Consider the following 71,933-nt stretch of genomic DNA (forward strand, 5'->3'; position numbering starts at 1 on the left):
ATGGCCGTCAGGGTGAAGGAAGGAGTAATGGCCTGGGGTGTGTGTGTGTCTGGCCGTCAGGGTGAAGGAAGTAGTAATGGCCTGGGGTGTGTGTGTAGTGTGTCTGGCCGTCAGGGTGAAGGAAGGAGTAATGGCCTGGGGTGTGTGAGTGTAGTGTGTCTGGCCGTCAGGGTAAAGGTAGGAGTAATGGCCTGGGGTGGGTGGGTGTATCTGGCCGTCAGGGTGAAGGAAGGAGTAATGGCCTGGGCTGTGTGAGTGTAGTGTGTCTGGCCGTCAGGGTGAAGGAAGGAGTAATGGCCTGGGGTGTGTGAGTGTAGTGTGTCTGGCCGTCAGGGTGAAGAAAGGAGTAATGGCCTGGGGTGTGTGTTTGTCTGGCCGTCAGGGTGAAGGAAGGAGTAATGGCCTGGGGTGTGTGAGTGTAGTGTGTCTGGCCGTCAGGGTGAAGGAAGGAGTAATGGCCTGGGGTGTGTGAGTGTAGTTTGTCTGGCCGTCAGGGTGAAGGAAGGAGTAATGGCCTGGGGTGTGTGTGTGTCTGGCCGTCAGGGTGAATGAAGGAGTAATGACCTGGGGTGTGTGAGTGTAGTGTGTCTGGCCGTCAGGGTGAAGGAAGGAGTAATGGCCTGGGGTGTGTGTGTGTGTCTGGCCGTCAGGGTGAAGGAAGGAGTAATGGCCTGGGGTGTGTGTGTGTGTCTGGCCGTCAGGGTGAAGGAAGGAGTAATGGCCTGGGGTGTGTGAGTGTAGTGTGTCTGGCCGTCAGGGTGAAGGAAGGAGTAATGGCCTGGGTTGTGTGAGTGTATCTGGCTGTCAGGGTGGAGGAAGGAGTAATGGCCTGGGGTGTGTGAGTGTAGTGTGTCTGGCCGTCAGGGTGAAGGAAGGAGTAATGGCCTGGGGTGTGTGTGTGTCTGGCCGTCAGGGTGAAGGAAGGAGTAATGGCCTGGGGTGTGTGTGTGTGTCTGGCCATCAGGGTGAAGGAAGGAGTAATGGCCTGGGGTGTGTGTGTGTGTCTGGCCGTCAGGGTGAAGGAAGGAGTAATGGCCTGGGGTGTGTGAGTGTAGTGTGTTTGGCCGTCAGGGTGAAGGAAGGAGTAATGGCCTGGGGTGTGTGAGTGTAGTGTGTCTGGCCGTCAGGGTGAAGGTAGGAGTAATGGCCTGGGATGTGTGAGTGTAGTGTGTCTGGCCGTCAGGGTGAAGGAAGGAGTAATGGCCTGTGGTGTGTGAGTGTAGTGTGTCTGGCCGTCAGGGTGAAGGAATGAGTAATGGCCTGGGGTGTGTGTGTGTAGTGTGTCTGGCCATCAGGGTAAGGAAAGGAGTACTATGTACCACTGCTTTGGCTTATATGTACCAAACAAGGCTGCTATGTACCAGACACCAAGTAGTAAGCTGGCTCTATATGAGATGGAGGTAAGTTTGGCAGCGCCATTATCTGCCGAATGAATTGTCTTACAGCGAGTTGATTAATATAGGCATTTTGTAGAGCTAGTCTATTCACTCTGCGGTACACTGCTTGGGCCCAGTGAAACCAGCAGCCATGAAGGGAAGCCTCGGGAATGCACACTCGCACTGCTGACCATAGTGCTCTTTCAAAATCCAAAACAACTTCACAAACAGATGTTGACGTTAACTTAGTAATTTTTCTTATGACAGCTACATAGTCCTTTTTCCTTCTTCTTGACATTAGGACAAAGCACAATGGAACCTGTTTCATAATTCCATCCTTCTTTATAAAACTGTGCACACTAAAAAGTTGAACAAAAGGGGTACGAACAATTTTAAAAGTTCCGTCCATGTACCAAACTTTAGATTTGGACAGGTGTTGCAACTGAATTGGTTTTGCAAATATGAGATGCTGTTGTCCATTTTCAAATAGATCAACTTGAAGAAAGTCCTGTGGAACATGATCTGTGTTTAATTCAAAACTAATATCTTTAGGGTGTTTTGGACGTTGTCCTTCCCTGGAGCGATTCGTGCATCTGACTAGAGTGTTTATATTTGGTAAGGGAACATCTGAATTTTCCCAGCTTGAGAGTGCTTTCTTTACTATTTCCCCAGATGATGCAAATGGAAATTCCAAAGCAGACTTTTTAACGAAAGCTCGTGCCGATGCTTTGAGTTCAGCACCAGGATCCCCAGGATGTGTGTGTTGGTGGTGTCCACTTTTGAAGTTCATTGTTCCTATTTGCTGTGAAATTGTTGCATAGCACTTTTTACCACGGTAGCTGCATATCCATGTGACTGAGACAGATGACTCGCTTCCTGGTGTACGTAAAACCCAAAGAATCAGCGAGGAGAGAGCTGCCTTTTCTTGTTCCACCGGAAACAATTTTGTAGGTCACAGGAGTGTCTGCAAGGATCGTTGTTGGTAACGCTTCATCATCTAATGATGTTTCTGCAGCTGGTTTGACGTCATCAATAGGAAGTGTGATGTTGAAGCCATTGGGTGTGTTGTTGATTGTTGCAGGCTGCTCTTCGACTGAGAAGGCATTAAAAGGATCATTGGCATCACCTGAAACCAGGGTAAAAAATATGAGCAAATGTACAGTGAGAGGGGGGGGTGGAAAGTGAGTGGGACAGGGGAAAGTGAGTGGGGAAAATGAAAATAAGAGGGATAAGGGAAAACATGAGTGGGACAGGAAAGTGAGTAAGTAACAAGGTACATACATAGTAATGCAAAGGGGTACAACTAAACCTACATGACTACAAATGACTTCAAAATACATAAAGGAATACAGAGGAGAGAGAGAGAGAGAGAGAGAGAGAGAGAGAGAGAGAGAGAGAGAGAGAGAGAGAGAGAGAGAGAGAGAGAGAGAGAGAGAGAGAGAGAGAGAGAGAGAGAGAGAGAGAGAGAGAGAGAGTTACAAAGGAGTTACAAAGGAAGGCAAACAACGGGACACCTATGAGTCCTCACTACGGCTGTTTGTGTAGAAGAGAGAGAGAGAGAGAGAGAGAGAGAGAGAGAGAGAGAGAGAGAGAGAGAGAGAGAGAGAGAGAGAGAGAGAGAGAGAGAGAGAGAGAGAGAGAGAGAGAGAGAGTCTATGGGCATAAATTAGTACCCCTCCTCTCCCACCCATCCTTATCTAAATGCTCATGCAATAGAAAGCTAAGGCCCCTAACAAACAGAAAGATAATTGTACCTGAAACTTCCATCCAGTCAGGACAGTCTGGGCAACACCACATGAAAACTTGACCAGCTTTCAATCGTCTGTTTATATCCCGGTACTCAGATTGTGATATTGCTGTACCACATAAGCAGTGGCGCCACTTGTTGCATCCGTCACAGATAGGGGCTTCCTGTCTAGGGCGAACACACAATCCACATCCAGAGCAAAGGAAAAGTGCTGATGCCATGGTAGTATAAAAAGGATAACTGGAGTTAGGAAGTAAATACTGAGCAAGTTCACTGGAGTTTCGAAGCAAATAGTGAGCAGATCCACTGGAGTTCCTAAGTTACCCTTTTCGAAGCAAATAATGAGCAGAGCTCTATTTGCTCTATTCTCTATTTGCGTGGCAAACAAATAAACATTATTATTAATTATATTAATAATAATGGTACATAGCTATAATCATGGTACATAGCAGCTGGTGGTACATAGCGGCTGGTGGTACATAGCAGCCAACGGTACATAGAGGCCTGTTACGGTGAAGGAAGGAGTAATGGCCTGGGGTGGGTGTGTGTGTCTGGCCGTCAGGGTGGCGGAAGGAGTAATGGCCTGTGGGGATAACCAGCGGTGAGGTGACGGCGGCGTGGCATGAACCAGCTGGCACCTGTGATGACCTTAAAGCCCTGGAGGAGTGCCAGGCCAGGGTAGAGTCCCTTGATAGAGAGAGAACCAACATTGGCGGCCCTGTGTATAAAGCTGCTGGGCGCTTTTAGTGGCCCATCGAACACTGCGAGGTATTAAAAACATAATTTTACCTATTTTGGAAGCGGATTTGGCTGCTTTTTAATGTGGCAATTCCTTGCAGCCTTGCCTTTGGCTGTAGCAACAGGCCACAGAGGGGATACAAAATTTATGAATTTCCTGCAAGCCCGCTGAGAAGATAGAGTTGTGCAAACTTTTTTTTTTCGTCTTGGGAGGAAACCCTCTCATTGGTCAGGTTTGTGCCAGATATGCAGTGTGTGTGTCTTGCTGTCATAACTGCCCTCCTGTTGTCCTGATATGGAAATCATTGTGAGAGAGACACAGCTACAAGGACTGGAACAACCCTTCGCCTCAGGCCCAGACATCCAAGCTGATGAGGAGAGCTGTACGTCGCCCTTATGACCAAAATTATTGGATTTGATCTCCCTCTCAGGGCTCTAATAACAGACTCACAATGGATACTTCAGTCTCATTGGCTGGACGTGTTACAAAATTTTAGATGAACAGAAGGTAGCTTTTGGGTGTGCCTTACCTGCATTGGTAAAACTCTAGAATCACACCCAACCCACTCTAATGACTAACACTATTTTTTTTAATTGTATTTGCTAAGCATCACTCTGATAACTCTTCATTATTATTACTCATTTCTGAAATTTTAAAATGCTGGGAAATATTACTATTTCAGCGGTGATAGGTTACTATTTGGTCATGTGATAGTCTTCAGCGAGAAACTCCTCTAGGTTGGGCTATAAATCTATCTTTATTTAATATCCTAATGTATAAGGTTGCACAGCCTTCATTTCTATGGGTACCAATGTCACTATAATGTACTGAAGACATTTTCCTATAATATTTTCTAAGCCTATTTTGATCCTCAAGCAAAATGAAACATGTTTATATGTCCTTAGAATTTTACTGTATTATCTTTTAATCAACAATAAGTATTTCAATTGAATTAAATTCAATGTTATTGTGTTGGAAGTGGCCTCAAGTACACACAGAGGACGTGTGGTCACCCATCTTGTCCACCTTCATGCAGCTCAGCCACCTTGTCTTAGTGTGTTGGCCAAGAATATCAAAGAATGAACCCAGAACCTCCTCTCCTGCCTCCCTCACTCTCTTGCCTTGTGTTTTATTATTATTCTGTCTTGTCATTCTCTCTTTGGTTTCTTTCTTGCCTATTTATTTTTGCATCCTTCCTCTGTTCCTTTTATTTTTACCACAGAACCTCCACAGCTCACCTCTCCCTGCACTTACAGCACACCTTGGCCTGCACCTCGTCCCTCCCTGCAAGTGCATGGTGCCCAACGGGACGCTGCACCTCACCTGGGTCAAAGCCCGGAGCAGACTGACGAGGGCATCCACCAGTGCCTCCCTGGGTGTGGGCACCTTCATCTCCACCCGCGCCAGGCTCAGCATTGTTGGTGAGTGCCACGGCTGTCATCCCTCGCAGTGCCTCTTGACAGGCAGTAGTCAGGCAGTCTTGTGTAGGATTTGGTAAGACTGTCTTTGGCTCAGTGACTGTTTCTGAGGATGCACATGTTGGTTCATACTCTGTAGAGCAAGGAGAGAAAACCACCTCCTTCCACCTTGTCCTGATTCCTGGGAAGGTCTGCAGCTGTGACATGAGCACACTAACAAAATATTACCTACCTACTGGGGTGATTTGGTGTGTGTGTGTGTGTGTGTGTGTGTGTGTGTGTGTGTGTGTGTGTGTGTATGTGTGTGTGTGTGTGTGTGTGTGTGTGTGTAATTCACCTCTTGGTCTGCTGCGCGTTTCTCTCGAGACAGCCAGCCATTCCCCTGTGGAAGAGCACAGAGCTCATAGTACTGATCTTTGGGCAGGACTGAAACGACTCACACACAACACACCGCCACAGCGAGGTCACAACTCCTTGCCTGATGTCGCGTACCTACTCACTTCTAGATGAACAGGGGCTACACGTGAAAGAAGATAAACCCAACTTATCTTCACCCGGCCTGGGAATCGAGCCCCGGTCCTTCTGGTTGTGAACCAGATGCTCTATCCACTGAGCTACCGGGCCGTGTGTGTATGTGTGTGTGTGTGTGTGTGTGTGTGTGTGTGTGTGTGTGTGTGTGTGTAATTCACCATGGTCTCATCACACAATAGACTCAAGATTGTCCGTCACTATCTTCCCCGAGAGGGCATGAAGCTCATGAGTGAATTTAACCCGTGGGCTTCGGCTATGGGAAAGCCGAGAAGTGGCTGAGAAACGGCACCATTACACTGCATTTTGAGACTAAGAAAAGAGCATGGAACGTACATCAAAGTACTCCTCTCATAACCATGAACCCGTTAAAAATATTTATTTATACTCAAACTCCATTCTTGTTGGGTGGTGTTTGTTACAAAATAAACAGTCTCGTGACACATGGCATCTAGCCGAGAGTTGCTTGTTGTCTACTTTAGATAATTTGACAAGTGATTACTGTATGGATAGCTAATTCAGTCTGCCATGACATTACAGCACCACCTATGACAAATAAGCCCACCTCAAGAACCATCACCCACCACAATGACCCAGGGCATGCATGGTGGGTTGCTCTATGCCGCCACTGCCTACAATTAGCTCGAATTAGGTGTTTTGAGCCGAGCCCCATACGGGGTCCACCGTTTCGGCGGACCGACTCGCAAGAGCCCAAAAATGGGTCCACCGACGCTGCCGAGTTAAGAGGTAGAAGACTATCAGTAGGAGGAGGATAGCTGATGAGACGAAGAGCCTTAGACTCCACTCTGTCCAGAAGAGCTGTGTGAGTGGAGCCCCCCCACACGTGAGATGCATACTCCATACGAGGGCGGACAAGGCCTCTGTATATGGATAGCAACTGCGCGGGGGAGAAGAACTGGCAGAGACGATACAGAACGCCCAACCTCGAGGAAGCTGATTTAGCGAGAGAGGAGATGTGAAGTTTCCAGTTGAGATTTTGAGTTAAGGATAGACTGAGGATGTTTGGTGTTGAAGAAGGTGACAGCTGAGTGTTGTCGAAGAAAGGGGATAGGTGTTTGGAAGATTGTGTCGAGTTGATAGGTGGATAAATTGAGTTTTTGAGGCATTGAAGGATACAAGGTTCCTTCTGCCTCAATCGGAAATGATAGCAAGGTCTGAGGTTAATTATTCTGCAGCCTCCAGTCTGGAGTCGTGTACTTCCTGTTGTGATGGTCTTCTATTGAAAGAAGTTGAATAATGCAGAGTGGATTCGTCGGCGTATGAGTGGACAGGACAATTTGTTATGGAAAGAAGATCATTGATGAACAACAGGAAGAGAGTGGGTGATAGGACAGAGCCCTGTGGAACGCCACTGTTGACAGGTTTAGGGGAAGAACAGTGACCGTCTGCCACCGCAGAGATAGAACGGCCGAAAAGGAAACTGGAGATAAAGGAACAGAGAGAGGGATAGAATCCGAAAGAGGGCAGTTTAGAGAGCAAAGAATGGTGCCAGACTCTATCGAAGGCTTTCGACATGTCTAGCGCAACAGAGAAAGTTTCACCGAAACTGTTAAGAGAGGATGACCAAGAGTCAGTTAAGAGAGCAAGAAGATCGCCAGTAGAACGCCCCTTGCGGAACCCATACTGGCGATCAGATAGAAGGTTAGAAGTGGAAAGGTGCTTTTGAATCTTCCGGTTAAGGATTGATTCAAAAGCTTTAGATAGACAGGAAAGTAAAGCTATAGGGCGGTAGTTTGAGGGATTGGAACGGTCACCCTTCTTAGACACAGGCTGTACAAAGGCATACTTCCAGCAGGAAGGAAAGGTAGATGTTGACAGGCAGAGACGAACGAGTTTGACCAGGCAGGATGTCAGCACGGAAGCACAGTTTTTAAGGACAATAGGAGGCACTCCATCAGGTCCATAAGCCTAATGAGAGTTGAAGCCAGAGAGGGCATAGAAAACATCACTCGGAAGAATCTTAATAACAGGCATAAAGGAGTCAGAGGGGGGATGAGTAGGAGGAATATGCCCAGAATCATCCAGGGTGGAGTTCTTACAGAAAGCTTGAGCAAAGATGTGAAGAAAAAAAAATGCAAAATAATTTTGAATGGTGAAGAAATGGAGGAGGTCAATGAGTTTAAGTACCTTGGATCAGTTGTGTGTAAGCATGGAGGGAGAGATAAGAGAAAGAGCATTGCAAGGAAGAAGGGTGGTAGGGTCTTTGGGACGAATCATGAATGGCAGAACTGTGAGCATGGAGGTAAAGAGGGATTTGAGAAATACAATAATAGTACCAACCCTCACATATAAAACGTGGGTCTGGAATGAAAGTCTGGAGTGCAGGCAGTGGAAATGAGTTATCTGAGAAGTGCTTGTGGTGTGAGTAGAATGGATGGAATGAGTAATGAAAGTGTGTTTAGGAATGTGTCACAGGGGTGAAGGGAAGAAGTGTGGAGTGGTGGAAGAAGTGAAGTGACAGAACTTAAAGTGGTTTGGCCACATGGAGCGAATGGAGGAGAGTAAGATGACCAGAAGGGTGTATGTGAGTGAGATAGAGGGAGGGAATGCTAGAGGACGACCTCCAGTGAAATGGAGGGATAGGGTGCAAGAGCACGTTAGGGAGAGGGGGGAAAGATCTTTGAGAAACTTTGAGCAGGCAAGGAGGGAGTGTCTGGACAGAGAAAGTTGGAAGCTCTTCTGATGTGGCCATCCCCATGTGGGAGCTCCTAGGAGCAGGCGTCCATGAAATGATGATGATGATGATGATGATGACTGATCTTCCTGTTATTTATGTCATGTAAATTGTTGTGGTCACCTGGAACATAAAACTGTTGCTGCTCTTCATTATGTAAATGCCTAGATAGACTACAAATGTATACTTTTTGAATTGCATTTCATCATCCTGAGTCATCCGTTTCCCTTCTGAGGCAGTCACCAAAGGCCATACAAACACTGTAATGAAGGTTTGGGCAGAACCATTGGACTGCCCCAGCCTGCCTCCTGTCTTGCAGGAGTTTCATTTGTCTTCATAACTTGTGCCGGGCCACCTACAGCACAGTGGGCTGGGACAGACAGGTTTTGTTCAGTCCACATCTCAGCAGTAATGTTCTTGTATATATATATATATATATATATATATATATATATATATATATATATATATATATATATATATATATATATATATATATATATATATATATATATATAATATATATATATATATATATATATATATATATATATATATATATATATATATATATATATATATATATATATATATATTGCCTGAAAAGCTTATGCTTATATAAAGGCTGGCCTCTAACAATACATACATCAACATATGGAACTGCACCGAATAGGCTATTAATAAATCTTTCAAATGTTTCAGATATATATATATATATATATATATATATATATATATATATATATATATATATATATATATATATATATATATATATATATATATATATATATATATATATATACAAAGATCATATGAAGCATGACTAAATGCATCTTTTATGAAATAGCATATACATATTTATTCTTTTTTTTTTCATATGAAGTTTCTCTGTTTCGTCTTGGACATTAGAAGTGGCAACAGACAGCATTAAAAAATATTACGTAGTTTTCATATTTCTATATGAGTGTGAGTGTTTCAGTTTGGTGTCAGTGTTGGGCAATGCTCTCTGTGTGCATCCCCACACACACAGCCTCGCTCTCTCCCCCACCACTGCCAGAGTTTGATGAGCAGCCTCAGGACGTGATGGTCATGGAGGGGGAGCACACTGGGTTCCCGTGTGCCCTGGACACAATGCCGGCGCCCTCCATCAAGGGGTTCAGGAACAGTCACCCGCTGGAGCCAGACTCACGAATAACACGCCTTCCATCTGGTGGGTGTCTTCAGGGAGAGGGAAGGGCTGAGAGGAAAGGTTCAGGCAGACTGTTCTGCCCTGACCCATGGAAAATAGCTTTAAGGAAGAAATTGACGATTAACTTAGGGCATTTTCAATCATTCATTAGTGTTCATCATAGTGTGAGTCATGCTGTGTGACCTGAGCTTAAATCACATACTTAAGATACTTGTAGCTCCAGCATTGAAGTTGCTTGCCTCTCCAGGTGCCTTAGAAATAGAGAACGTAGCCATGCCGGGGAGTACTGCTGCCAAGCCAACAAGAGCAAGGTGTCCCAGCAAGCCACACTCACAGTCAAGGAAGCCTACGTGCTCACTGCTCAGCCAAAGTCCACGATAGGCAAGGTGGGGGACAAGATCACCCTGGACTGTGCGGCCAACGGCTACCCGAGGCCAGCCATGGTGTGGTTCAAGGACGGTGCCACCATCCACATGGCGTAAGGACCTGCAAAGCGTTCTGTTGATGATGAAAGGGAATTTGGGAGATGACTGAGAGGGCCATTTTGATGTGTCTTGAGAGCTTGGATAACAGTGACTGAGGGAGAGGTTTCAGAATCAAATAAATATATACCCATTCCTTTTATTTTTAGTTTGTGTGTGTGTGTTGCAGTTATTGCTGTATATAAGGTAAGTGTTGCAGCAGGCTTATTGTAATGGACTGCTTTTGTTGGTATTGTTTTTCCCTCGAGCTGCGTCCTCTACTGTGAAAAAAAAGTGACAAACAGCAATTAGATACAAAACTCACTTGCTTACCGTACCTTTCTGTCTTTCCTCAGGGACCTGGACACACTGTTCTGCGGCACCACCAGCAGCAGCCTGCACATCCATGGCCTGCAGGAGGAGGACGAGGGGACGTACAGGTGCCGGGCGGAGAACAGGGACCTGGACACACTGTTCTGCGGCACCACCAGCAGCAGCCTGCAAATCCATGGCCTGGAGGAGGAGGACGAGGGGACGTACAAGTGCCGGGCGGAAAACAGGGACCTGGACACACTGTTCTGCGGCACCACCAGCAGCAGCCTGCACATCCATGGCCTGCAGGAGGAGGACGAGGGGACGTACAGGTGCCGGGCGGAGAACAGGGACCTGGACACACTGTTCTGCGGCACCACCACCAGCAGCCTGCACATCCATGGCCTGCAGGAGGAGGACGAGGGGACGTACAGGTGCCGGGCGGAGAACAGGGAGGATTCGCTCAACGCCGTGGCCCACATACAGGTCCAAGGTGAGACAAGACTATGACATATATATTTTTTTACAGCAATGAAAGAGTTCAAAGGCAAAACAACGAAAACAATAAAGCACTGCTCCTATAAAGAAAAACATGAGAGGTCAATATCAGGTGTAGAGGTCATAGGCAGGAGGAAATACAGACACATGATGGCTGTTCCAGAGTTTACCAGTGAAAGGGATGAAAGAATGAAGATGCTGGTTAACTCTTGTGCTCTGTGTGTATACAGTTTGGCATGGTAAATATCTTAGTGTTTGTGAATTATCATATGTTTGTCTCCATTACTAGTATTGGAAATGGTATAAGAAAGACTATTCATACCCTTGTGGTTTGAGTATATAAAGTTTGGCATTGTGAAAGGCTAGCATTTGTCAGTTATCGTTAATTAGGTTAGATGTTTGTCTCAGTACTAAGGTGTTTTCAGTCATATAACAAAGACTGTGCATATTTTTTGTGTGATTTGTGTGGATAAATTTTGCCATAGTGAAAAATCTCGTGTTTGTCAGTTATCATTAAGTTCCTCTCAGTTACTAGGGTGGTGAAAATGTTGAAAATGGAATACCAAAGACTAGGAATATTTTTGTGGTTTGAGTATAAAGTTTGGCATAGTAAAAATCTTAGTGTTCTTCAGTCATCATGTTTCTCTCAGTTGCTAAAGCTTGAAAATTGTGTGACAGTTGCTCCGAGGTTTCTGAGGCAGCCGGCCAACGCTCTCGCCTATGAGAAGGAGAACGTGGAGCTGGAGTGCAGCGTGTACGGCCAGCCAGAGCCCTCGCTCCACTGGCTCAAGAACGGCGAGCTGCTGGTGGAGACGGAATACTTTCAGGTCAGACGGACTTTTGTGATGGTGTGGACATCTATCACTTACAGGTTAAAAAGGACAGAGATATGTAGATTCATAAGATAGATACCTAGATTGATGGATACATACATACATACATACATGCATACATACATACATACATACATGCATACATACATGCATACATACATGCATACATACATACATACATACATACATACATAAGGGGAAAGGAATGTAAGGCTCTAAATCAGTGGTTCTTAACCTGGGGGGTGCACCCCTCTAGGGGGGGACACGAGGCCTAGGGGAAAACTTGGAATTTCTCTCATTATATTTGTTATTCTCTTAACAAGAGCGTGGGTTAATATTGAGAAGTTTATGAACAAATGCAGACGTATCGCCATTACTTTAGTTGCCTATAGTCTACTTTAGGCTTGCCATTTTCTTTAACATCTGGGAGGAAATTTTACTGCTAGATGCAAGGGGGCGTGGAGGGAAGGACCACTTCCTAGAGGGGGCGGGGTAGTAAAAAGGTTAAGAACCACTGCTCTAAATGGATGTATAAGGTATATAATACATTGGAATCCATAAAGTTCCATGTAGAAGGCTCTAGAAAGATAAGTAAAGGAAAAGGGATCTAAGGTTCTAAATAGATACATAAGGGATATAAGGCTCTATATAAGGGGAGAGAAATATAAGGCTGTCAATAGCTACACAAAACACAGCTGTGTTGTGTTAGGTGTGTGTAATGCCAAGCCTCCCTGCAGAGCGGCAACAACCTGCAGATCCTTGGCCTGGTGCGCCAGGAGGACTCTGGTATGTACCAGTGTGTGGCGCACAGCTCCGCCGGGGACGCCCAGCTGTGTGTCCTTGAGTCAAGTAAGTGGCGGTGCCGTGCGGGGCAGACACTGTTCACACTGTAGCCCTTTGTTTGCATTCATGAGTACTGATGTATTGTTGTCTGCATTGGACACAGGCAGTGACTAGTCCAGATAATTCCAGATTGCTAATAAGCCCAGACGCAAACATTTACAAGGTTACTGAATGTATTCCAATGTTTCTGGCGGGCAGCTGCAGCCGCTGCTGCAGACGCTGCAGTTTTAAAAAGTGTACATTACCCAAGTTATTGATGTTGATGCATGTGATTTTCTTAGCATGGCACTGCAGTGTTAAAAAGTGTACATTACCCAAGTTATTGATGTTGATGCATGTGATTTTCTTAGCATGGCGCTGCAGTGTTAAAAAGTTTACATTACCCAAGTTATTGATGTTGATGCATGTGATTTTCTTAGCATGGCTGTAAGCATAACCCTTTGTTGTGTTTATTATTCCTTGAAGACTGAATAAAATGCATAGATTACACTGTGGGCAAAGCACACGTCTCCAGTAATGTGTTCATATTTGATTGTCCTGAAGTCTGGAAATACCAAAGCCGGTGCTGAGTGTTACTGACTCACTAAAATGTGATTTACCCGAGAATGACTATTTTGTTGTGGTATTTTAATAATAAGTTGTCTGGGCTCACCTCCAGGAATGAGCAGCATGCCCCCACCCACGCACAAGGCAGGTCACAGACACAGTAAGTGGGGCAGCTCAGGCACACCACTACTACTACTACTCCTTGTTTTCAATACTTAGAATGTCTGTTAATTGTTGACGCAGCTTGTTTACAGCATTTGCCTTCTCTTGGTGTGGGCCTTGACAGTCACTGTGTCTACTAGTCTTTATGCTGTTCACAATAATCACTCCTGGGATACTCAGTCATCTACAAGCAGGAAGGATCACTCATGTCAGAACCAAAGGACACAACCTTGGAATATTTATTGCATAAAGAAATTCAACACAATACTACTACTGTTAAGATGTATTTAGCAAATACAGAGTTATCCAACTGCCATTCCAGTGATTATGAAGAAATAATAACATTTTAGCGAGTACATATACAACATTTCATCAAAAGTATGTAATTCACACATCACTTTCCTCCCTTCACTGCAGAGAACGCGTCCAGAACGTGAGTGCAGCTCCTCCAGCGAGGGACTGGATGAATACAAGACCCAGATCAGGGACCTAAGTCCCGGGAGTAACTACATGGTCCGGCGGCCTGGTGGGCGCCTCCACACACGAGGTGCGGGTGTTCACCAAGCCGGACCTGGACCTGCCCTCCGCCCCAGAGTCTGAAAATTGTCCCCACCTCACCCACCAATCTGGAGGTCACTTGGCCGCCGCCCGTACTGGCCAAATCGCCCATCACGGGATACACCATGTTCTATACGCAGGTGTGGACGGCCTTATAGAACTGTGTGCTAAATGTGGAGTCCCTGTTGCCTAACAAAAGTCTCCCCATATCCTTGTGTGTCATTAGTGACCTTACTTGGAGTACAGGGTGACCATAACCGTGTGTTTGTACAAGTGCCAGTGTGTATCTTAACCATTGTCTCCCTTGTAATTTTCTCCTCAGGTTGGGTTAGCAGAAGAACACGAGGTAAAGGTCACTGGTACGTCATGTGACCTCCAAGGCCTGGACCAGTTCACAGAGCACAGCGCGTGGCTCACCGCCGTCAACAGTAATGGTGGGGGAGACGCCACCCCGGAGGTCACTGCCAGAACCTTCTCAGACGTGCCCTCAAAGGAGCCTCAGAATGTGAGCGTTGAGGCTGCCAGCTCATGGGTGAGTTGTGGAAGGCTTCCAAGGCAAAGATACATTTTAAAACTCATTTTTAAATAGCTTTCTGCTTTGTTTGTTTCCTTCACATCATCTCTACAAGTTGCACATTCATTGTTTCAGTATTTTTAACCCTTGCACATTCATTATATTTCATTATATTTGACCCGTCCCCTGCGATTGGCACGGATTTGGCCTTCACTGGTAGCCTGAAAACATTTCCTCCCGTGTCATTCCCTGGCTCTGTGGTGGATAGAGGAGTGTATCCCACGTGGCATTGGTGTGCTGGATATCCCCTCCCAAGCTGCAGTACTTTACATTTTTCTCCACTGCATTGTAGCAGCCAGTTTTTGTTCCATTCCTGTAGCTTGGTGAGGTCTTCTGGTAGGAAATCCACAGTCAGGGGGTTAAGTTGAAGCATTCACGGCCTCACACAATGTTCAAACTTTTTAAGATTGATTTTTATAATTTATCGTATAACTTTTTTCCCTCACACGGCCTTTCCCTTCAGAGCCTCATCATCTGCTGGGAGCCTCCGCTGGCCGAGCACCAGAATGGGATCATCACCAGCTGCAAGATCCGCTACAAGGAGCTCGGCGAGTCAGGTTCCTCCAAGACCAACGCCACAGACGGAAACAGACGACTCTTTGCCCTGACAGACCTCAAGAAAAGCACCACATACTCCATAAAGGTTTAACCCGTCTGCTGCGATTGGCACAGATTTCACATTCACTGGTAGCCTGATAACATACAGTCCCTGGTCTTTCTCTGCCTCTGTGGTGGATAGTGGAGTGTTTCCCATGTGGTATTGGTGTGCTGGATATCCCTTCACTGGTAGCCTGATAACATACAGTCCCTGGTCTTTCTCTGCCTCTGTGATGGATAGTGGAGTGTTTCCCATGTGGTATTGGTGTGGTGGATATCCCTTCACTGGTAGCCTGATAACATACACTCCCTGGTCTTTCTCTGCCTCTGCGGTGGATAGTGGAGTGTTTCCCATGTGGTATTGGTGTGCTGGATATCCCTTCACTGGTAGCCTGATAACATACAGTCCCTGGTCTTTCTCTGCCTCTGTGGTGGATAGTGTAGTGTTTCCCATGTGGTATTGGTGTGCTGGATATCCCTTCACTGGTAGCCTGATAACATACAGTCCCTGGTCTTTCTCTGTCTCTGTGGTGGATAGTGGAGTGTTTCCCATGTGGTATTGGTGTGCTGGATATCCCTTCACTGGTAGCCTGATAACATACAGTCCCTGGTCTTTCTCTGCCTCTGCGGTGGATAGTGGAGTGTTTCCCATGTGGTATTGGTGTGCTGGATATCCCTTCACTGGTAGCCTGGTAACATACAGTCCCTGGTCTTTCTCTGCCTCTGCGGTGGATAGTGGAGTGTTTCCCATGTGGTATTGGTGTGCTGGATATCCCTTCACTGGTAGCCTGGTAACATACACTCCCAGGTCTTTCTCTGCCTCTGTGGTGGATAGTGGAGTGTTTCCCATGTGGTATTGGTGTGCTGGATATCCCTCCACTGGTAGCCTGATAACATACAGTCCCTGGTCTTTCTCTGCCTCTGTGGTGGATAGTGGAGTGTTTCCCATGTGGTATTGGTGTGCTGGATATCCCTTCACTGGTAGCCTGATAACATACAGTCCCTGGTCTTTCTCTGCCTCTGTGGTGGATAGTGGAGTGTTTCCCATGTGGTATTGGTGTGCTGGATATCCCTTCACTGGTAGCCTGATAACATACAGTCCCTGGTCTTTCTCTGTCTCTGTGGTGGATAGTGGAGTGTTTCCCATGTGGTATTGGTGTGCTGGATATCCCTTCACTGGTAGCCTGATAACATACAGTCCCTGGTCTTTCTCTGCCTCTGCGGTGGATAGTGGAGTGTTTCCCATGTGGTATTGGTGTGCTGGATATCCCTTCACTGGTAGCCTGGTAACATACAGTCCCTGGTCTTTCTCTGCCTCTGCGGTGGATAGTGGAGTGTTTCCCATGTGGTATTGGTGTGCTGGATATCCCTTCACTGGTAGCCTGGTAACATACACTCCCAGGTCTTTCTCTGCCTCTGTGGTGGATAGTGGAGTGTTTCCCATGTGGTATTGGTGTGCTGGATATCCCTTCACTGGTAGCCTGATAACATACAGTCCCTGGTCTTTCTCTGCCTCTGTGGTGGATAGTGGAGTGTTTCCCATGTGGTATTGGTGTGCTGGATATCCCCTCCCAAGGTGCAGGACTTACATTTTCTTCATTGAATTGTAGACACAGATACTTTTTGGTCTCGCTGTTCATTTCCCATTTCCTTCTGATTCTCCTCCTCCTCCTGTAACCCTCTCTTTCCTGACCCTACTGTTCATGTTCTATTTTTTCCTCTTGCTGTTCCAATTTTCCTGTTCCTGTGTCGCCGCCCTGCCAAATATTCTCCCGTCATTCTCCCGCGTTTTGCTTCTCGGCATTTCCTGGTCTGCCTTCCTTCCTTCCTCCTATACTTTACATCTCCATTTCTCCTTCTACTCCTTCTTTTCCATCTCTCAAGTTTCCTTCCCTTATCCCATTCTACTCCTCCTCTATGATTTTGATGTCGATGGAACTTAGATTTATTCATTTCATTTCTCTCTCTCTCAGGAGAAGACTTACTCACAGTTATCCTTTTTACTTCATTTATTTATTTCTTGATACATTTTATTGTTCTCCTGATCTCCCTCACACACACTCTACTAACAGGGAGCATATGCCAAGGGTGGTGTTGGTTCAGAGAGGGAGAGAGTAAAGGGGAAGGGTCTTACATATGTGTCTGGGGGGCATGTGTCTGTGGGGTTTGTAAACATACTGTGGGGGACATCCTGTGAGCTGTGGAGAGAGAGAGAGAGAGAGAGAGAGAGAGAGAGAGAGAGAGAGAGAGAGAGAGAGAGAGAGAGAGAGAGAACACTAAGTAAAGGCAACCCACATACATGCAAAACATCAACTTGGGTTATTACTAGAGTGAACCCATTTAAGCGAGTCCTGCACGTGCTTTCCTGCCCTCTGCTCTGCCACTCAGTCCCAACACTTCCTGTCATGTGTTACCCGAAGATAACACATGAGAGGAAGGGACAGGACTGTGTAGCAGGGGAAGAAAGGACCTGCAGAACCCTACCCCACACACACTTACTAAAATGGTTTCACTCTACCACTACTAATAGTATTACTGCCATTTCTGCTGCTGCTGTTACTACTACTTCTACTACTACTGTTATTTATGCTACTACTACTACCACTATAACAGCTTCTTCTACTACCATGACCATATATATACAAGTAATTCATCTCTTTTCAGGTGCATAAAAAGACATATGGCTCTGTAAGTGAAAATAAAAGATCTCTGATAGTTTGCAGTAATTGTTAGTAGCCTTACTTCTTGAGGAGACTTTGTTTGGGAATGTTGAAGGCCATGAGGAGAGAACAGGCAGTGTGTGCAAATGTGACCGAAGGGAGGAATGGATGGAATGGAACTGACCCAAGAGCTGGTTGCCTCGTCTTTCCTCTCCTCAGTACAGTACATAAATAGTTCCTTAATATAACCAACTGCTTTGCCTGCCTACTCAAACAGAGAGAAGCCAATGAAGGCAAGCTCTTTCCTCATGTCAGGCGGTGGAGTCATCAGTCAGCTCCACCATGCTCGAGTCCGTAGGTTTCCTCTTCCACAGCAAGGACCTGAAAAGTTGGTCATCTCATCACGAGTTGGAAAATACATAAAACACATAAAACTGCATAGATTCTACATAAAGGAAAGAACAGACAAGCTGTGCACTTTGTTTTCCATTAAGGGAGGCAGTGCAGGCAAACATATATTCAAAGCATTGCTCATACAGATAATGGTCACATTAGGCGGAGAGGTGTCTTGGTACTCCCTCTTCAAAGTGTACGTCATAGGAAGGTGTTGGCTACACAGACAAAGAAAGGCTGCCCCGTTGAGTACTCAGTACAGCCACTCTAAACAGCAAAGGGAGTTTTTTTTAGGTGCAGGAGATGGCCAGACCGGGCATTGCTTTCGCCACTGCTGGAGGACAGCCGCGTACCTGGCCAAAGCAACCAAATGTCACACTGTATGCAACAAAAATGAATGCACACACACAAGAAAATAAAGATATGAACAGAGAGATTGAGCCAATGAGCACACACACACACACACACACACACACACACACACACACACACACACACAGATGGGTGATGTGCAGCTGTCTCCTCGAGTACTCAGAGTGTATGTGTGTGTGTGTGTATATATATATATATATATATATATATATATATATATATATATATATATATATATATATATATATATATATATATATATATATATATATATATATATATATATATATATATATATATATATATATATATATATATATATATATATATACATGCACTCTGAGTACTCGAGGAGACAGCTGCACATCACCCATCTGTGTGTGTGTGTGTGTGTGTGTGTGTGTGTGTGTGTGTGCTCATTGGCTCAATCTCTCTGTACATATCTTCATTTTCTTGTGTGTGTGCATTCATGTTGCTGCATACAGAGTGACATTTGGTGCCTCCCTTAATGGAAAACAAAGTGCACAGCTTGTCTGTTCTTTCCTTTATGTAGAATCTATGCAGTTTTATGTGTTTTATGTATTTTCCAACTCGTGATGAGATGACCAACTTTTCAGGTCCTTGCTGTGGAAGAGGAAACCTACGGACTCGAGCATGGTGGAGCTGACTGATGACTCCACCGCCTGACATGAGGAAAGAGCTTGCCTTCATTGGCTTCTCTCTGTTTGAGTAGGCAGGCAAAGCAGTTGGTTATATTAAGGAACTATTTATGTACTGTACTGAGGAGAGGAAAGACGAGGCAACCAGCTCTTGGGTCAGTTCCATTCCATCCATTCCTCCCTTCGGTCACATTTGCACACACTGCCTGTTCTCTCCTCATGGCCTTCAACATTCCCAAACAAAGTCTCCTCAAGAAGTAAGGCTACTAACAATTACTGCAAACTATCAGAGATCTTTTATTTTCACTTACAGAGCCATATGTCTTTTTATGCACCTGAAAAGAGATGAATTACTTGTATATATATGGTCATGGTAGTAGAAGAAGCTGTTATAGTGGTAGTAGTAGTAGCATAAATAACAGTAGTAGTATAAGTAGTAGTAACAGCAGCAGCAGAAATGGCAGTAATACTATTAGTAGTGGTAGAGTGAAACCATTTTAGTAAGTGTGTTGTGGGGTAGGCTTCTGCAGGTCCTTTCTTCCCCTGCTACACAGTCCTGTCCCTTCCTCTCATGTGTTATCTACGGGTAACACATGACAGGAAGTGCTGGGACTGAGTGGCAGACCAGAGGGCAGGAAAGCACGTGCAGGACTCGCTTGAATGGGTTCACTCTAGTAATAACCCAAGTTGATGTTTTGCATGTATGTGGGTTGCCTTTACTTAGTGCTCTCTCTCTCTCTCTCTCTCTCTCTCTCTCTCTCTCTCTCTCTCTCTCTCTCTCTCTCTCTCTCTCTCTCTCTCTCTCTCTCTCTCTCTCTCTCTCTCTCTCTCTCTCTCTTTCTTTCTTTCTCTCTCTCTCTCTCTCTCTCTCTCTCTCTCTCTCTCTCTCTCTCTCTCTCTCTCTCTCTCTCTCTCTCTCTCTCTCTCTCCACAGCTCACAGGATGTCTCCCACAGTATGTTTACAAACCCCACAGACACATGCCCCCCAGACACATATGTAAGACCCTTCCCCTTTACTCTCTCCCTCTCTGAACCAACACCACCCTTGGCATATGCTCCCTGTTAGTAGAGTGTGTGTGAGGGAGATCAGGAGAACAATAAAATGTATCAATAAATAAATAAATGAAGTAAAAAGGATAACTGTGAGTAAGTCTTCCCCTGAGAGAGAGATAAATGAAATGAATAAATCTAAGTTCCATCGACATCAAAATCATAGAGGAGGAGCAGAATGGGATAAGGGAAGGAAACTTGAGAGATGGAAAAGGAGAATGGAGATGTAAAGTATAGGAGGAGAGGAAGGAAGGGGCAGACCAGAAATGAGGAGAAGCAAAAGGAGAAGGAATGACGGGAGAATATTTGGCAGGGCGGCGACACAGGAACAGGAAAATTGGAACAGAAAGAGGAAAAAATAGAACATGAACAGTAGGGACAGGAAAGAGAGGGTTACAGGAGGAGGAGGAGAACCAGAAGGAAATGGGAAATGAACAGCGAGACCAAAAAGTATCTGTGTCTACAATTCAATGAAGAAAATGTAAGTCCTGCACCTTGGGAGGGGATATCCAGCACACCAATACCACATGGGAAACACTCCACTATCCACCACAGAGGCAGAGAAAGACCAGGGACTGTATGTTATCTGGCTACCAGTGAAGGAATATCCAGCACACCAATACCACATGGGAAACATTCCACTATCCACCACAGAGGCAGAGAAAGACCTGGGAGTGTATGTTACCAGGCTACCAGTGAAGGTATATCCAGCACACCAATACCACATGGGAAACACTCCACTATCCACCACAGAGGCAGAGAAAGACCTGGGAGTGTATGTTACCAGGCTACCAGTGAAGGGATATCCAGCACACCAATACCACATGGGAAACACTCCACTATCCACCACAGAGGCAGAGAAAGACCTGGGAGTGTATGTTACCAGGCTACCAGTGAAGGGATATCCAGCACACCAATACCACATGGGAAACACTCCACTATCCACCGCAGAGGCAGAGAAAAACCAGGGACTGTATGTTATCAGGCTACCAGTGAAGGGATATCCTGCACACCAATACCACATGGGAAACACTCCACTATCCACCACAGAGACAGAGAAAGACCAGGGACTGTATGTTATCAGGCTACCAGTGAAGGGATATCCAGCACACCAATACCACATGGGAAACACTACACTATCCACCACAGAGGCAGAGAAAGACCAGGGACTGTATGTTATCAGGCTACCAGTGAAGGGATATCCACCACACCAATACCACATGGGAAACACTCCACTATCCACCACAGAGGCAGAGAAAGACCAGGGACTGTATGTTATCAGGCTACCAGTGAAGGGATATCCAGCACACCAATACCACATGTGAAACACTCCACTATCCACCACAGAGGCAGAGAAAGACCAGGGACTGTATGTTATCAGGCTACCAGTGAAGGGATATCCAGCACACCAATACCACATGTGAAAGACTCCACTGTCCACCACAGAGGCAGAGAAAGACCAGGGACTGTATGTTATCAGGCTACCAGTGAATGTGAAGTCTGTGCCAATCGCAGCAGACGGGTTAAACCTTTATGGAGTATGTGGTGCTTTTCTTGAGGTCTGTCAGGGCAAAGAGTCGTCTGTTTCCGTCTGTGGCGTTGGTCTTGGAGGAACCTGACTCGCCGAGCTCCTTGTAGCGGATCTTGCAGCTGGTGATGATCCCATTCTGGTGCTCGGCCAGCGGAGGCTCCCAGCAGATGATGAGGCTCTGAAGGGAAAGGCCGTGTGAGGGAAAAAAGTTATACGATAAATTATAAAAATCAATCTTAAAAAGTTTGAACATTGTGTGAGGCCGTGAATGCTTCAACTTAACCCCCTGACTGTGGATTTCCTACCAGAAGACCTCACCAAGCTACAGGAATGGAACAAAAACTGGCTGCTACAATGCAGTGGAGAAAAATGTAAAGTACTTCAGCTTGGGAGGGGATATCCAGCACACCAATGCCACGTGGGATACACTCCTCTATCCACCACAGAGCCAGGGAATGACACGGGAGTAAATGTTTTCAGGCTACCAGTGAAGGCCAAATCCGTGCCAATCGCAGGGGACGGGTCAAATATAATGAAATATAATGAATGTGCAAGGGTTAAAAATACTGAAACAATGAATGTGCAACTTGTAGAGATGATGTGAAGGAAACAAACAAAGCAGAAAGCTATTTAAAAATGAGTTTTAAAATGTATCTTTGCCTTGGAAGCCTTCCACAACTCACCCATGAGCTGGCAGCCTGAACACTCACATTCTAAGGCTCCTTTGAGGGCACGTCTGAGAAGGTTCTGGCAGTGACCTCCGGGGTGGCGTCTCCCCCACCATTACTGTTGACGGCGGTGAGCCACACGCTGTCCTCTGTGAACTGGTCCAGGCCTTGGAGGTCACATGACGTACCAGTGACCTTTACCTCGTGTTCTTCTGCTGACCCAACCTGAGGAGAAAATTACAAGGGAGACAATGGTTAAGATACACACTGGCACTTGTACAAACACACGGTTATGGTCACCCTGTACTCCAAGTAAGGTCACTAATGACACACAAGGATATGGGGAGACTTTTGTTAGGCAACAGGGACTCCACATTTAGCACACAGTTCTATAAGGCCGTCCACACCTGCGTATAGAACATGGTGTATCCCGTGATGGGCGTTTTGGCCAGTACGGGCGGCGGCCAAGTGACCTCCAGATTGGTGGGTGAGGTGGGGACAACTTTCAGACTCTGGGGCGGAGGGCAGGTCCAGGTCCGGCTTGGTGAACACCCGCACCTCGTGTGTGGAGGCGCCCACCAGGCCGCCGGACCATGTAGTTACTCCCGGGACTTAGGTCCCTGATCTGGGTCTTGTATTCATCCAGTCCCTTGCTGGAGGAGCTGCACTCACGTTCTGGACGCGTTCTCTGCAGTGAAGGGAGGAAAGTGATGTGTAAATTACTTACTTTTGATGAAATGTTGTATATGTACTCGCTAAAATGTTATTATTTATTCATAATCACTGGAATGGCAGTTGGATAACTCTGTATTTGCTAAATACATCTTAACAGTAGTAGTATTGTGTTGAATTTCTTTATGCAATAAATATTCCAAGGTTGTGTCCTTTGGTTCTGACATGAGTGATCCTTCCTGCTTGTAGATGACTGAGTATCCCAGGAGTGATTGTTGTGAACAGCATAAAGACTAGTAGACACAGTGACTGTCAAGGCCCACACCAAGAGAAGGCAAATGCTGTAAACAAGCTGCGTCAACAATTAACAGACATTCTAAGTATTGAAAACAAGGAGTAGTAGTAGTAGTGGTGTGCCTGAGCTGCCCCACTTACTGTGTCTGTGACCTGCCTTGTGCGTGGGTGGGGGCATGCTGCTCCTTCCTGGAGGTGAGCCCAGACAACTTATTATCAAAATACCACAACAAAATAGTCATTCTCAGGTAAATCACATTTTAGTGAGTCAGTAACACTCAGCACCGGCTTTGATATTTCCAGACTTCAGGACAATCAAATATGAACACATTACTGGAGACGTGTGCTTTGCCCACAGTGTAATCTATGCATTTTATTCAGTCTTCAAGGAATAATAAACACAACAAAGGGTTATGCTTACAGCCATGCTAAGAAAATCACATGCATCAACATCAATAACTTGGGTAATGTAAACTTTTTTAACACTGCAGCGCCATGCTAAGAAAATCACATGCATCAACATCAATAACTTGGGTAATGTACACTTTTTAACACTGCAGCACCGTGCTAAGAAAATCACATGCATCAACATCAATAACTTGGGTAATGTTTACTTTTTAACACTGTAGCGCCATGCTAAGAAAATCACATGCATCAACATCAATAACTTGGGTAATGTACACTTTTTAAAACTGCAGCGTCTGCAGCAGCGGCTGCAGCTGCCCGCCAGAAACATTGGAATACATTCAGTAACCTTGTAAATGTTTGCGTCTGGGCTTATTAGCAATCTGGAATTATCTGGACTAGTCACTGCCTGTGTCCAATGCAGACAACAATACATCAGTACTCATGAATGCAAACAAAGGGCTACAGTGTGAACAGTGTCTGCCCCGCACGGCACCGCTGCTTACTTGACTCAAGGACACACAGCTGGGCGTCCCCGGCGGAGCTGTGCGCCACACACTGGTACATCCCGGAGTCCTCCTGGCGCACCAGGCCAAGGATCTGCAGGTTGTTGCCGCTCACACTCTGCAGGGAGGCTTGGCATTACACACACCTAACACAACACAGCTGTGTTTTGTGTAGCTATTGACAGCCTTATATTTCTCTCCCCTTATATAGAGCCTTATATCCCTTATGTATCTATTTAGAACCTTAGATCCCTTTTCCTTTACTTATCTTTTTAGAACCTTCTACATTTAACCTTATGGATTCCAATGTATTATATACCTTACACATCCATTTAGAGCAGTGGTTCTTAACCTTTTTACTACCCCGCCCCCTTTAGGAAGTGGTCCTTCCCTCCACGCCCCCTTGCATCTAGCAGTAAAATTTCCTCCCAGATGTTAAAGAAAATGGCAAGCCTAAAGTAGACTATAGGCAACTAAAGTAATGGCGATACGTCTGCATTTGTTCATAAACTTCTCAATATTAGCCCACGCTCTTGTTAAGAGAATAACAAATATAATGAGAGAAATTCCTAGTTTTCCCCTAGGCCTTGTGTCCCCCCCTAGAGGGGTGCACCCCCCAGGTTAAGAACCACTGATTTAGAGCCTTACATTCCTTTCCCCTTATGTATGTATGTATGTATGTATGTATATATGTATGCATGTATGTATGCATGTATGTATGTATGTATGTATGCATGTATGTATGTATCCATCAATCTATCTATCTTATGAATCTACATATCTCTGCCCTTTTTAACCTGTAAGTGATAGATGTCCACACCATCACAAAAGTCCGTCTGACCTGAAAGTATTCCGTCTCCACCAGCAGCTCGCCGTTCTTGAGCCAGTGGAGCGAGGGCTCTGGCTGGCCGTACACGCTGCACTCCAGCTCCACGTTCTCCTTCTCATAGGCGAGAGCGTTGGCCGGCTGCCTCAGAAACCTCGGAGCAACTGTCACACAATTTTCAAGCTTTAGCAACTGAGAGAAACATGATGACTGAAGAACACTAAGATTTTTACTATGCCAAACTTTATACTCAAACCACAAAAATATTCCTAGTCTTTGTTATTCCATTTTCAACATTTTCACCACCCTAGTAACTGAGAGGAACTTAATGATAACTGACAAACACTTAAGATTTTTCACTATGGCAAAATTTATCCACACAAATCACACACAAAAAATATGCACAGTCTTTGTTATATGACTGAAAACACCTTAGTACTGAGACAAACATCTAACCTAATTAACGATAACTGACAAATGCTAGCCTTTCACAATGCCAAACTTTATATACTCAAACCACAAGGATATGAATAGTCTTTCTTATACCATTTTCAATACTAGTAATGGAGACAAACATATGATAATTCACAAACACTAAGATTTTTACCATGCCAAACTTTATACACACACAGCACAAGAGTTAACCAGCAACTTCATTCTTTCATCCCTTTCACTGGTAAACTCTGGAACAGCCATCATGTGTCTGTATTTCCTCCTGCCTATGACCTCTACACCTGATATTGACCTCTCATGTTTTTCTTTATAGGAGCAGTGCTTTATTGTTTTCGTTGTTTTGCCTTTGAACTCTTTCATTGCTGTAAAAAAATATATATGTCATAGTCTTGTCTCACCTTGGACCTGTATGTGGGCCACGGCGTTGAGCGAATCCTCCCTGTTCTCTGCCCGGCACCTGTACGTCCCCTCGGCCTCCTCCTGCAGGCCATGGATGTGCAGGCTGCTGGTGGTGGTGCCGCAGAACAGTGTGTCCAGGTCCCTGTTCTCCGCCCGGCACCTGTACGTCCCCTCGTCCTCCTCCTGCAGGCCATGGATGTGCAGGCTGCTGCTGGTGGTGCCGCAGAACAGTATGTCCAGGTCCCTGTTTTCCGCCCGGCACCTGTACGTCCCCTCGTCCTCCTCCTGCAGGCCATGGATGTGCAGGCTGCTGGTGGTGGTGCCGCAGAACAGTGTGTCCAGGTCCCTGTTCTCCGCCCGGCACCTGTACGTCCCCTCGCCCTCCTCCTGCAGGCCATGGATGTGCAGGCTGCTGCTGGTGGTGCCGCAGAACAGTGTGTCCAGGTCCCTGAGGAAAGACAGAAAGGTACGGTAAGCAAGTGAGTTTTGTATTTAATTGCTGTTTGTCACTTTTTTTTCACAGTAGAGGATGCAGCTCGAGGGAAAAACAATACCAACAAAAGCAGTCCATTACAATAAGCCTGCTGCAACACTTACCTTATATACAGCAATAACTGCAACACACACACACAAACTAAAAATAAAAGGAATGGGTATATATTTATTTGATTCTGAAACCTCTCCCTCAGTCACTGTTATCCAAGCTCTCAAGACACATCAAAATGGCCCTCTCAGTCATCTCCCAAATTCCCTTTCATCATCAACAGAACGCTTTGCAGGTCCTTACGCCATGTGGATGGTGGCGCCGTCCTTGAGCCACACCACGGCTGGCTCCGGGTAGCCGTTGGCCGCACAGTCCAGGGTGATCTTGTCCCCCACCTTGCCTATCGTGGACTTTGGCTGAGCAGTGAGCACGTAGGCTTCCTTGACTGTGAGTGTGGCTTGCTGGGACACCTTGCTCTTGTTGGCTTGGCAGCAGTACTCCCCGGCATGGCTACGTTCTCTATTTCTAAGGCACCTGGAGAGGCAAGCAACTTCAATGCTGGAGCTACAAGTATCTTAAGTATGTGATAAGCTCAGGTCACACAGCATGACTCACACTATGATGAACACTAATGAATGATTGAAAATGCCCTAAGTTAATCGTCAATTTCTTCCTTAAAGCTATTTTCCATGGGTCAGGGCAGAACAGTCTGCCTGAACCTTTCCTCTCAGCCCTTCCCTCTCCCTGAAGACACCCACCAGATGGAAGGCGTGTCATTCGTGAGTCTGGCTCCAGCGAGTGACTGTTCCTGAACCCCTTGATGGAGGGCGCCGGCATTGTGTCCAGGGCACACGGGAACCCAGTGCGCTCCCCCTCCATGACCATCACATCCTGAGGCTGCTCATCAAACTCTGGCAGTGGTGGGGGAGAGAGCGAGGCTGTGTGTGTGGGGATGCACACATAGAGCATTGCCCAACACTGACACCAAACTGAAACATTCACACTCATAAAGAAATACGAAAACTACGTAATATTTTTTAATACTGTCTGTTGCCACTTCTAATGTCCAAGACGAAACAGAGAAACTTCATATGAAAAAAAAAGAATAAATATGTATATGCTATTTCATAAAAGATGCATTTAGTCATGCTTCATATGATCTTTGTATATATATATATATATATATATATATATATATATATATATATATATATATATATATATATATATATATATATATATATATATATATATATATATATATTTGAAACATTTGAAAGATTTATTAATAGCCTATTAGGTGCAGTTACATATGTTGATGTATGTATTGTTTATATATATATATATATATATATATATATATATATATATATATATATATATATATATATATATATATATATATATATATATATATATATATATATATATATATTTATATATATATATATATATATATATATATATATATATATATATATATATATATATATATATATATATATATATATATATATATATATATATATATATATATATATATACAAGAACATTACCGCTGAGATGTGGACTGAACAAAACCTGTCTGTCCCAGCCCACTGTGCTGTAGGTGGCCCGGCACAAGTGATGAAGACAAATGAAACTCCTGCAAGACAGGAGGCAGGCTGGGGCAGTCGAATGGTTCTGCCCAAACCTTCATTACAGTCCTTCTATCTGATCGCCAGTATGGGTTCCGCAAGGGGCGTTCTACTGGCGATCTTCTTGCTCTCTTAACTGACTCTTGGTCATCCTCTCTTAGCAGTTTCGGTGAAACTTTCTCTGTTGCGCTAGACATGTCGAAAGCCTTCGATTGAGTCTGGCACTATTCTTTGCTTTCTAAACTGCCCTCTTTCGGATTCTATCCCTCTCTCTGTTCCTTTATCTCCAGTTTCCTTTTCGGCCGTTCTATCTCTGCGGTGGCAGACGGTCACTGTTCTTCCCCTAAACCTGTCAACAGTGGCGTTCCACAGGGCTCTGTCCTATCACCCACTCTCTTCCTGTTGTTCATCAATGATCTTCTTTCCATAACAAACTGTCCTGTCCACTCATACGCCGACGAATCCACTCTGCATTATTCAACTTCTTTCAATAGAAGACCATCACAACAGGAAGTACACGACTCCAGACTGAAGGCTGCAGAATAATTAACCTCAGACCTTGCTATCATTTCCGATTGAGGCAGAAGGAACCTTGTATCCTTCAGTGCCTCAAAAACTCTATTTCTCCACCTATCAACTCGACACAATCTTCCAAACACCTATCCCCTATTCTTCGACAACACTCAGCTGTCACCTTCTTCAACACCAAACATCCTCAGTCTATCCTTAACTCAAAATCTCAACTGGAAACTTCACATCTCCTCTCTCGCTAAATCAGCTTCCTCGAGGTTGGGCGTTCTGTATCGTCTCTGCCAGTTCTTCTCCCCCGCGCAGTTGCTATCCATATACAGAGGCCTTGTCCGCCCTCGTATGGAGTATGCATCTCACGTGTGGGGGGGCTCCACTCACACAGCTCTTCTGGACAGAGTGGAGTCTAAGGCTCTTCGTCTCATCAGCTATCCTCCTCCTACTGATAGTCTTCTACCTCTTAACTCGGCAGCTTCGGTGGACCCATTTTTGGGCTCTTGCGAGTCAGTCCGCCGAAACGGTGGACCCCGTATGGGGCTCGGCTCAAGACACCTAATTCGAGCTAATTGTAGGCGGTGGCGGCATAGAGCAACCCACCATGCATGCCCTTGGTCATTGTGGTGGGTGATGGTTCTTGAGGTGGGCTTATTTGTCATAGGTGGTGCTGTAATGTCATGGCAGACTGATTTAGCTATCCATACAGTAATCACTTGTCAAATTATCTAAAGTAGACAACAAGCAACTCTCGGCTAGATGCCATGTGTCACGAGACTGTTTATTTTGTAACAAACACCACCCAACAAGAATGGAGTTTGAGTATAAATAAATATTTTTAACGGGTTCATGGTTATGAGAGGAGTACTCTGATGTACGTTCCATGCTCTTTTCTTAGTCTCAAAATGCAGTGTAATGGTGCCGTTTCTCAGCCACTTCTCGGCTTTCCCATAGCCGAAGCCCACGGGTTAAATTCCGTCGCGATGTTGCCTCTCTTTCTATCTTCTATCGATATTTTCACGCTGACTGCTCTTCTGAACTTGCTAACTGCATGCCTCCCCCCCTCCCACGGCCCCGCTGCACACGACTTTCTACTCATGCTCATCCTTATACTGTCCAAACCCCTTATGCATGAGTTAACCAGCATCTTCACTCTTTCATCCCTCACGCTGGTAAACTCTGGAACAATCTTCCTTCATCTGTATTTCCTCCTGCCTACGAGTTGAACTCTTTCAAGAGAAGGGTATCAGGACACCTCTCCTCCCGAAATTGACGTCTCTTTCGGCCACCTCTTTTGATTCTTTTTTTAGGAGCAGCGAGGAGCGGGCTTTTTTTTATTATTGTTTCCTTTTGTTGTGCCCTTGAGCTGTTTCCTTTGTTGTAAAAAAAAAAAAAATAGATAAAACATTCAATTCCCACTCTATATGGACATACAAAATCTACAGCCTCACTTCTCACAAACCATCACTTTACTTTTGTTGACATTTACTTTCAGCTTTCTCCTGTTACAGACATTATCAAAAACACTGACCAAATTTTGTAGGTCACTTTCATTTTCTGCAATAAGCACTGTGTCATCAGCAAACAGTATCGAATTCAGTACCCACTTACTTCCCTCAATCAGTCAGCCTGTGAAATGATGAAGGCTGAGCACCAGGCAGGGAAGAGAACATTCCAGCAAACTATAATGTAAAAAATGTAAAGCCAATAAAATATTCCTGTGGAATGATGAACATCTCATGATTGTATAGAGCCTGTGGCAGCCAGCAACATAACAAACACTTTCTTGTCATGAAAATGAGCATAAATACTCACTTTAATGCAGTTCACACAGCTACAAAGAACAAGATACAAAATGAACAACATACATCACAAGACACTGCTGAGAGTGTTGGCCACACAGTGTTAGGCCTTGGCACATGTATGAGAGAGTATTAACATGCACAAGGTGTCTTTACCATCCTCTTCCTGTGAGGAGAGAAACCAAGCATGAGTCTTGGCAGGGAATTATTCAGTGCTGTTTGTCATGCCATACATTCCTCATGGGAATATTTACAAGTTCATCACATGCAGCAAAACCATTCTTCCTTGCAAGGCAAACAGCTGAGCTTTTGTTTTATTGTAATGCCTTGAAAACTAAGGACACCTTCCCTGTACAAGATACTACAGAAATACTTAGAAACATAACCACTTTTTAATGTATATGAAACTAGTCCAGAATTCTCCATTTCCTGCCTCTTGAGCCACGAGGCTGGGGGAGTAAGGCTCAGCACTGCCCACAGACTGGCTGACCAGCTCCAGGGTTCTCTCCAGGGCCAAGTCCTGGCCAGAGTGGGGACCATGGGCAGCCTCCATTAACCCGAGTCACCTCTACACCCACCACTGAATGGGTATCAGGTATTAACAGGGGCTGTGCCCTTCCTCCCCAGGGGGGGGGGGACTAAACTGTATGCGGAGATCCGTCACTCATGAGCTTCATGCCCTCTCGGGGAAGATAGTGACGGACAATCTTGAGTCTATTGTGTGATGAGACCATGGTGAATTACACACACACACACACACACACACACACACACACACACACACACACACACACACACACACATACACAAACGGCCCGGTAGCTCAGTGGATAGAGCGTCTGGTTCACAACCAGAAGGACCGGGGCTCGATTCCCAGGCCGGGTGAAGATAAGTTGGGTTTATCTTCTTTCACGTGTAGCCCCTGTTCACCTAGCAGTGAGTAGGTACGCGACATCAGGCAAGGAGTTGTGACCTCGCTGTGGCGGTGTGTTGTGTGTGAGTCGTTTCAGTCCTGCCCAAAGATCAGTACTATGAGCTCTGTGCTCTTCCACAGGGGAACGGCTGGCTGTCTCGAGAGAAACGCGCAGCAGACCAAGAGGTGAATTACACACACACACACACACACACACACACACACACACACACACACACACACCAAATCACCCCAGTAGGTAGGTAATATTTTGTTAGTGTGCTCATGTCACAGCTGCAGACCTTCCCAGGAATCAGGACAAGGTGGAAGGAGGTGGTTTTCTCTCCTTGCTCTACAGAGTATGAACCAACATGTGCATCCTCAGAAACAGTCACTGAGCCAAAGACAGTCTTACCAAATCCTACACAAGACTGCCTGACTACTGCCCGTCAAGAGGCACTGCGAGGGATGACAGCCGTGGCACTCACCAACAATGCTGAGCCTGGCGCGGGTGGAGATGAAGGTGCCCACACCCAGGGAGGCACTGGTGGATGCCCTCGTCAGTCTGCTCCGGGCTTTGACCCAGGTGAGGTGCAGCGTCCCGTTGGGCACCATGCACCTGCAGGGAGGGACGAGGTGCAGGCCAAGGTGTGCTGTAAGTGCAGGGAGAGGTGAGCTGTGGAGGTTCTGTGGTAAAAATAAAAGGAACAGAGGAAGGATGCAAAAATAAATAGGCAAGAAAGAAACCAAAGAGAGAATGACAAGACAGAATAATAATAAAACACAAGGCAAGAGAGTGAGGGAGGCAGGAGAGGAGGAGGTTCTGGGTTCATTCTTTGATATTCTTGGCCAACACACTAAGACAAGGTGGCTGAGCTGCATGAAGGTGGACAAGATGGGTGACCACACGTCCTCTGTGTGTACTTGAGGCCACTTCCAACACAATAACATTGAATTTAATTCAATTGAAATACTTATTGTTGAGTAAAAGATAATACAGTAAAATTCTAAGGACATATAAACATGTTTCATTTTGCTTGAGGATCAAAATAGGCTTAGAAAATATTATAGGAAAATGTCTTCAGTACATTATAGTGACATTGGTACCCATAGAAATGAAGGCTGTGCAACCTTATACATTAGGATATTAAATAAAGATAGATTTATAGCCCAACCTAGAGGAGTTTCTCGCTGAAGACTATCACATGACCAAATAGTAACCTATCACCGCTGAAATAGTAATATTTCCCAGCATTTTAAAATTTCAGAAATGAGTAATAATAATGAAGAGTTATCAGAGTGATGCTTAGCAAATACAATTAAAAAAAATAGTGTTAGTCATTAGAGTGGGTTGGGTGTGATTCTAGAGTTTTACCAATGCAGGTAAGGCACACCCAAAAGCTACCTTCTGTTCATCTAAAATTTTGTAACACGTCCAGCCAATGAGACTGAAGTATCCATTGTGAGTCTGTTATAACAGCTAGAGCCCTGAGGGGGAGATCAAATCCAATAATTTTGGTCATAAGGGCGACGTACAGCTCCCCTCACCAGCTTGGATGTCTGGGCCTGAGGCGAAGGGTTGCTCCAGTCCTTGTAGCTGTGTCTCTCTCACAATGATTTCCATATCAGGACAACAGGAGGGCAGTTATGACAGCAAGACTCACACACTGCATATCTGGCACAAACCTGACCAATGAGAGGGTTTCCTCCCAAGACGAAAAAAAAAAGTTTGCACAACTCTATCTTCTCAGCGGGCTTGCAGGAAATTCATAAATTTTGTATCCCCTCTGTGGCCTGTTGCTACAGCCAAAGGCAAGGCTGCAAGGAATTGCCACATTAAAAAGCAGCCAAATCCGCTTCCAAAATAGGTAAACTTATGTTTTTAATACCTCGCAGTGTTCGATGGGCCACTAAAAGCACCCAGCAGCTTTATACACAGGGCCGCCAATGTTGGTTCTCTCTCTATCAAGGGACTCTACCCTGGCCTGGCACTCCTCCAGGGCTTTAAGGTCATCACAGGTGCCAGCTCGTTCATGCCACGCCGCCGTCACCTCACCGCTGCCAGCCTTATCCCCACAGGCCATTACTCCTTCCGCCACCCTGACGGCCAGACACACACACACACCCCAGGCCATTACTCCTTCCTTCACCGTAACAGGCCTCTATGTACCGTTGGCTGCTATGTACCACCAGCTGCTATGTACCACCAGCTGCTATGTACCATGATTATAGCTATGTACCATTATTATTAATATAATTAATAATAATGTTTATTTGTTTGCCACGCAAATAGAGAATAGAGCAAATAGAGCTCTGCTCATTATTTGCTTCGAAAAGGGTAACTTAGGAACTTGTCGCGGTTTAGATTCGCGACAAGTTATTTTATATTTTATTTGCATGGGTAGGATGATAAGTAGAATAAGACGGGCGCGTTTTCCTTGTTCATCACGTGACGGGCGCGGCAGCGGGTCACGATGACTCGGCTGCCTGTTGGCTCGCTGGCCGGAGGCCTGTGCTGCCAGCGGCGTGATGATGCCAAGGCGTGCATTTTGTGCGGGTCGCCCGCTGTGTTTTACATGCGCCTACGCACTTTCAGGAGTCACCACTCCACTCTCTGCAGGTGCGTAGTAGTGTGTGCATTACTGCAGCTTGTACGCCTCTGCTGTGAGGATATTGGGCTATTGTCTTTGTGCTTCCCGCCATGGGGGCTGTTGGCGGTGCCATGCACTTGCAAGTTATAGCTGCGCGTCAGGAAAGTGTAACGATATCTGCCTATGGCAGTATTGCTCAGAGTGCTGTCAGCACCCTCTGTTGTATTTTTCCGCGCCAGCAGCGTTTTGCATCTCGGCCGGGCGAGTTGGGGCCCGTCAGGTCACTCGCCGCGGCTCGGGACTTCCTTCTCCCCCTGACCGCCGTCTGGTGAGGTCACGGGGCGACGTTCCTCTACTCTCGCCTCCTCTTGGCACCACGCCGTTTTCCTCCTGCTGGAGTGCGGGGGTCCTGGGCTTCGCCACTTCGGGATACAGCCCACACCGGGTCTCAGTTTGGGTGTGTCGAGTCCGCGGCGGCCTCCTCCTGAAAGCCGCATCTACCGCCGACATCACGCGCCTGATGAGAGGACCCACGGCAGGAAGGACAAGCTGCAGCCACCTCGAGCAAGGCTGTGCAACGAACCTCTACTCTTCTCCCTGCACCAAGTTAAGTAGCTAGTTGTTAGTGTAGCCAGGGCAGGTTAGTCTTGTGCGAGCACGAGTAACGCTAGACTCAGCTGAGTGTGTATGTGAGATTTGTCTGTGTTTTCTTTGTGTGTAATAAAGTTAGTGCATAGTTGTACACGAGCTTTATTAGTAAACCTTTTGCCTGTGCGTATGTGCCTTCCAGCCCCATAAGGAGAGTAAATAAGAACCCCACGGGAGATTTGAGCAGGTAAGTCGTGTTAGTACTCCCAAGTCAGGGTGTGTACACCGTTGTGTCTCATGGCGTGCCGCGGGAATCAACCCTTGTCGGCTAGCTACCGCCTTGTGAGCACACTCCTGTTATTAAATCATTATTCTACCCCGTGACAATTGGCGCCCGAACAGGGACTCCTTCTGGCTGGTAAGTGTGTGCACTTGGCTAGGTGTGTCTGTGTTTAGGGTCACAGCTTAGTATAACTGTGTTAGTGAGACTTATTAGCTAGCAGAGTGTTAGTTTTTACCTCTGACTAGTTTTGTGTGTTGTCCTTAGGTATAGGTTCTGTTTTAGTGCCAGCTTTTGTTCTGTTCCTATTGCCCCGAGTGCCAGTGAGCATAGGGTTTGATATTAGGACAGATTATCTTCCCCCAGTGCTACCGTGACTTTATCCGCGGGTATCGCGCTCCCTGAAGACAGCAGGTGCCCTGTGCTTCGCCGGCAGAGTGTGGGCATAAGTCCTGTGTCTGCGAGTCGCGCCTGACGGAGGCTCGGTGGGGTTTGCTGTGCCGTTCCAGTAGCCGTGCCTGGGCTCCACTTTCTTGTCTCCTCGTTGCCGTTCCTTGTGTGGGACGACCACGTGGCTCTTGTGGTCGGCGACGTGAGAAGGGACCAGCTCGACGAGACGCCATCTGCATTTTTACCGGGTGTGTGCGTTCTCTTTTTGTCGAGATTTGTGCATAAGCTAGTTTAGCCAGATTAGTTCACCTCTACCTGCAGCTAGCTACTCAGGGTTGTGTAGGGTTCTAGAAGGCTCTAGTTTTGCCAGTTAGTCACCCCTAGCTTGGGTTTTAGTTAGCTCAGGACTGTGCAGGGTGCTGCGGTCTAGTTAGGGCCAGTTTTCTCTCTCCAGCCTGTGTAGTGAGTTCAGGTTATTTAGGGGGAGTGTGTTCTAGATAATTCTAGATTTTTGGGCTGTTCAGTCACCTTATTCTGCCAGAGTTAGTGCAGGGCAAGCCAGGCAGGATGTTTGTTACTCGTGAGCCTTCTACCGAGTATTGGTTTCAGCTGGGTGAGCGCCTTGAGCTGACGGGGCAAGATCTCGTCGCGTGGGTTCGCGAGGAACTGCTGCGGGAGGCCTACTTCGAGGAGTTGGAGAGGAAAGACCGCGAGGCTGAGCTCTCCCACGAGCGCGAGATGCAAGAGGCTCAGCGCGCCCACGAGAGGGCCATGAAGGAGTCTGGAAGGCTCCAACGCCTCGCCCTCGCACGTCTCGCCTGCCCCTGGTTCGACACCAGCGACCTGGACACGCAGGTAGCCGAGCCCCAGCCCTCCCCTGAGGCTGTCAGCACTGTGCCGTGTGACCCTGCTCGGCAGGCAGTAGCTGGGGAGGACCACGACCAAGGAGAGTGCCTGCAGGAGGAGGCTTTGCCTCTCTCCCCGGCGCTCCTGACGGTGCAGGAATGCACGGTGGTCCCGGTAGACGACGCAGACGCGCAGCCGCCTTGCGTCTCAAGTACGGTTGCTGGTGCCAGAGCAGAGGAAGAGGGGAATCTCGAGCCCTCTGCGCTGCTGACGGTGTCACAGGAGGAATCACTGGAGCTGAAGGTTAGTGACGCGGGGCAGCTGGCCACCGCCTCTCCCTCGACCGTTTCGGTTCCTACTGCCTCGCGCAAGAAGCCTCCTGACATAGACGTCAAGGCCTCGCTAGGTTGCGCCTCAGCACCTCCTGACGCGGGGCAGCTGCCTCCTGCCTCTCCCTCGCTCGCCTCGGAATCCACGGCCACGCGCAAGAAGCCTCCTGACATCGACGTCAAGGCTTCGCTGGGTTCCGCCTCAGCACCTGACGCGGGGCAGCTGGCCACCACCTCTCCCTCGCCCGCCTCGGCACCCTCGCGCAAGAAGCCTCCTGACATCGATGTCAAGGCTTCGCTGGGTTGCGCCGCAGCCCCTCCCGGAAGACAAGGTCACCTCACCGTCAAGCTGTCTCGCCTTCGCCTTGGATTAGGTAAGCGTGACTGTTCAGTGTTGTGTGAGGGTTCCGGGCGACGCCGCCGCAGAAGGAGGCGTGTCACCCGAGGGCTTAGAGGTCGCGCCCTTGCCAGGCGCCCTTGGAAAGCCCGCCCTCCGAGTTCCTTCTGGCGTGCAGCCAGACCTGCAAGTGTAGGTAGGCCGTCGTGTGTAGGTCGTCGCCGTGATTCTGTGAAACAAGTAGACACACTTCACTACACAGTGCCACACCACACTCCACACTACCACACTAAATATGGACATGTGTTCCTAGCCTTGTCTCGGGCCTCTCTGCAGCTTCAGGAGTTTTCTCCATGCTTGTTAGTAAAAGGCTGGAGTTTTTACACTCATCAAGCTGAAGGGAGCCACCCGATGACGTGCACCTTGTGCTTGTGTAACTAGGTTTAGCTAGGGGTTAGTTCAAAATTTATATGTACGCTAGGAGTAGCGCCCATGATAAAATTTAATTTGCATGGGCGAATGTCGCGGTTTAGATTCGCGACAAGTTATTTTATATTTTATTTGCATGGATAGGATGATAAGTAGGATAAGACGGCGCGTTTTCCTTGTTCATCACGTGACGGGCGCGGCAGCGGGTCACGATGACTCGGCTGCCTGTTGGCTCGCTGGCCGGAGGCCTGTGCAACCAGCGGCGTGATGATGCCAAGGCGTGCATTTTGTGCGGGTCGCCCGCTGTGTTTTACCTGCGCCTACGCACTTTCAGGAGTCACCACTCCACTCTCTGCAGGTGCGTAGTAGTGTGTGCATTACTGCAGCTTGTACGCCTCTGCTGTGAGGATATTGGGCTATTGTCTTTGTGCTTCCCGCCATGGGGGCTGTTGCCGCCCGCGGCCTGTGTTGCTAGCCCGCGATTGTTGCTTTCCTCTACGTGTCTGTACGTAGCTTGCTCCGCTGTTTATATTGCGGTGCCATGCACTTGCAAGTTATAGCTGCGCGTCAGGAAAGTGTAACGATATCTGCCTATGGCAGTATTGCTCAGAGTGCTGTCAGCACCCTCTGTTGTATTTTTCCGCGCCAGCAGCGTTTTGCATCTCGGCCGGGCGAGTTGGGGCCCGTCAGGTCACTCGCCGCGGCTCGGGACTTCCTTCTCCCCCTGACCGCCGTCTGGTGAGGTCACGGGGCGACGTTCCTCTACTCTCGCCTCCTCTTGGCACCACGCGGTTTTCCTCCTGCTGGAGTGCGGGGATCCTGGGCTTCGCCACTTCGGGATACAGCCCACACCGGGTCTCAGTTTGGGCGTGTCGAGTCCGCGGCGGCCTCTTCCTGAAAGCCGCATCTACCGCCGACATCACGCGCCTGAGGAGAGGACCCAAGGCAGGAAGGACAAGCTGCAGCCACCTCGAGCAAGGCTGTGCAACGAACCTCTACTCTTCTCCCTCCGCACCAAGTTAAGTAGCTAGTTGTTAGTGTAGCCAGGGCAGGTTAGTCTTGTGCGAGCACGAGTAACGCTAGACTCAGCTGAGTGTGTATGTGAGATTTGTCTGTGTTTTCTTTGTGTGTAATAAAGTTAGTGCATAGTTGTACACGAGCTTTATTAGTAAACCTTTTGCCTGTGCGTATGTGCCTTCCAGCCCCATAAGGAGAGTAAATAAGAACCCCACGGGAGATTTGAGCAGGTAAGTCGTGTTAGTACTCCCAAGTCAGGGTGTGTACACCGTTGTCTCCTGGCGTGCCGCGGGAATCAACCCTTGTCGGCTAGCTACCGCCTTGTGAGCACACTCCTGTTATTAAATAATTATTCTACCCCGTGACAGAACTCCAGTGGATCTGCTCACTATTTGCTTCGAAATTCCAGTGAACTTGCTCAGTATTTACTTCCTAACTCCAGTTATCCTTTTTATACTACCATGGCATCAGCACTTTTCCTTTGCTCTGGATGTGGATTGTGTGTTCGCCCTAGACAGGAAGCCCCTATCTGTGACGGATGCAACAAGTGGCGCCACTGCTTATGTGGTACAGCAATATCACAATCTGAGTACCGGGATATAAACAGATGATTGAAAGCTGGTCAAGTTTTCATGTGGTGTTGCCCAGACTGTCCTGACTGGATGGAAGTTTCAGGTACAATTATCTTTCTGTTTGTTAGGGGCCTTAGCTTTCTATTGCATGAGCATTTAGATAAGGATGGGTGGGATAGGAGGGGTACTAATTTATGCCCATAGACTCTCTCTCTCTCTCTCTCTCTCTCTCTCTCTCTTCTACACAAACAGCCGTAGTGAGGACTCATAGGTCTGCTGTTGTTTGCCTTCCTTTGTAACTCCTTTGTAACTATTTCTCTCTCTCTCTCTCTCTCTCTCTCTCTCTCTCTCTCTCTCTCTCTCTCTCTCTCTCCTCTGTATTCCTTTATGTATTTTGAAGTCATTTGTAGTCATTTAGGTTTAGCTGTACCCCTTTGCATTACTATGTATGTACCTTGTTACTTACTCACTTTCCTGTCCCACTCATGTTTTCCCTTATCCCTCTTATTATTGGAGTTCAATGTAGGGAAGTGCAGTATTCTGAGTGTAGGTAGGAACAACCCCTCACATAACTATTGCTTAAATGACACTCTCATAAGTAGGTCTGGGTGCGAGAAGGATTTAGGGGTCTTAGTGAGCTCTGATCTCCGTCCAAGGGCACAATGCATTCAAGCTAGAAATCGAGCTAATAGGGTACTGGGATTTATTTCAAGGAGCGTAAGCAACAGAAGCCCCGAAGTCTTCCTCAAACTATATTTAGCAGTAGTTTAACCTCATCTTGACTATGCGGTTCAGTTCTGGTCACCTTACTATAGAATGGATATCAAAATGTTAGAATCGGTGCAGAGAAGGATGACTAAGATGATTCAGGGGTTGAGAAGCTTGCCATACGAGGGAAGACTCAAACAGTTAAACTGGCATTCTCTAGAAAGGCGTAGAGTACGTGGAGACATGATCGAGGTTTATAAATGGATGAAGGGCTTTAATAAGGGAGACATTCATAAGGTTTTGTTGGTAAGAGAACCGGGTAGGACACGAAGTAATGAGTTTAAACTGGATAAATTCAGATTCAACAGGGACATAGGCAAAAATTGGTTTACTAACAGGGTGATGGATGAGTGTAATTAGCTTAGCAGTCATGTGGTGAGTGCCAATACAATTGTCACATTCAAAAATAGACTAGATAAATTCATGGACAGCGATATTAGGTGGGGTTAGATACACGGGAGCTTAGGGTCAAAGGAGCTGCCTCGTACAGGCCTACCGGCCTCTTGTAGACTCCTGCGTTCTTATGTTCTTATGTAAGTTTCAGCTACATATAGCTCCTAGAGGATTCTACACACACACACACACACACACACACACACACACACACACACACACACACACACACACACGAGGACACAAGGCGCTGAGATTCAGGGTGTAATGTAGAGCTTACTCAATAAATACTGTGTGCCTCCACGCCTATCCATCCCCCTCAAGACCGACACCACGGACACGTCGACGAGGATGGGATATAACCAGTTGCCACATATTACAGGTACGTTGTAGTGCTGTCAAGAGTAATGAGGTGCTGGTAGACGACAAACACAACAAAACCTGGCGACGAGGATGGGATATAACCAGTTGCCACATATTACAGGTACGTTGTAGTGCTGTCAAGAGTAATGAACTGTTGGTAGACGACAAACACTACAAAACCTGGCGACGAGGATGGGATATAACCAGTTGCCACATATTACAGGTACTTTGTAGTGCTGTCAAGAGTAATGAAGTGCTGGTAGACTACAAACACAACATGCTCCCCTGACTAACTCAAGGCCTTTATTCTTTTAGCACTTGTCCCCTGCCATTGTATCTTTTCAGTTTCCTTCCTGGTGCTACGTCCACATGTATCCTTAGCAGTACAGTCACACCCTGTACTGTCTGGGGGTTGGGATGGCATGCTCCTCCCTTCCCTTTGTTGTTTACTTGCAACAATAAACTAGCAAGCAATCCTTCTCCCCCAAAAAATATCACCAGGAAGCACCGATAATCAACCGCTTCAATAATAACTAGCAAGCAATCTTTCTCTCCCATAAATATCACCAGGAAGCACCGATAATCAACCGCTTCAATAATAACATACAAAGCCAGTTATTGGCGCCGAGGAGACAGTTTTTTTGGTTGGAAATTGGGAGATATGAAAAACTGACTACGACGGTCTGGCAAGGTTGCACTCACCCTCCCTGCAGGCACCCACAATCTATTCTCTATTCCTCTATTAATCTATTCTCCTCCATCACTCTATCCTTCCTCTGTCATGGGATTTGAGGGCAAGATTTTTTATATGTGTTTCCGTAAAATAATTCAGATCTTATATTCACCTTCACTGCAGACACCCACAGTCTGTCATCCATTCCTCTATCAATCAATTCTTTTCCATCACTCTATCCTTCCTCGGTCATGGGAGTTGAGGGCAAGAATTTTTTTTATCAATTTGTGTTTCCGTAAAATAATTCTGATCTTTCATCTCTATTCTCTATTCCTCTATCCACTAATCTACTCTTCTCTATTCCTCTGTCATGGGATTTGAGGGCAAGAATTTTTTTATCTGTGTTTCCGTAAAATAATTCAGATCTTACATTCACCCTCCTGTTCAATGTCAAGCTTTCCAACACTCTCTTATGAGGCTGGATGCTCAATGATATGCGTCCAAATCTTTCTGTCCACGATCAAGAGTGGGAGGGACTCAGACTCCATCCAACCCGATAAGGAAATATAAGGACGTTAACCCCTTGGCTGCGGATTTCCTACCAGAAGACCTCACCAAGCAACAGGAATGGAACAACAAGTGGCTGCTACAATTCAATGAAGAAAAATGTAAAGTCCTGCACCTTGGGATGGGATACCCAGCACACCAATACCACATGGGAGACTCCACTATCCACCACAGAGGAAGAAAAAGACCTGGGAGTACATGTAACCAGGCTACCAGTGAAGGGATATCCAGCATACCAGTACCACATCAGAAACTCCATTATCCACCACAGAGGAAGAAAAAGACCTGGGACTATATGTTACCAGGCTACCAGTGGAGGACAAATCCCTGACAATCGCAGCGGACGGGTTAAATGAAGAAGATGAAGAGGAACTGCATCCCTCCCTTGCCTCAGTCTCTTCAATGACCAGTGGCTGACAAAGCTGCCTAGATGTAGAGGGTGGGTGTCACAGCACGCTAAGGCTTCGGGAACAAGCTGTCGGCACGCGGTGAGCATTCCACCTATCAAACTCTTAGGGGCGGAGTGGGTGACAGTACTCCACAAGCTCCCACTCCACCTGACTTCCACTTCCACACAACTAAGACTATAGGAATGGTCGCTGCGATAAAATTCTTAATACTTAATATACAACAACTCTTGGCCCTAGGAAATGAGTTGAGCTTGAAGTAGTTAATAAGTAGTCATGGTTTGGGTGTGATAAGTAGTAGTAGTAGTAGTAGTAGTAGTAGTAGTAGTAGTAGTAGTAGTAGTAGTAGGGCATATGATCCAGGTCTCACAGTCTAAACTGGTGCTGTCTTAACCCTTATTACAAAAAAAGTATATGGATGTCATGTTATAGGAATGTAGACTTCTATAAGAGGCAGTAAGAGAGAGCTTATGATACAGGCCTTCCAGCTTCATACAGGATGGAGCACACTAACACCAGACAGAGAACCAGGTGGAGAGGTGGAATTACAACCTTTGCTGTGGCAGGATGGAGAACACTAACACCAGAGAACCAGGTGGAGAGGTGGAACTACAACCTTTGATGGGGCAGGATGGAGAACACTAACACCAGACAGAGAACCAGGTGGAAAGGTGGAATTACAGCCTTTGCTGGGGCAGGATGGAGCACACTATCACCAAACAGAGAACCAGGTGGAAAGGTGGAATTACAACCTTTGCTGGGGCAGGATGGAGAACACTAACACCAGAGAGACAGGTGGAGAGATGGAACTACAACCTTTGCTGAGGTGGAATGGAGCACACTAACACCAGACAGAGAACCAGGCGGAGAGGTGGAATTACAACCTTTGCTGGGGCAGGATGGAGCACACTATCACCAGACAGAGAACCAGGTGGAGAGGTGGAATTACAACCTTTGCTGGGGTGGGATGGAGCACACTAACACCAGACAGAGAACCAGGTAGAGAGGTGGAATTACAACCTTTGCTGGGGCAGGATGGAGCACACTAACACCAGAGAACCAGGTGGAGAGGTGGAATTAAAACCTTTGCTGGGGCAGGATGGAGAACACTAACAAAAGAGAACCAGGTGGAGAGGTGGAACTACAACCTTTGCTGAGGTGGAATGGAGCACACTAACACCAGACAGAGAACCAGGTGGAGAGGTGGAATTACAACCTTTGCTGGGGCAGGATGGAGAACACTAACACCAGACAGAGAAATAGGGAAAGAAAGAGATGGAAAGGGAAGGGAAGGAAAGGGAAAGAAAGAGATGGAAAGGGAAGGGAAGGAAAGAAAAGAAAAAGAGATGGAAAGGGAAGGGAAGGAAAGGGAAAGAAAAAGATGGAAAGGGAAGGGAAGGAAAAGGAAAGAAAGAGATGGAAAGGGAAAGGAAAGAAAGGGAAAGAAAGAGATGAAATGGGAAATGAAGGAAAGGGAAAGAAAGAGATGGATAGGGAAGGGAAGGAAAGGGAAAGAAAGAGATGGAAAGGGAAGGGAAGGAAAGAGAAAGAAAGAGATGAAATGGGAAGGGAAGGAAAGGGAAAGAAAGAGATGGAAAGGGAAGGGAAGGAAAGGGAAAGAAAGAGATGGAAAGGGAAGGGAAGGAAAGAGAAAGAAAGAGATGGAAAGGGAAGGGAAGAGAAAGAAAGAGATGGAAAGGGAAGGGAAGGAAAGGGAAAGAAAGAGATGGAAAGGGAAGGGAAGAGAAAGAAAGAGATGGAAAGGGAAGGGAAGGAAAGGGAAAGAAAGAGATGGGAAGGGAAGGGAAGGAAAGAGAAAGAAAGAGATGGAAAGGGAAGGGAAGGAAAGGGAAAGAAAGAGATGGAAAGGGAAGGGAAGGAAAGAGAAAGAAAGAGATGGAAAGGGAAGGGAAAGAAAGAGATGGAAAGGGAAGGGAAGAGAAAGAAAGAGATGGAAAGGGAAGGGAAGAGAAAGAAAGAGATGGAAAGGGAAGGGAAGAGAAAGAAAGAGATGGAAAGGGAAGGGAAGAGAAAGAAAGAGATGGAAAGGGAAGGGAAGGGAAGAGAAAGAAAGAGATGGAAAGGAAAGGGAAGGAAAGGAAAAAGAAAGAAAGTGATTTAAAGGGAAGGGAAGGAAAAAGAACGAAAGAGATGGAAAGGGAAGTGAAGGGATGGGAAGGAAAAAGAAAGAGATTTAAAGGGAAGAGAAGGAAAGGGAAAAAAAGAGATGGAAAGGGAAGGGAAGGGAAGGGAAGGAAAGAGATGGAAAGGGAAGGGAAGGAAAGATAAAAAAAAGAGATGGAAAGGGAAGGGAAGGGAAGGAAAGAGATGGAAAGGGAAGGGAAGGAAAGAGAAATAAAGAGATGGAAAGGGAAGGGAAGAGAAAGAAAGAGATGGAAAGGGAAGGGAAGGAAAGGAAAAAGAAAGAAAGAGATTTAAAGGGAAGGGAAGGAATAAGAACGAAAGAGATGGAAAGGGAAGTGAAGGGAAGGGAAGGAAAAAGAAAGAGATTTAAAGGGAAGAGAAGGAAAGGGAAAGAAAGAGATGGAAAGGGAAGGAAAGGGAAAGAAAGAGATGGAAAGGGAAGGGAAGGGAAGGGAAGGAAAGAGATGGAAAGGGAAGGGAAGGGAAGGAAAGAGATGGAAAGGGAAGGGAAGGAAAGAGAAAGAAAGAGATGGAAAGGGAAGGAAAGGGAAAGAAAGAGATGGAAAGGGAAGGAAAGGGAAAGAAAGAGATGGGAAGGGAAGGGAAGGAAAGAGAAAGAAAGAGATGGAAAGGGAAGGGAAGGGAAGAGAAAGAAAGAGATGGAAAGGGAAGGGAAGGAAAGGGAAAGAAAGAGATGGAAAGGGAAGGGAAGGAAAGGGAAAGAAAGAGATGGAAAGGGAAGGGAAGGAAAGGGAAAGAAAGAGATGGAAATGGAAGGGAAGGAAAGAGAAAGAAAGAGATGGAAAGGGAAGGGAAGGGAAGAGAAAGAAAGAGATGGAAAGGGAAGGGAAGGAAAGAGAAAGAAAGAAATGGAAAGGGAAGGGAAGGGAAGAGAAAGAAAGATATGGAAAGGGAAGGGAAGGGAAGATAAAGAAAGAGATGGAAAGGGAAGGGAAGGAAAGGGAAAGAAAGAGATGGAAAGGGAAGGGAAGGAAAGAGAAAGAAAGAGATGGAAAGGGAAGGGAATGAAAGAGAAAGAAAGAGATGGAAAGGGAAGGGAAGGAAAGGAAAGAGAATAAAAGAGATGGAAAGGGAAGGGAAGGGAAGAGAAAGAAAGAGATGGAAAGGGAAGGAAAGGGAAAGAAAGAGATGGAAAGGGAAGGGAAGGGAAGGGAAAGAAAGAGATGGAAAGGGAAGGAAAGGGAAAGAAAGAGATGGAAAGGGAAGGGAAGAGAAAGAAAGAGATGGAAAGGGAAGGGAAGGAAAGGGAAAGAAAGAGATGGAAAGGGAAGGAAAGGGAAAGAAAGAGATGGAAAGGGAAGGGAAGGGAAGAGAAAGAAAGAGATGGAAAGGGAAGGGAAAGTAAGAGATGGAAAGGGAAGGGAAGGAAAGAGAAAGAAAGAGATGGAAAGGGAAGGGAAGGAAAGAGAAAGAAAGAGATGGAAAGGGAAGGGAAGGAAAGAGAAAGAAAGAGATGGAAAGGGAAGGGAAGGAAAGGGAAAGAAAGAGATGGAAAGGGAAGGGAAGGAAAGGGAAAGAAAGAGATGGAAAGGGAAGGGAAGGAAAGGGAAAGAAAGAGATGGAAAGGGAAGGGAAGGAAAGGGAAAGAAAGAGATGGAAAGGGAAGGGAAGGAAAGAGAAAGAAAGAGATGGAAAGGGAAGGGAAGGAAAGGAAAGAGAATAAAAGAGATGGAAAGGGAAGGGAAGGGAAGAGAAAGAAAGAGATGGAAAGGGAAGGGAAGGAAAGAGAAAGAAAGAGATGGAAAGGGAAGGGAAGGAAAGGAAAAAGAAAGAAAGAGATTTAAAGGGAAGCGGAAGGAAAAAGAACGAAAGAGATGGAAAGGGAAGGGAAGGGAATGCAAAAGAAAGAGATTTAAAGGGAAGGCAAGGAAAAAGAACGAAAGAGATGGAAAGGGAAGGGAAGAGAAAGAAAGAGATGGAAAGGGAAGGGAAGAGAAAGAAAGAGATGGAAAGGGAAGGGAAGAGAAAGAAAGAGATGGAAAGGGAAGGGAAGAGAAAGAAAGAGATGGAAAGGGAAGGGAAGGAAAGGAAAAAGAAAGAAAGAGATTTAAAGGGAAGGGAAGGAAAAAGAACGAAAGAGATGGAAAGGGAAGGGAAGGGAAGGGAAGGAAAATGAAAGAGATTTAAAGGGAAGGGAAGGAAAAAGAACGAAAGAGATGGAAAGGGAAGGGAAGGGAAGGGAAGGAAAATGAAAGATAGTTAAAGGGAAGGGAAGGGAGAAGGGCCAGGAGTCCGATGACGTCATCGCCGACGCTCACCCTATCAGCGGCTTCACTGCCTTAAGGCGGTGTCACAATGGCCGTTTTCGTCCAACCGTTGGGGCTATGGGCAACGCCCGTACGTCCAACCGGGAGCGGGTTCACGGTTATCCGTAAGCTTTTTCTTCCCATAGCGTTGGCGCCACCTTGGGCAACCGGCAACTCCAACTTTTCCTGGTGTGCATCACACACGGCCAAGGTCGGTTGCCCATATCCACATCCGCAATGTAAACAAAGCACTTGCCCTGTATCAACATGGCGTCGTCTGCTAAAGTAAGGGCTTGTGCTGCCATTACCCAAGTCATGGACTTGTTGCTGCAGTTAAATGGAAGGAAGAAACAGTTTTGGGTGTGGCGTGCCTGTGGTTCCCCCATGCCAGTTCTCATTGTCACCACTGCGCGTGCACGGCCAACCCAACCATCTTGACTCAACCACATAAACACATGGATCGAATAACAACACACACACACACACACACACACACACACACACACACACACACACACACACACACCAGATTCATTACGAACCATTGCAGATGTTTCTGACAAACAGAAACGACTTCACCATTTCTTGAGTGTGTTAGAACGTATTTGGTGAGTGGCTCACATGAACCAAACCTCCTAGCTCTTGGCAAGAAGAGAGCAGTCGTCTTTAACACTGCTCTCTTTTTGCCACTGGGTGTGTTTGGTCTGTATGAACCACTCAACAAATAAGTTCTAACACAATCTTGGAAATGGAGAAGCCATTTTTGTTTGTGAGAAACATCTGCCATGGTTCATGATGAGTCTGGTGTGTGCGTGTGTGTGTGTGTGTGTGTGTGTGTGTGTGTGTGTGTGTGTGTGTGTGTTGTTACTCGATCCACGTGTTTATATGGTCGTAGTCTAGATGGGTGGGTTGGCCGCTCACGCACAATGGTGACAATGATAACAGGCACGGAGGAACCACAGACACACCACACCCACAACAGCTTCTTCCTGCCATTTAACTGCAGCAACAAGTCCGTAGCTTGGGTAATGGCAGCACAAGCCGCGGCAGCCCTTTCTTTCGCAGACGATGCCATGTTGATACAGGGCAAGTGCTTTGTTTACGATGTGGATGTGGAAACGGGCAACCGACCTTGGCCGTGTGTGACGCACACCCGGAAAAGTTGGATTTGCCGGTTGCCCAAGCTGCCGCCAACGCGGTGGGAAGAAAAAGGCCCAGTGTGACACCAGGTTACGGACAACCGATAACTCGCTCCCATATGGGCGCACGGGCGTTGCAAGTAGCCACAACGGTTTGAGGAAAAGGGCCAGTGTGACACTGCCCCAAGGCAGCGTGGCCGCTGACCGGGTGAGCGCCGGCGATGACGTCATCGGACTCCCAGCGAATCACAAGCGTGTTTTCAGAGCTCAGCCAATCGTAAGGCTTCATCTATGGCTTTAAAACAACTCGTTCTCTCTTCCTGTTCTCTTCCTTTTTCCAAGGTACGTATTTTGAGATAACAAAATGAGTGAAGGAGGAAAAAAATGTCAGCTTCGGGGGGCAACTATAATGGCGCCACTATAAACCATTGCCTGTGCCATGACAGGCTCGGGCCCGACCATCAGGCCCAGATGGATAGTCTACCGGCGCCATAGCCCACATGAAAAAAAAAAAAAAAGGTCGGAACAGATAAGCACTTTTTCAGTGTTTTCAATATCTCGAGCTTCGCGATCCTCGAGTTCAGCGCTATATCTTCGGAGCGAAGCGAGCGCGAAACTCGAGAGGGTACTGTATATATATATATATATATATATATATATATATATATATATATATATATATATATATATATATATATATATATATATATATATATATATATATATATATGCTTTATTAAAATCAACAGCAGATTTATCATTATTCTCTTTATAAGTTGATTTTTCTATTTCACGCACTGTAGCGCTGTCTTCTGGTTGTAGGTAATGGAGATCCATGTCTCAAGACGTCTTCCGGCCTATTCGCCCATCTTCAGCTGGTAGGCGGAGCTATATATTGCCTCGCTGAGCCTGCGCGTTAGTGTGCGCGGCTCTCAGCCAATCGTAGCTTAGCTTGGCGCTCGCTGCCTCTTTGTCGGGAGTGACGTGTCGGGTTGCTGCTGTATGTTTATTGCAGGTTTCTGGGTGTAAATTAGCACTGCCTCGGTCATTTTGAGTCTCTTGTTGTTGTTTTCTCTTGTCAATATTATGGTGTTGTCCTCCATGTGTTTCCTCCTCAGGATGAGTCCGTGTTCGCTGAGGTAATGCCTTCTTATTGCTCCATCTGTGAGGTGAGCTGTTATTCTCTTCGATAGAGTTGTTGTGGTGACGCCGATGTACCTAGAGTGTAGGCGACTGCAGTCACCTAAAGAACATGTGTGTTGGTACACGACGTTCACCTCTTGTAGTGGACTTGTTGGAGGTAGACAGCTGTTTCTCATGATCAGGTTGGCGGTTTTTCTTGATTTGTAGAAGATTATGAGGTCGAGCTTGGTGTCGGGGTTGGTGGGTGCTACTTTCTTGTGGATGATCTTCTTAAGGGTCTTCTCGTCTTCTTTGTATTCTGACGACATGGTGTTCTTGTAATATAGGGTGATTCTCGACGTGTCTTTCTCTTTTGGTTCAGGACTCATGAAGTTATCGAGTCGTCGTTTAATCCCGTCGTCAATTTCTTGCTGCGGGTAGCCGTTGTTGGCGAGAAGCTGGGAAACTCTCTTCAGCTCGGTGTTCGCGGCTGCCCATGTTGAGGTGTGTGTGAGGGCCCTCTTGACAAAGGCGCTGATTACGCTGCGCCTATATCTTTCGGGGCATTCGCTAGCACCGTTGAGACAGAACCCGAAGTTAGTGGCTTTCACGTACACTTCTGTTGAAAAAGATGTGTCCTCACGGTGCACCATGGTGTCCAGAAATGGGAACTTCTTATTTTGTTATATTTCTTGCGTGAAGTTTAGGCAGGAGTCGTTCTTGAATTCAGTGATTAACTCGTTGATGTGGCTCACGGTGTCAACGCTGATGAAGATGTCATCGACGTACCTGGCGTAGATTTGTGGTTTGAGCTGAGGGTGGCGTGCAAATAGCCTTTCTTCGATGGACCCCATGTACAAGTTGGCGAAGAGGACGCCGAGGGGTGATCCCATGGCCACACTCTCTCGCTGCACGTACATCTTGCCGTCGGGTCCGTAAAATGGTACTTCTTTAGTACATGCTTGTAGAAGGAGGGGTAGCGAGGCTTCGGGAATGTTGAGTGGCTCTTCGTCTTTTAAGTGGTAGATGCGTTGACAGATGAGATCTGTGGTTTCGTCGACCGGTACGTTGGTGAAGAGTGATTCAACGTCCATGGATGCCATGATGTTGGAGGGACGGGTAGTCTTCAGGAGATCGAGGAACTCTGTTGTGGACTTCAAACTGAAGGAGGCTGGTGTGAATGGTGTGATGAGTTCGTTGAGGCGCTTGGCGAGTTTGTAAGTAACTGATGGTGTCTGGCTGATGATGGGACGTAGGGGGTGGCCTTCCTTGTGGGTTGTGACGTTGCCATAAGCGTAACCCAGTTTGTGGTCGCCTTCGATGAGGGGGAGCTTCGTACTGCTGTTGTTGTTAGTCTGGCGGATGATACGGTTCAACTTCGTCTTGATATCGTTCGTTGGGTTTCTTGTGATTTTTTTTCACATTATAAAATTTTAAAATGTATTCCATTTTTGAAAACTATACCCTATAAATCTCTCTTGATTTGAAATATAGGAACACTGTCAAATTTGTGTCTCCTAATGAACAGAATGTAAAACTAAACAATTAATTAATTTTCTAAAAGGTATCCCCTTCTTTTAGACTAGTAATATTAGACTAGCTTCCCTTTCTTCTGAATTTTTGTAACAAAAGGAACATTTACTTCCATGAAAAATATATGGAACTAAATATTCAATTAATTTGATAAAATATGTCCTTTCTGTTGAATATTGATATCTGAAACAGTTAGAAACACCAACTTCCATATAGTCTCAAACTCAAAAGTGTTCACTTATGGATGCCCTTCAAAAACTTAGCAATTTATATTTATAGCAATACCTAGTCTAGTCAGACTCGCAGTTTTGACATGCATACAGACCTAGGCCTACTCCAGTTGTGCATTCTGCATGTGACCAATTTCTACAACCCCGACATTGGACCCATTTTTCTGAAGGTCTGCTATTACCAAATAGTTCCCCACACATCAAACAAGGCCATTTAACAATTTGCTGATATTGGGGTAAAAGGCCCACATGTGGGGTAAAAGGCCTCCCTGTGGTCAAAAAGAAGAAATGTCCCCTTGTGGCCAGATCAACTGTCTATTGTTTACTCCAGTAGTTCCTGTGAGCACAGAGAGTTGGCGTTGCCTACTTGATCATGTGACTGGTTGAGAAAAGAAAGAAAGAAAGACAAAACCAATGGGGGGCCTTTCACCCCAGGGGGGTATCTTAACCCACCTTACCCTATACAAAAAGCAGTGTCTTGGTGAGGGAGAGCTTGGAACACAGTGGCTGAAGCTCATCTTAACCTGGTAGCAGCAACGGGTCAAATTTGTGGCTTTACCGTGTAGCAGCGACGGGCCAAATTTGTGGCTTTACCGTGTAGCAGCGACGGGCCAAGTTTGTGGCTTTACCGTGTAGCAGCGACGGGCCAAATTTGTGACTTTACCGTGTAGCAGCGACGCGCCAAATTTGTGGCTTTACCGTGTAGCAGTGACGGGCCAAATTTGTGACTTTACCGTGTAGCAGCGACGCGCCAAATTTGTGGCTTTACCGTGTAGCAGCGACGGGCCAAATTTGTGACTTTACCGTGTAGCAGAGACGCGCCAAATTTGTGGCTTTACCGTGTAGCAGCGACGGGCCAAATTTGTGACTTTACCGTGTAGCAGCGACGCGCCAAATTTGTGGCTTTACCGTGTAGCAGCGACGCGCCAAATTTGTGGCTTTACCGTGTAGCAGCGACGCGCCAAATTTGTGGCTTTACCGTGTAGCAGCGACGGGCCAAATTTGTGCCATGATATAAACCCCCTCAAATAGATGATACATAATCTGATCACAAATGCTTTGATATATATTATGAAATGGTTTGTGTGAGGGGTGATTTTTTCTCATTTTTCTCGCTTGGAGGGACCATTAGGAAACATGATCCCCGCTGCTACCACCACCGGGCTAAGAATACGGACTGAGTCAGATGAAGAGGTGGCAGTGTAATGACCAAGCGAATTAGAAGATAAAATACAGGATAAGCAATTAAAGCAAAAGTATTATTCACAAAAGGAGGAGGAGGAGGAGGAGGAGGAGTGAGTGAGAACATGAAGATAAATGAGAGGAAAGGAGGAAAATAATGGAAATAGAGTAAAAAGAAATACACGGGAGAGATGAAAGAGATAACAAGGAAAAAGAAAACAATTGATGATGAGACTGATTGATGAGAGAGAGAGAGAGAGAGAGAGAGAGAGAGAGAGAGAGAGAGAGAGAGAGAGAGAGAGAGAGAGAGAGATAATCATTACCCCGGAGATGCGCACTAAGGCAATGCGCGCCTATGGATCACCCCCCCTTAATTACCACAGGCTATACATGTGAACAAGGTAACCACTATCTCTTATTACCCCGGGGATGAGCACCGAGGCCACGCGCACCTCTGGATCATTCCCCTTAATTAACACAGGTTATATAATTGAGCAGGGTAATTACTATATATTATTACCCCGGAGATGCGCACTGAGGCCACGCGCACCTATGGCTCACTCCCCCTAATTACCACAGGCTATAGAAGTGAATAAGGTAACCACTATCTATTATTACCCCGGAGATGCGCACTAAGGCAACGCGCACCTATGGCTCACTCCCCTTTATTACCACAGGCTATATAACTGAATAGGGTAATTACTATTTATTATTACCCTGGAGATGAGCACCGAGGCCACGCGCACCTCTGGATCTCTCCCCTTAATCAACACAGGCTACCTAATTGAACAGGGTAATTACTATCTATTATTACCCCGGAGATGCGCACTGAGGCCACGCGCACCTTTGGCTCACTCCCCTTAATTACCACAGGCTATAAAAGTGAATAAGGTAACCACTATCTATTATTACCCCGGATATGCGCACTGAGGCCACGCGCACCTTTGGCTCACTCCCCTTAATCAACACAGGCTATAGAAGTGAATAAGGTAACCATTATCTATTATTACCCCGGAGATGCGCACTAAGGCAACGCGCACCTATGGCTCACCCGCCCTTTACGCAGGCTATATAAGTGACCAGGGTAACCACGTGTAACTATCTGCTGTCCTCTCCCGTCAACTATACTTTCAAAGGGCAAAATGAAGTTCAGTCGGGTTTTTGTAAGTGATTTTTTTAGGCTGAAGGTGCAGAGGAAGGGTCAAGCTGTCACCAGGGTCACAAAACTACCCTGTTGGAAATGCCCACAACTCCTAGGAAAGCCTTGTCAAATGTGTGGTTTCTTAGGTTCACGGTACAGAGGAAAGGTCAAGCTGTCACCAGGGTCACAAAACTACCCTGCTGGAAATGCCCGCAACTACTACGAAAGCCTTGTCAAATGTGTGTTTTCTTAAGTTCACGGTACAGAGGAAGGGTCAAGCTGTCACCAGGGTCACAAAACTACCCCTGGAAATGCCCACAACTCCTAGGAAAGCCTTTTCAAATGTGTGTTTTCTTAGGTTCACGGTACTGAGGAAGGCTCAAGCTGTCACCAGGGTCACAAAAATACACCTGGAAATGCCCACAACTCCCCTTGTCAAATGTGTGTTTTTTTAGGTTTACGGTACAGAGGAAGGGTCAAGCTGTCACCAGGGTCACAAAACTACCCTGCTGGAAATGCCCACAACTCCTAGGAAAGCCTTGTCAAATGTGTGTTTTCTTAGGTTCACGGTACAGAGGAAGGGTCGAACTATCACCAGGGTCACAAAACTACCCCTGGAAATGATTAAGAACACTGCCTCAATGAAACGACTTCACGCCTTGTTCTTTCTTAATAACACTTACAATACAGGTCCTACTTACGTCTTACCTCACACGACTCCAAGACACACCAATACCTTCTTAACGACACAAATACTGACAGGTGATTCAATTTTGCTTCAAACCACTAAAAGATCACTGCACATTACCTTTATACTGACATGTGTTGAGATCTTAATTACCTCACGCGACTATCAGCGCAGGTAACACACAGGTAAGGCAGCACACACACACACACACACACACACACACACACACACACACACACACACACACACACACACAGACCTTCCCTCCCCCTCTCTCCACGTCCAAATAGCAAATGACTATTTTTTTTTAGTAGTCCTTCTTCCTCTATCCTCCTCCTCCTCTTCCCTCCCCTCCCCTCCCCCTTCTCCTCCTCCTCCCTCCATTCCCTCGTTTCCTCCCCTTCAATCCATTCACAGTTGATTAGTTAATTATTATTATTATTATTATTATTATTATTATTATTATTATTATTATTATTATTATTATTATTATTATTATTATTATTATTAGTAGTAGTAGTAGTAGTAGTAGTAGTAGTAGTAGTAGTAGTAGTAATAGTAGTTGTAGTAGTAGTAATAATAGTAGTAATAGTAGTAAAAGTAGTAGTAGTTGTATAGTAGTAGTAGTAATAGTAGTAAAAGTAGTAGTAGTAGTATAGTAGTAGTATAGTAGTAGTAGTAGTAGTAGTAGTAGTAGTAGTAGTAGTAGTGAAAGGGGTGAAGACAACCCTCAAGATATTAGGTCACTAAGGAATGAAATCTCCATAAACAGAGAAGGAAAACAGAGAGACACTCTGAGTGACCTAATGAGAGAACTCCCAGAAGACACAAGGAGGAGGACAGATATTGCACAGGAAGTGGGCGCTTCAAACTGGCTAACCACACTACCTATCAGGGCAAAAGGCTTCAACTTAAACAAAAAAGAATTTACTGATGCCCTTGCCCTCAGGTATGGCTGGCCAGTGGATGGGCTCCCAAACATGTGTAACTGTGGCTCACCCTTCAACCAAAATCATGCCATGACATGCAAGAGAGGAGGTTTCGTCTGCATGAGACATGATGAAGTAAGAGACGTAACAGCTCAGATGCTGAAAGAAGTCTGCCACGACGTGACTGTGGAACCCATGCTGCTCCCTCTGCAAGGCGAACACCTCGCCAGACGCACCGCTAATGTTTCGAACGAAGCACGAGTGGATGTTAGCGCCAGAGGGTTTTGGACTTGTGGACAAAGGGCATACTTTGATATAAGGATCTTTGATCCCATGGCCCATTGCCATAGAGACCTGACCCTTGATGCAGCCCACAGAAGAAACGAACAAGAGAAGAACAGAGCATATGAAGAAAGAATACAGAATGTGGACCAGGGCTCCTTCACCCCGGTAGTATTCACGACGGCAGGAGGGATGGGACCAAGGGCGCAGAGCTTCTACGCAAGACTCGCCGAAACACTGGCGGATAAGAAACAATAGCCAAGAAGCAGTGTGGTCGCCTGGATGAGATGCAGGCTGTCCTTCTCCCTCCTGAGGTCAGCCTTGGTCTGCCTGAGAGGAACCAGGTCACCTGCACCCAAAACCACCCGCATTGCTGACCTGGACTTTGAGGCGACGGTGGTTGATAGTCGTATCAACCACAAGCTCTGTTAGCTTAAAAATAAAATGTTTAGTAAAGTTTGTAATATTAAATAAAGATGGTTGTCGGCCACAGTCATTGACGGGGTGGGGCCAATTAATTGCTTTGTGAAAGGATATGAGAAAATATACCGCTCACAACGCAACTCTAATAGATGGAGGCCCGTAGAAGTAGTAGTAGATAAAAAAAAAAGTAGTAGTAGTAGTAGTAGTAGTAGCAGCAGTAATAGTAGTAGTAGTAGTAGTAGTAGTAGTAGTAGTAGTAGTAGTAGTAGTACTATTACTAGTAGTAGTAGTAGTAGTAGTAGTAGTAGTACTATTACTAGTAGTAGTAGTAATAGTATTATTATTATTATTATTAGTAGTAGTAGTAGTAGTAGTACTATTACTAGTAGTAGTAGTAGTAGTAGTAGTAGTAGTAGTAGTAGTAATAAAGATGGTTGTCGGCCACAGTCATTGGCGGGGTGGGGTCAATGAATTGCTTTGTGAAAGGATATGAGAAAATATACCGCTCACAACGCAACTCTAATAGATGGAGGCCCGTAAAAAAAAAAAAAAAAAAAAAAAAAGTAGTAGTAGTAGTAGTAGTAGCAGCAGTAGTGGTAGTAAATATATACTTAGCGTAATGAAATGATTGATATGGAAACATATGTTAACGTAAAGGAAAGAAACGGAGCCAGCCACAGCGCCTGTGCAGCTTAAATTTTATTATATAAATCAATTAATCATTTCATACACCTTGATAAAGGCTACAACGTTTATTTAGTGACACTATTATTATTATTATTATAATTATTATTATTATTTTTTGTCATTGTTACTATTATTAGCGTTGCCATTGTTGTTATTGCTAGTATAATTAGTATCAGTATAATATTCTTGTCATTATTATTATTCATATTACTTGTGTTCATACTATCAAAACTACTGCTTACATTATTATCGACGTTAGTGTCATTAATATAATTTTAATATTTTGTTTACTTCTGTTCTGATGCAATTACAATTATTACTCTCTCTCTCTCTCTCTCTCTCTCTCTCTCTCTCTCTCTCTCTCTCTCTCTCTCTCTCTCTCTCTCTCTCTCTCTCTCTCTCTCTCTCTCTCTCTCTCTCTCTCTCTCTCTCTCTCTCTCTCTCTCTCTCTCTCTCTCTCTCTCTCTCTCTCTCTCTCTCTCTCTCATCCTTTGAAAACAATGTGTCAGCCTATTATATTGATTATAATCCTATCTATATATCTGTCAATGTCGCTAAACTAATAGGAATATTAATATTAGTGTCATTCCACAGTAGATATCACTACTACTTTCAATCATAATCAATAATCAGTCATTATTACTACATGTACTACCAATATTCCTGTTGTCATTAATATCAATATCTATAATTTTATAAATGCTTGACCCTCCAAGCCAAAGAAGATGCTGCGTTTGTATAAAAGAAGATCACAGATGTGTAAACTGTGCATGTGTTAAGGAGAAAAGACGCTGTACGAACTGTAAAAAGAGCGACAGGTGCCAAAATCCCCTGGGCAGGGATCAGAGCAGGGAGGATAACGATGAAGCGCGACACCGCGGGGACAATGAGGGCCGCCGGGGAAGGAGTGAGCGGGTGGAGGGGGTGTCGGAGGGAGCTGCTGCACAACCGCCACCTCTATATCCCCCTCAACCGGTACCACCCCTTCCATTGGCACCTCCAATGTTGCCACTACCAACACCACTACCACCACCCCCTCATCACTCTTCCTCTTCGACTGGACAGGGCGCGGCGGAGGTCGGGGGAAGCTTTGCTTGGAAGGGGCTAGCAGAGGGGGAAGCAACGAGGTGGGTGGATGACACATACCTTGAAGTTGTTGGGTGGTCTGCAAGAAATCTTTTTGAACCACCCAGATGTGGAGCCACGACATTTATCATCAAAGAAATTGTCACCCTGTTAAATAACTACATACAGAACACACCACTGGCGCCCCTATCCCTGAAAATTGTATTCACTCTCCCCCATCTCTTCCTCCAAAAAGCACACCCAAAGACCAAACAAGCCGAAAATATCGAGGCATTAAGAAGACGAGTTGCCTTGTGGCAAACTAACGAGTTAGATGCCCTCCTTGGAGAAGCCAGAGCCATACAGGAGAGGCTCCCCGGACCCCAACAAAACAACACCTCCACAGAAGACAGGGCCCGGAAGTTTGCAGACAAAATGCGACAAGGCAACGTTGCGTCTGCAACACGAGCCTTGACAGAAAATTCCACACGGGGTGTGCTTCCACTCACCAGGGACACGATCAGTCAACTCAAGGAAAAACATCCTCCACCGAGTGACCTGAAGGGACTGAGACTGGCAGGATGTCACCAACCACCGAATCCAGTTATATACGAAAGGATAACAGGAGAGATTGTGTGGAAGACCCTCCAGACTCGTGGCAGCGCGGGACCCTCAGGACTTGATGCACGGGGATGGCGAAGCTTGCTGAGCAGCGCCAACTTTGGTAATGCAGCTGGCGACTTGCGCAACACCATTGCAGCACTGGCAAGAAAACTCGCCTCCTCCAGCTGCCACTATGTGGACGCCCTGACGACATGCCGCCTCATTCCCCTGGACAAGAGGCCGGGATGCAGGCCTATAGGAGTCGGAGAAGTCCTGCGGCGCATCGTAGGCAAATGCATCATGGCTGTCGTCAAAGAAGATGTGAGAATGGCAGCAGGGAACCTCCAAGTTTGTGCGGGGCAGCAGGCAGGAGGAGAAGCAGCAGTCCATGCCATGCGGGAGATATTCGATCACGTGGAGTGCGAAGCAGTGCTTCTTGTTGACGCCAAAAATGCCTTCAACACATTAAATAGAAAGACTATGATACATAACATTAAAACCAAGTGCCCTAGCTTAGCTATGTATGTCGAAAATACCTATACATACCCGACTGACTTATACATAAATAGCCACAGTGGAAAGGTGAAAGTGTTAAAATCATCTGAGGGAACAACACAAGGTGACCCAATAGCCATGGCTATGTACGCCCTGGGCCTATCAGTCCTCCAAAATGAAATCGCGTTCGCAGAAACACGGGTGAAACAGGTGGCTTATGCTGGTAAAATCTCAGACTTAAAAGGGTGGTGGGACACTGTGAACACCGCCGGCCCTGAGATAGGATACATCCCTAACGCCACCAAGTCTGTCCTTATTGTCAAACCTGAACATTATGACCATGCCGCAGAAACTTTTAGAGGAAGTGGCGTCATTGTGACAAAAGACGGACAACGGCACTTAGGTGCAGTGATCGGGACAGAGGTATATAAGAAGGAGTACGTGGGAGACAAAGTAGCTGAATGGGTGAAGGAAATAGAAGCTTTGTCTGCCATTGCCAAGACTGAGCCACACGCTGCCTATTCAGCGTACACCCACGGCATCCAACATCGGTGGACGTTCCTGATGCGCACCATCCCCGGCATCAGTCCACTCCTCCGACCACTGGAAAATGCCGTCAAGAATGTATTCTTGCCGGCGCTGGTGAAATATCATGCTTTGGGGGAGGAGGAGACTGGGTGGGATGGGGATCACCAGCCCTGAGAAGCTGGCAGATAGGCACTCATCAACAGGATCATCGCTCAGGAGGCAGAGGGCGAGATAGACCAAACAGAAATAAGAGATATTAAAAGAAAAATCTCAGAAGAAAGGCAACAGGCCCAAAAAGACGAGCTGGACCGTCTTACACACCACCTGTCCACAGAAATGGGCAGAAAAATACACACAGCACAGGAGGCAGGCGCCTCTAACTGGCTAACGTCATTACCAATCAGAGCAAAGGGCTTCAGCCTCAACAAACAAGAATTTGTCGACGCCATTGCTCTGAGATATGGCTGGCCGATTGAGGGACTGCCTGATCTCTGTGCATGTGGATCACCAAATGATGTCACCCACACCATGACATGTAAAAAAGGAGGCTTCGTCTGTATTCGACACGATGAAGTGAGGGATCTGACAGCCAGCATGCTTGGGGAGGTATGCCAAGACGTCACTACCGAGCCGGCACTGCTTCCCCTGGACGGCGAACACCTTCGGTACAGGACAGCCAATACCTCACAGGAGGCACGGGTTGATGTAAGTGCCCGCGGATTCTGGGTGCGCGGACAGCGGGCGTTCATGGACATCGCATATTCGACCCGATGGCTGCCTGTCACCGTGAGCTGCCCCTGCAAGCCGCCCACCACAGGAACGAGCAGGAGAAGACAAGGGCATACGGTGAAAGAATCCAACATGTGGATCAGGGCAGCTTCACCCCCCTCGTCTTCACCACATCCGGCGGGATGGGTCCCAGGGCCCAATGCTTCTACACACGCCTCGCGGAATTAATCTCAGAAAAGAAGCAACAGCCAAGAAGCCACGTTGTCGCCTGGATGAGGTGTCGCCTCTCGTTCTCCCTGCTCAGGTCGGCCATCCTATGTCTCAGGGGCACCCGACACTCTGGCCCAAAAGCCACCACCATCTCCAATATGGACTATGAAGCCACAGTGGTGGAGAGTGACATTAGGGTGGGTCGGGAGTGACTTGAGTAGGGAAGGAAAGGGGGATCTAGACGTAATAGATGATAGGTGATTTAGTGTCAGGTAGTATTAGTGATATGGTTGGATGCCACAGTCATTAGCGAACAGAGTTGGGGCTAATGACCTCCAAGCTATGGAGCCCTCCATGACTATGTGTCGGGAAAATAAACATGGGTGGAGGTATCATTTATGTAGTAGTAGTAGTAGTAGTAGTAGTAGTAGTAGTAGTAGTAGTAGTAGTAGTAGTAGCAGCAGTAGTATTAGAATTAGTAGAAGAATTATTATTATTATTATTATTAGTAGTAGTAATAGAAGTAGTAGTAGCAGCAGCAGAAGTAGTAGAAGTAGTAGTAGAAGTAGTAGTAACAACAACAGTAGTGGTAGTAGTAGTAGTAATAGTAGTAGTAGTAGTAGTAGTACTAGTAGTAGTAGCAGTAGTAGTAGTAGTAGTAGTAGTATCAATAGCCCCAACTTCCTGTGTGATGGGAGCCGCCGCCCCGCTGTGCTACACGTGGGAATACCCCCGTGGTGTGTGCCGAGACTTGGAATGACGAGCCGGAGTTATTTTTAATAACAATAATAATAATAATAATAATAATAATAATAATAATAATAATAATAATAATAATAATAAAAATAATCAGTTTTTTTTTTATTTTTTTTTTTACGTCGTTGCCTGTTGCGCCGGTAGGCATCTTCCTGGTGGGGCCTGATGGTCGGCCCAGCCCGTTCTGGCGCAGGCGATTGTTTATAGTGGCGCCATCTTGCACTGACTCATGCTGGCCCCCGGAACTCGTTCTTGATTCGCTTGGACGGCTTCCTCTAGAGTCCGGGTTGATGGGTGGTCTTCAGGACAGCATGTGGGTAGTTTTAAGCCACTCGGCGGTGACTAAAAAAACCGAGTGGTAGCGTGGGGATTCGAACCCGCGTCGTCCATCACGCGGTGAATGTGGGCCCAGTACGCTACCAATTCGGCCACCGCCTACCCAGTGTGTGTGTGTGTGTGTGTGTGTGTGTGTGTGTGTGTGTGTGTGTGTGTGTGTGTGTGTGTGTTCACTCACTCTTTGCCTGTCTGAAACTTAGTCTCTCTCTCTCTCTCTCTCTCTCTCTCTCTCTCTCTCTCTCTCTCTCTCTCTCTCTCTCTCTCTCTCTCTCTCTTAAAATCTACACATACCATTGTATTTTTTCCACTGTGTGTGTGTGTGTGTGTGTGTGTGTGTGTGTGTGTGTGTGTGTGTGTGTTCACTCACTCTTTGCCTGTATGAAACTTACTCTCTCTCTCTCTCTCTCTCTCTCTCTCTCTCTCTCTCTCTCTCTCTCTCTCTCTCTCTCTCTCTCTCTCTCTCTCTCTCTTAAAATCTACACATACCATTGTGTTTTTTCCAGTGTGTGTGTGTGTGTGTGTGTGTGTGTGTGTGCGTGTGTGTGTAAATTGTTATGTGCATAAGTGTATGTGCATATATTTTCGTGTGCGTGAATTTTATGCGCGTTAAAATTTATGGGCGTAAATCTGTGTTATTCTGGAGAGAGAGAGAGAGAGAGAGAGAGAGAGAGAGAGAGAGAGAGAGAGAGAGAGAGAGAGAGAGAGAGAGAGATATTTACATAGAAAATCAGACCACACAGACCCCATGGTCCAGACTAGTTGGTCTGTCCTTAAACCTAAGTGATTTTACATTAATCAGATGGCTCCAAAACGTTGCTTTTCTACTCTAGTTAAAATTAAGTTCAAGGAAGTGACGGTCGAGCTTGTTTTTAAAGGAGTCAATCGTGTTACACTGGACCACTGATGGTGGGAGCTTATTCCATTCTCGCACTACAACGTTGGTGAAGAAAAATTTGGTGTAGTCTGAATTTACTTGTCTACATTTGAGTTTTGTGCCATTGTTCCTCGTTCGCAAAGTGTCATCGATCATAAACAATTTTGTTCTGTCTACGTTCGTGAAACCATTAAGTATTTTAAAACATTCGATCAGTTTTCCTCGGAGGCGACGTTTCTCAAGAGAGAACATGTTAAGGGTGGAAAGCCTTTCTTCGTAGGATTTGTTGCGCAAGGAAGGGATCATTTTTGTTGCTCGACGCTGAACACCTTCTAGTTTAGCAATGTCCTTTGCATGGTGGGGAGACCAAAACTGTACCGCATATTCCAAGTGGGGTCTGACTAAACTATTGTAGAGCGGAAGTATTACATCTTTATTCTTGAATAAAAAGTTTCTTTTAATGAAGCCCAACATTCTGTTCGCTTTATTTGCTGCATCGATGCATTGATGTGAGAATTGAGGTTTGACGCAATTTTAATCCCCAGGTCCTTAACGCTTTGAACGCTTGTGAGTTTAACGCCGCGTATTTCTTAATCGAACTTCTTATTTTTTGTTCCAACTTGAAGGACCTGGCACTTGTCTACGTTAAAGGGCATCTCCCATTTATCCGACCAAGCTGAAATTTTGTGCAAATCCTCTTGGAGGCTTTGCCTGTCTTCGTCAGTGAGAACCGAGTTACCAATCTTTGTGTCGTCTGCAAATTTACTAATGCGATTATTGAGTCCAACATCCACGTCGTTGATGTAAATAATGAAGAGCACTGGGCAAAGAACCGAGCCCTGAGGGACGCCACAAGTGACCGGCGCCCACTCTGAGTTAAATCCGTCAATCACAACTCTTTGTTGTCTGTTGCTTAACCAATTCGTGATCCATTGGTTTACTTGACCGTCAATGCCTATTTGCTTTAATTTATAAAGTAATTTATGATGTGGGACTTTATCAAACGCTTTCTGGAAATCAAGATAGACTACATCCACTGATTTTGTTACGTCATAAATTGAGAAGAGATCGTTATAAAAGGTCAGTAGATTTGACAGGCAGGATCTTTTGTTACGGAAGCCATGTTGTGAATCCCCAATTAATGAGTGGCTTTCGAGGTAACTCACAATTTTGTCTCTATTTATGCTCTCGAGTAGCTTACCTACAATTGAAGTTAGACTAATGGGTCGGTAGCTACCTGGTATTTTTTTGCCTCCTTTCATAAAAATCGGTGTCACGTTAGCCTTTTTCCAATCCGAAGGGACGATGCCTTGTCGCAAGGACATATTGAATACGGTAGTGAGGGACGAGAGTATTTCGCTCTTTGTTTCTTTAAGCAGTATAGTATATACTTTGTCGGGTCCGGGACTGTTATTTGTTTTAAGTGAATGGAGAGCGTTAAGAACTTCATCGGTTGTTATTTCAAAATTAGGCAATGCATGCTCGAGATTTACATTAGTACTGGTGTTGTTGGTAGCGAGAGGAAGACTGTTAGTATTAAACACCGAGGAAAAATAATTGTTTAAGAGGTTTGCAATGTGTTGGCTGTCAGTCACTATTGCACCGTCGCTGTTTGTTAAAGGTCCAATACCACTTTTGATCGCCTTTCTGTTGTTTATGTAACTGAAGAAAGATTTCGGATTATTTTTACAGTTGGCTGCAATATTTTCTTCATATCTACGCTTTGCCTGACCTACTAGTCTTTTTACTCGTCGCCTGGCATCATTATAAAGTCTAATGCTTTCGGGCGTGCTTTGTTCTTTCTTTAACCTGTAAAACAGTTTTCTCTCATTGACTGATTGTTTAATTTCGCTATTAAACCACGGTGGGCTTTTATTAGTGTTAATTCGCCTCTCGCGCAAGGGGACGAATGTGTTCTGCTGAGTGAGTAAGTGATTTTTAAAGCTTAGCCTGGCTTCCTCTACGTTGCCGTCATCTGATAGTTGTATTTCTGTTAGTTTTTGTCGGATTTCTGCGAAGAGAGAGAGACTGATGAACTTATCATTCGGTTTCCTCTCTCTCTCTCTCTCTCTCTCTCTCTCTCTCTCTCTCTCTCTCTCTCTCTCTCTCTCTCTCTCTCTCTCTCTCTCTCTCTCTCTCTCTCATAAGTACATTCATTTTGTATTCATTTTTTTGTCTACAATTTCTCAAACCTCATGGCCTATAAACATATCAATATCAATCTCTCTCTCTCTCTCTCTCTCTCTCTCTCTCTCTCTCTCTCTCTCTCTCTCTCTCTCTCTCTCTCTCTCTCTTACATATATTTTTTTTTTCGTTTTCTCCCTTCTTTTACTTTCCTCCTTTCCTTCCTTCCTCTTCTCCCCCTTTCCTCCTTTCCTTCCTTTCCTCCGTTCGTTCTCTTCTTTTTTCTCTCTTCCTCCTTCTCTCCTTTCTTCCTTCCTCTCTTCATATTTCTCCGTCTTCTCTCTCCTCCTCTTCTTCCTTTTTGTCTCATTATTTTCACACACACACACACACACACACACACACACACACACACACACACACACACATGTTCTTCACTAATGACCCCTAGTAATGACCTGTTGCCCTGTTCGTAGTTACGCAGAGATAATATACGGACTGGAAGGCGACTCGCTCTGATGGTGATCTGATTTTTTCTTCTTTTTTTTTGGCTTCCTAAGTGACTCCAATGGTTAGATTATGAGATGGATAGCAGAGTCTTCTTACCTTCTTCTTCTTCCTCTTCTTCTTCCTCTGTTTCTGCTTCTTTTTCTTCTGCTTTTTTTTCTTCTTCTGCTTTTTCTTCTTCTTCTTCTTCTTCTTCTTCTTCTTCTTCTTCTTCTTCTTCTTCTTCTGCATTTTCTTCTTCTTCTTCTTCTTCTTGTTCTTCTTCTTCTTCTTCTGCTTTTTCTTCTTCTTCTTCTTCTTCTTCTTCTTCTTCTTCTGCTTTTTTTTTTTCTTCTTCTTCTTCTTCTTCTTCTTCTTCTTCTTCTTCTTCTTCTGCCTCTTCTTCTTTTTCTTCTGTTTCTTCTTCTTCTTCTTCTTCTTCTTCTTCTTCTTCTTCTTCTTCTTCTTCTGCTTTTTCTTCTTCTTCTTCTTCTTCTTCTTCTTCTTGTTCTTCTTCCTCTCTTTTTGCTTCTTTTCGTCTGCTTTTTCTTCTTCTTCTTCTTCTTCTTCTTCTTCTTCTGCTTTTTCTTCTTCTTCTTCTTCTGCTTTTTCTTCTTCTTCTTCTTCTTCTTCTTCTTTTTCTTCTTCTTCTGCATTTTCTTCTTCTTCTTCTTCTTCTTCTTCTTCTTCTTCTTCTTTTTCTTCTTCTTCTTCTGCTGCTTTTTCTTCTTCTTCTTTTTCTTCTACTGCTTCTTCTATTTCTTCTTCTTCTTCTTCTTCTTTTTCTTCTTATGTTTTTTCTTCTTCTTCTTCTTCTTCTTCTTCTTGTTCATCTTCTTTTTCTTTTTCTTTTTCTTTTTCTTCTGCTTCTTCTTCTTCTTCTTCTTCTTCTTCTTCTTCTTCTTCTTCTTCTTCTTCTGCTTCTTCTTTTGATTCTTCTTCTTCTACTTCTTCTTCTGCTTTTTCTTTTTCTTCTTCTTCTTCTTCTTCTTCTTCTTCTTCTTCTTCTTCTTCTTCTTCTTCTTCTTCTTCTCTTTCGTCTTCTTTCTTTTCCTCTTTTTATTTTCATTTTATTTTCCTCCTCGTTTTTTTCTCTTGTCTCTTTCTTTTTTTCTTTCTCTTTTCTTCTTCTTTTTCGTTTTCCTCTTTTTTTCTCATTAGTTTCTCTTTCTTTTTCTTTCTTTTTCTTTCTTCTTTTCCTTCTTCTTCTTCTTTTTTCTCCCTCTTGCTCCTCCTTTTTTCTTTTCTTCTTCCTTCTCCTTAATTCTCCTTCTTCTTTTCTTCTTCTCTTTCTTCCTCTTTTTTTTTTATCTGCCTCTCTTCCTTTTTTCAACTTCTTTCTTCCTCTTATTTCCTCTCTCTCTCTCTCTCTCTCTCTCTCTCTCTCTCTCTCTCTCTCTCTCTCTCTCTCTCTCTCTCTCTCTCTCTCTCTCTCTCTCTCTCTCTCTCTCTCTCTCTCTCCCCTTTCCTTCTTCTATTTCATCATCGTCATCATCGTCATCGTCATCATCATCATCATCTTCTTGTGGTAGTAAATAGTTTCACTCATGTTATCGGCAGCGGAAACACATCCTGTCCTCAGCACGCCTTTGTTGTCTCCAGGGAGGATGTTCTCTTACCCTCTCATGCCAACTATTTCCAAAGGCAGAAAAGGATATCAATCGGGTACAGAAGAAGGGTCAAACTATCACCAGGGTCTTTAAGCAGTCCCTGGAAATGACCCAAACTCCCACGAGAACGGTATCAAATATGTGTTTCCTGGGCGCCGCATCGCTTGAGTATATGGACGTGTAGGGAAAGGTTGCCCGATCCCTTCTTGGGAGTTCACGAATACACTCTGAAGCAGATTAACCGAACGAAGATTAAAGGGAATGAGACGTGAAATTAATCATAGGAGAACCGAGAGGGAGTTTACGACTAACACCTGTTGATGCCGCGTGGACCAAGAGGAACAGACAGCCAGGCACATAACATATGGGTCGCAGAAACTAGAGAAGAGAAAAACTAAACCAAGAAAGAAACACGATCAACAAACTTACTGAGCGAAACTATAAGGGAATAAGACGCGCCATTAATTATATGAAGACGGAAAAGGCCGGAGAGAGAGAGAGAGAGAGAGAGAGAGAGAGAGAGAGAGAGAGAGAGAGAGAGAGAGAGAGAGAGAGAGAGAGAGAGAGACGCCCAGGCCTGGGCTAAGGACCAATGGGTGACTGCCACAAAAAACAAACTAAAAGGAGGCCAGGTAGGGAGCAGGCAGTGGTGGCACCTGGTTAAGGAACATCAAGGTGAGGTGCAAGAAGGCACAGTTCCGACCTTGAGAAGAGAGGATGGCACCATGGCACTGAACAATAAAGAAAAAGTAGAGTTGTTTGCCAAGACTTTTGCTGCCAAAATGATCGTCCCTCACCCAGAAAAAGAGCCACCGACTCTCCCTTCAGTTACAAAAGAAAAGTTGACAAGCCTCTCAACAACGGAGGTGGAGGTGTATCTGGCAGTGAAGGCCTTAGACGCAGATAAGGCTGTTGGCCCGGACAATATCAGCCCCCGCCTCCTGCGTCAGTGTGCCAAGGAACTCGCTCTTCCCCTCTCCAAGATATTCAACCAATGCCTTCATACCTCCACCTGGCCACAGAAGTGGAAGACTAGCCATGTTGTTCCTGTGCACAAGAAGAACGACCGAACGGACGTGAGGAACTACAGGCCGGTGTCCCTCCTATCAGCAGTGGCAAAAGTGTTGGAGGGAATAGTGGCTGAGCGGATCACTAGACACCTGGATAGGCACTATCTGTTTAGTGCCAGGCAGTTCGGCTTCAGGAAAAACCGGTCAGCAGCCGATCTCCACCTACTACTATCCAACGAATGGAGTTCACAGCTGGACCAAGGAAGAGCCACTGCTGCTCTGGCACTAGACATTGAGGGCGCATTTGACCGAGTGTGGCACACCGCCCTATTAGAAAAAATGAGAGCAGCCGGACTGGAGGGAAAGTTTCTGTGCCTAATGAAAAATTACTTAGAGGAACGCCACCTTCAAGTAGTCCTGAATGGGCACAAGTCCTCCCCACAACGGATCTACGCCGGCGTGCCACAAGGCAGCGTCATCGGGCCACTTCTATGGAACATGTACATAAATGACCTCCTCCATCTTGTTCCTAGTGCCAAAGCGTTCGCCGATGACATCACTTTGACTCACAAAATAGAGCTAGGAGGAGAGGCCCAGGCAGCACGCAAACTAAGAGCCACACTCCGGCGAATTGCAGATTGGGGGAGTAAGTGGCAAGTTAAGTTTGCCCCAGCAAAAACTCAGCTGCTGGTAGTGGCCAGGACACCTGTGGATCTCCAGCTTGAATTTGAGGGACTCAAGCTGACGCCACGTGAGGAAGTGGAGGTGCTGGGCCTCACATATGACTCCAGGCTGACCTTCCGCACGCACATCCAGCAGCTGGCAAGGGCAGCCTCACGGAAGCTGACGTCCCTACGCAGAATCTCCTGGCTGATGGACAGTCGAGGGCGCGAGGTCTTATACAAGGCACAAATCCGATCCTCCCTTGAGTATTCGTGCCTAACGTGGGGGGGAGCTGCCAGTACCCATCTCGCGCTCCTCGACAAGATCCAGGAGAGGGCGTGGAGCACCTCCCGACCCTGCAGACCCTCCAACACCGGCGAGACGTGGCCGGCCTCACCACTCTGTACAAAATACAGCAGGAGGGAGTGGAGCACCTGAGGACGCTGCGCCAGCCGGAGCGGGAGGTGACAGCCAACACCCGGTCAGCGGAGGCGGCACCCACGGCTCTGGTGGTGCAGCGATGCCGGACGACTCAGAGGCAGTTTATAAACACTTACGTGCATATATGGAACTGACTCCTTGCGTCCGGTCAGCTGCCTCAGCAGTTCACACACCGGCAACAATATAAACTGTTTGTGAACCAGTGGCTGAACAATTTGTGAACAGGTTAGGCTTTCAGATAGGGGATACCAACTATGTTCCCTTTAGCCTAGAAACTAGTGCCGCCATATAATGTAATGTTATAGGTACTAGGCCCTGATGTAACCAAGTGTCTGTGTAAATAAAAAAATAAAAAGAGAGAGAGAGAGAGAGAGAGAGAGAGAGAGAGAATGGATTAGCTTGACGAGTGTTAGTAAAGTCTCCGGAGTTGACATTCACATTTGAGTATTCCACTATATCCGGTTAAGGGGAGGAGGAGGAGGAGGAGGAGGAGGAGCATTAGGAGGAGGAGGATGAGGATGAGGAGGAGGAGGAGGAGGAGGAGGAGGAGCTGGAGGAGGAGGAGGAGGGTGAATCATAACGTCATAATTGTCACATACACTCAGACTTTCATTTTCTCCTTCTCCAAATTTTTTTTCTTTACCTCTCTCTCTCTCTCTCTCTCTCTCTCTCTCTCTCTCTCTCTCTCTCCCCCCCCCCACGCTGCCAGGCTTCCTGTCTCCATGCTTTCTTTCTTCACTTTCGTCTCCACTTTTTTCTGATTTTTTTCCCTTCTTTTGTCTACCTCTTGTTCTTCTTTTTTAACTTCTTCTTGTTATTGTTGTTGTTCTTCCTCCATTGCTCTCCTTTCTTTTCCTTTGTATTCTTCTTCATTCTTCCCTTTCGTCTCCATTCTTTTCTGGTTATTTCCCTTCCTTTCGCCTGCTGCTAAGAAGACAAGGCTAAGGGTGTCGCAGGCGGCGCCATGTAAATGCGTGTGGGTGTACCCGCGCGCAACATCCTGCCCCAGTGCTTGAAAAAGGAGGAGAATGATCTACGAGCTCCAGTGTCTCCCTCTTCGTGACGCGAGTGGTCGCTGCTCGTTGAAATATCTATCCAAGCTGGGAAGAGGCGCGCACGACTCGATCCCAACACACAAACCCACCCACCCACCCACACACACACACACACACACACACACCACATACTCAAACCCACCCACCCACACACCCATCCACACACACACACACACACACAAACACACACACACACCACATACTCAAACCCACCCACCCACACCCACACCCACACACCCACACACACACAACCACACCCACACCAACACGCCCACCCACACACACCCACCCACCCACCCCCACACACACACACACACGGTGAGCCACGATGAACACCAGGCTGTCCTTACTCATGGTGTTTCTAAAGTCATTATTGCCCGCGCCCGGAGTCTCTCTCAGCCCAGGCCTGGACCCACGCTGCCCCGCCCATATTACCATCTCGGAGGATGATGAATGGGCGAACATTGGCACAGTGCAAAATCTGAAGCCCGGCTGGAGCATGGTCTTGTTCGTGCACCCCGACCCTGGCTTCAAGGGGGTTAGGCTCGTGGCGGCGGGCGATGGCTGGCAGCAGGACGCCTGGTTCACGCTGGACAACACTTGCTTCCCTCTGGACGCACGGTGGTGGAGGTTGTTTGGAGGTGTATGGGGAAGGAGCAACGATGACAACAACAATGATGGCATTTTTGGCTTTTATGTACGGACTGGTGATTGTTATCTTAAGTGCCGCAGAACAGGCCACTCCCTTAATGCCATGAATGTTACTGCTGTGGCTCACGGGCCCTCAGGGTGGAGATTATCGCACCCGCGGCAATGCACTGTAGAAGAATACAAAAAAGACAGATACTCATGGATAAACTGCACCTCCCACCCCACCACCACCACCACCACCACCACCACCACCAGCGCCATCATAGTCGTGCCGGTGACGATTGGTGTTGCTGTTGTTGTTGTTCTGCTAGTGGTGCTGACGAAGTGTTACTGGCACCGAAGGGTAAATCCAGGTAAATAAGCTGCCACCATCAGTCGTCCAGTGTAACACGATTGACTCCCTCAAAAATAAGCTCGACCGTCACTTCCTTCAACTTAATATCAACTAGAGTAGAAATGCAACGTTTTGGAGTCTTCTGATTAATGTAAAATCACTTAGGTTTAAGGACAGACCACCAAGTCTGGACCATGGGGTCTGACTGGTGTGTGGTCTGATTTTCTATCTATGTAAATCTCTCTCTCTCTCTCTCTCTCTCTCTCTCTCTCTCTCTCTCTCTCTCTCTCACATTTTCTTGCCTGCTGAACCCAAGTAGTGACCAGCTGTCCTGTTCATTACTACAACAAGGCTAACTAGGGGCCGGCTCGCTCTGCTGGTGATCTTCTTGTCTTCCTAACTCACTACAATGGATAGATCTGTAGATGGATGGCCTACTCTTTTTGTCTTCTTTTTTTTCTTATTTTTCATCTTTTTTTCATCTTTTTCTTTTTCTTCTTCTCTTTCTTCTTTAACTTTTCCTTTTTTCCACATTCTCCTTGTACTTCTCTTCTTTCATCTTCTTTTTATCCTTTTTTTACTTCTTCTTCTTCTTCTTCTGCTTTTTCTCCTTCTTCTTCTTTTTCTCCTTCTTCTTCTTTTTCTCCTCATTCCTCTTCTTTCTCCTTTTCTCTTTTTTTTCTTTTTCTTTTTCTCTCCTCCTCCTCCTCCTCCTCCTCCCCAGACGTGCCCAGCTCTCACGTCAACTATTTACAAAGGTCAAAAAGGAGATCAAACGGGTTTTCATGAGAGTTTTTTTTTCACACTCATAGCATAGAAAAAGGGTCACACTACCACCAGGGTCATTAAACAACCCCTGGAAATGCCCAAAACTCCTTCAAGAAACGTGTTAAATGTGTGTGTGCTGCCGCGCCAACCCCCTGAAGCATTTACGGAGTTTAGGAATACATTGCAGAAGAGTAATTAACTGAACATGGCGCGCAGTTCTTTTATGTGAAGACGGAAGGGAGTTTAGGAATACATTGTAACAGATTAATTAACTGAACATGGCGCGCAGTTCTTTTATGTGGAGACGGAAGGGAGTTTAGGAATACATTGTAACAGATTAATTAACTGAACATGGCGTGCAGTTCTTTTATGTGAAGACGGAAGGGAGTTTAGGAATACATTGTAACAGATTAATTAACTGAACATGGCGTGCAGTTCCTTTATGTGGAGACGGAAGGGAGTTTAGGAATACCTGCTGACGGTAAGGGACGGAAAGAGACTGACAACTGAGGCCCGAAACAGACAGACAAAATAAACATGGAACTCCAAAACCAGAAAAAAACACCGCCAACAAACACGTTGACCAGACAAACAAACAAAAAGAATGCACTGAAGCGAACTGAGTGGACGAAAATGAGTGTGAGTAGAATACGGCATAAATGACTCACATGAGGACGGCAAAGGCTTGACTAGGAATAGTGCATTGTGCTCATTGTTAAGTGAGTGTTGGGGGCTGAGCGGAGGGCCGGTCTTCAGAATGGAAGCACCCACTCGCCAGCCACGCATCCTTTACAGGAACACACCCTATAGAAGAAGCTCAAGGTGGAAGGAAAAAAAAATATATATATATATACAAAAATGGCGTGTGTTTGAAAAGTCTCCGGAGCTGACTTCCACATTACACTATATACAACTTTTGGGAATATACGATTAAGGAGGAGGAGGAGGAGGAGGAGGAGGAGGAGGGGGAGTAGGATGAGGAGGAGGAGGAGGAGGAGGGATAATCTTAACTCCATATCACATACACTCAGACTTCCATTATATCCTCCAATACATCCTTTTTTTTCTTCATCTCTCTCTCTCTCTCTCTCTCTCTCTCTCTCTCTCTCTCTCTCTCTCTCTCTCTCTCTCTCTCTCTCTCTCTCTCTCTCTCTCTCTCTCTCTCTCTCTCTCTCTCTCTCTCTCTCTCTCTCTCTCTCTCTCTCTCTCTCTCTTTCCTCTTCTCTCTCTCTCTCTCTCTCTCTCTCTCTCTCTCTCTCTCTCTCTCTCTCTCTCTCTCTCTCTCTCTCTCTCTCTCTCTCTCTCTCTCTCTCTCTCTCTCTCTCTCTCTCTCTCTCTCTCTCTCTCTCTCTCTCTCTCTCTCTCTCTCTCTCTCTCTCAACTTGAGAGAGAGAGAAAAAGGATGTGATGAAGGGAGGGAAAAGGAGGAGGAGGGGAGGGTGGGAGAGGAGACGAAAAGAGAGAATAAAGAGGAGATGGAGAGAAAAGGAGGAGGAAGAGAGACGTTGGATGAAGGGAGAGAAGAGAACGAGCCATTAACACAGGGAGAGG

The 71,933-nt window shown here is 45.9% G+C and overlaps 1 protein-coding gene and 1 long non-coding RNA gene across 4 annotated transcripts; one reads left to right on the top strand and one right to left on the bottom strand.

Annotated features, from left to right (window-relative positions):
* The first annotated feature begins 9,484 nt into the window (after window positions 1-9,484).
* Window positions 9,485-11,787, top strand: LOC126992414 (uncharacterized). The gene is made up of 3 exons (XR_007746543.1): window positions 9,485-10,363; window positions 10,717-10,961; window positions 11,645-11,787. It is a non-coding gene; the product is annotated as an uncharacterized LOC126992414 (long non-coding RNA).
* A 10,647-nt stretch (window positions 11,788-22,434) lies between these two features.
* On the bottom strand, window positions 22,435-31,974 carry LOC126992412 (neogenin-like). 3 transcript variants are annotated; one of them, XR_007746542.1, is made up of 8 exons: window positions 31,815-31,974; window positions 27,211-27,363; window positions 26,756-26,986; window positions 25,968-26,416; window positions 25,132-25,280; window positions 24,291-24,408; window positions 22,821-23,101; window positions 22,435-22,638 (listed from the first exon to the last, which is right to left on the bottom strand). XR_007746542.1 is itself a non-coding variant. In XM_050851152.1 (7 exons), exons 3-7 carry the CDS (start codon window positions 26,758-26,760, stop codon window positions 23,082-23,084), a joined length of 741 nt encoding a protein of 246 aa, XP_050707109.1. In that variant the 5' UTR covers window positions 26,761-26,986; window positions 27,211-27,363; window positions 31,815-31,974; the 3' UTR covers window positions 22,721-23,081. The 3 variants fall into 3 exon arrangements, 2 of the variants coding, with proteins under 2 accessions (XP_050707109.1, XP_050707108.1); XM_050851152.1 differs by lacking the exon at window positions 22,435-22,638 and having other exon boundaries at window positions 22,721-23,101; XM_050851151.1 differs by lacking the exons at window positions 22,435-22,638; window positions 22,821-23,101 and having other exon boundaries at window positions 24,152-24,408.
* Window positions 31,975-71,933: the final 39,959 nt, after the last annotated feature.

Source organism: Eriocheir sinensis, unplaced genomic scaffold, assembly GCF_024679095.1.
Source record: "Eriocheir sinensis breed Jianghai 21 unplaced genomic scaffold, ASM2467909v1 Scaffold455, whole genome shotgun sequence".
Taxonomy (NCBI): Eukaryota; Metazoa; Arthropoda; class Malacostraca; order Decapoda; family Varunidae; genus Eriocheir; species Eriocheir sinensis.

Bases quoted from the DNA above. Each gene is read 5' to 3' on its own strand.
- LOC126992412 (XM_050851151.1), bottom strand. The intron at 25,281-25,967 runs GTGAGACAAGAC...ATTGTGTGACAG, and splicing joins GGCCCACATACAGGTCCAAG to TTGCTCCGAGGTTTCTGAGG. The intron at 24,409-25,131 runs GTCAGACGGACT...GCCTCCCTGCAG, and splicing joins TGGAGACGGAATACTTTCAG to AGTGTGAGCGGCAACAACCT.